The 72,089-nt window shown below is 38.5% G+C and overlaps 1 protein-coding gene and 1 pseudogene across 1 annotated transcript; both read right to left on the bottom strand.

Moving 5' to 3' along the window:
- Window positions 1–13,164: 13,164 nt before the first annotated feature.
- Window positions 13,165–18,012, bottom strand: LOC139714313 (very long chain fatty acid elongase 6 pseudogene; annotated as a pseudogene).
- Window positions 18,013–38,565: 20,553 nt separating this feature from the next.
- On the bottom strand, window positions 38,566–67,213 carry LOC139714315 (SPRY domain-containing protein 3-like). Its single transcript, XM_071626028.1, has 8 exons — window positions 66,767–67,213; window positions 63,177–63,307; window positions 61,863–62,013; window positions 48,189–48,377; window positions 46,334–46,541; window positions 45,019–45,133; window positions 43,687–43,924; window positions 38,566–40,087 (listed from the first exon to the last, which is right to left on the bottom strand). Exons 1-8 carry the CDS (start codon window positions 67,151–67,153, stop codon window positions 39,950–39,952), a joined length of 1,557 nt encoding a protein of 518 aa, XP_071482129.1. The 5' UTR covers window positions 67,154–67,213; the 3' UTR covers window positions 38,566–39,949.
- Between the last annotated feature and the right edge of the window lie 4,876 nt (window positions 67,214–72,089).

Below are 72,089 nucleotides of genomic sequence, written 5' to 3'. Positions count from 1 at the left end.
CACTCCTCATAAACACGTATATAACTTACTCAAAAATGTGCGGTGTAATATTAAAGGTATCAAAATGTGACAGTTTTTATAATCGGTAGTACACAAGCCTAAAATCGCAAAGATCTGCAATTTTCAGACAATTTCAGGCTACAGATTAATGACAATTTCTGATGAGTTCAGACTTATGCTTTTGAGTAGCTTTGCAAGACATACATAAAATACCAATTTCGATGGATTAATCTTTGTACAATTCCCACTTCTTTGAACCTTTCTCTTTGAAAAAGAGCACTATTTCCGTACCTGTGACAGATATTTTTGTCGACAGATTCTTCTCCCTCCTCATCTTGTAGGCCACTTTCGCTAGCTGACTGCGCTTGACTTTCAGGGCAGGTGGAAGGTCGGTTCTCACCGTCATCCGAGCCATGTCGCTTGTAGTGTTGGCGTTCTGCTTGCGAGGGGTATTGGAGTCGAATGCTGCTAGAATGCGGTTGCGTTCAGCCATGTAGACAAACTTCGCGATAATTGGCGGGGGTCTGTCATCATCGGCACGCTGTTGTAGGCGATGTACATTGACGAGGCAGACAGCCTTAGCCTCCTCCGTGCTCAGGCCCAGGTATAAGAAGACATCTCTCACCACTTTGTCGACATTCTCGTTGGGCGTAGACTTTACTCCGTAGAAGAGAAGGTTTGATTTGCGTTGGTAGATTTCAGCGGCGACCATTTTGTTTTCTAGCTCCAGAATCTTGCGTCTAAGTCGTTCTTCCACTTCAGGGATGTGCTGCTTTTCAATGTTCAGAACACGATCAGAATTATCCTGAACTGCACTCTCAAGATCTTGAACTTTCTTGTTGAGGACAGTCAAATCAGAGTGCATTTGATCCAACTTTGCACAGACTCTTTTTTCCGAGTCCTGCAGTGACTTCATGATGTCTGCGAGTGTGAACGCATCCTTCTCACTGCTGACTGGCATACACGTATCGGCCGCAGGTTGCGCTGGTGTCTTGGGGCGTTGACTCTGCGTAGCCATTGCTTCTTGAGCTGTAGGTTTTCGCCTCAGATTATACGATTTTTCCATGAGCACATGTCACAAAAAATATGATTCTGGAGTTAGGACATGGACGAGAGCAGTAAGGTGAGGACGGAGCATGAGAAGAAAGTCGAGTATGCTTGCTTGAAAAGCCAGAGAAATGGTGGTGGCGGAGCTCAAGAAATCACACGTCCTCCATGTTCACGGGTGTCATTCCAATCTCCTATTGCACTATTATGCAAATGAAAGCATGATCTTTTTTCATTAAAACTTGTTCTAAGGCAAATTAAGCCATTTGCCTACACGTTAGAATAAAAAGAAATATAATTGAAAACTGTTCAGTTGAATTATTTTACAAGTCAAATTTGTCGCAAAGGCCTGTGAAACATACGTTACCATGATTTCAAGTTTTCCTTTAAAACATTCCCTGGGGTTGAAATTGTGAATTATCCGTCCTAGAAACTTAGAAAATGTCTCGTCCAATGCTCTAAACAATAGTTGTGCCACCTGGTTATCTGCTGCAGAGAAAAAGCTTCAAGCACTAATATGTTTCAGACCGTATGGTTAAGAAATGAAACATACGTTACCACCGCTATGGAAAATTAAAAATGAAAATGTTACAAGGAAGATGCCAAACATAGGCATACGGTACCCCAATCTCTCCACTGAGTTTTCAATTTTGAGCCATTACTAATTGCTTGAAAAAGTCACATCGAAGGTCTGATGTAACTTACGTTACCGAAACATACGTTACCCCCGAAAAAATAATCTTAATTAGATTCACTAACATTGCAACCATTCATCGATAACAAGTGCTATCTAGACCCATCTTACTCCATAGTTGCATAGAAACAGTCCTTGCGACAAAATGGCGCATCACGTTGACGACTCACAGGGAATGGAGAGCATGAGATCTTTCTCAGTATCTGAGCGAACGGTATATATATTTTCAAAGTCATGTTTAGCGTAATTACATTCAAATATTGGTACTTTTTTACTATAAGCAAGTACTTTGGTGTTTGTTTTGTCGAGGAGAATAATAAGTTTACATCACACTCAGATATTTATACAACATTAAGGTACTTAAACATAGGGTCAATATTGTAACGTAGGTTTCACTTAAGGTAACGTAGGTTTCAATTTTACATCTGCATGTACACTGTCATACTTTTCACCAAGGCTTTATCCTAAAAAAGACTAATATCCATAAATAAACAAATGAAAAACATATTTCAATTTTACGCTTGCACTAACCATTCTTTTTGGCGATAATCATTGTCAATGAGGCCCTGAATACCCTGGTAACGTAGGTTTCAATTAATCACTCTAAATCAATCCAATATATATGTTAATGATATATGAATGATGAAAGTAATGGTTTTCATTTTAATTATCATATCATTTACTTCAAAGTTATAGTGATTGTAGTCTACCAAATTCATTATGTGACACTTCATTCCTTGTAATGAGAGGTAACGTAGGTTACGTAATTATGTAAGAATATCTTATTACTGATTTGCAGTATGGATTTTCTTATTTCTCTGTTAAGGGAATCTTATCATTACTCCTTCGGTTCCTAGAGGTCAAAATGGGATAATAAAGAGCCAAGATTCAGGCCGATTACTGAAGAAGGAAAAAGGAAAAGATTGGAGAAGAAGCCTTCCGTACTCTCTTTAAAAAAATTGAGTGAAAATATTCACTCTTCATGGAGTGAATACAAAAAAAAGAGTGAATTTAGAGTCAAATTGGAATGAATTTTGAGTGAAAAAAAAGTTCATTTTCACTCATTTTGGGGTGAGAGTAAATCCGAGAAACAACGTGTAAAAAGGTATTACGTTCCTGTGGAAAATCTTAAGAGTTGGGAAAAACAAGAGCGCAGAAAAAAAAAATGAAAGAGTTAAAAAGCACAGAGCGTTCGGCAAGAAAATAAAAGAAGACTTAAACCGATCTCAGCAAAGGGTGAATGAAGGTGATAATGTCGACTTGATTGACAAGGATTGACAAGGAAATTGATTCACAAATTTAAAAATTTGCTAATGATGTATACTTATGTATGCTTTACAATGAAAGGTACTGGATAAGAGTGTTGGCTTGTAGATATCAAATTGGAAGGATGAAATATATGTAAATTTCCTTGTTTATGCACCGAAAATCATCCATGAAAATTTCTACCCAATCTAACTATTCCGAGATATTAATGAAAATATGAAGTTTAACCAAAAAATAGAAGAAAGCGTCATTCTAACGCTCTTATACCAACTTTTATATAATTTCACTATAATACAACTCGCCACTTTTGCATTGTTCTCTCCTACAAGCTGGCTCTTACCCAGTATGCCTTTTATTGAAAGTTGCCTTTTGCAGAAAAATACTAGATTGTGAGTTTACAGTTGTCTTTTATAATGATGTCCACTGAAGACATTTTATAGGTCACCGAACTTTTATTCTATGTAATGGAAATAGAAGAATTGCAATTTGTTCTTCTGACATTTCTATGCCTTTTCCATTGCCTCTCCCCCCCCCCAAAAAAAAGGGGGGGTATCCAAATTATGAAAGGTGCGCCTTTTTGTGTTTATCATTGTTGTCTTTATGGACTAGTGTGTCATAGGATTTATTTCACATTTTTCACTCTAATGCCTGATATACCTTATTGATGTAAACTGTAATATGCTAAACAGTTAAGTGCTGACCAGTTTGTGCACTCACACTGTGCAATGTTGTTTAGCGATGCATCATTCCTTTTTAATGCACTTTCAAATGCATCTCCACTTTCGAGTGATTAACATTTCAATCTGGAAACATTTGAAACATACGTTACAATTGTTTATAGTACACACTGATACATTTTAGGGGTTCTTGACAATGTCTTTTGTGACTCTTATATAAATGCATTCCTTTGGTTTTAAACAGGGCACTTCAACAGGTAATTTTGCAGTGAAACTCATGATATTCAGACAAAATAAACTCTTGAAATCTAAATATTGTATTCCAATTTTTCATTTTTGGCAAAATGTATATACTATCAGGACGATAAAATCAGACGACAATTAAATAGATCTGCTTCCAGAAGTACTGAAGGTCTTGCAACGCTGGTACTTTTGATATTTATTAGAACTCTTAAAATTTATCTTCTTTTTTAGTGTTTGATATATCTATGTAACATACGTGACTCATATGCGTAACAAACGTTACCAAGGTTTAAACAGTCACATTTTCATTTGTCATATGGTGACTGAGATTGTTTGAGAATATGTACAGGACAAATCCATCTAAAATCATTTGGCAGTTTTCTGTAAGTTATATGTGTACGAATAAAAAAAATATAGGAAACAATCTAACTTTACATAGTTAACAACCTCCATCATATCTATCAATATCTTAATTCACGGTTACAGCAACTCATCAAATGAATGAAAAATATAGCAGGCACATTGAAATAAGAATGGTCATATCTTCGAAACTATCCACCAATAGAAGGATAGTTAAATTGTCCATCCCTAAACAGAATGAATATGGTCAAAGAAAAATAAGCGCAGTAACGTAAGTTACAGTGGTGAAATTTTCATGTTCAACTTCAAATTTCAGAACATAAAAAGTTTGCAATATTTGTTGCTCATTTTTGTTTAAGTTGAAATTCAGTGTATCCTCTAGCAATTTTTCGTTGTCGGAATGTTTTTGAGAAAACTTTATTTTTTCAAAATTTCAAAACCTGAATTGTACATTTTTAATGGTTTTGGCCCATGAATAGGTCATCTCACAGTAAATTCCCATTCTTCCTGGCTTTGAATACAGGAACAACCAAATGTAAATTCCAGCCCCAAATCAGACTGAAAATCTTATGGGCAAGAAATCATCGCTCATTGCTCGGAACGTCTTACACGGCATTCTACAAGGAGGATAATCTTTAGAGGTACATTTAACAACAAGGGTCTACACCAAGATATTTTTTATCACTTGAGGCACACTCCCATAGCATGAGAATGATCGAGAATGTACCATCTTTAGAAAAGAAAGCAAAATATACATGTACTCTGCATTCTTGAATCATTATTTTGCCAGAGACAAAACAAAACCCATCTTTGTCAGGCAGGCTGCACTAATCTACTTTGAATAAAGCATGGACCTCTAGGGAGGAGAGTTATGACAAATACACTGTACAAAACCACAATGTATTCTAAAAGACAAGGTAGGAAAGGTAAATTAATTTCTTGTTGGATATACTTTCAGTAGGTTTACACTGAGATGGCTTTACTTTCAAAACTCAATAAAGTTTGCTAACTCAGCTATAGTGGAGCTCAATTGGAGTACAATTAATAAGAAGTTGCAGTCTGGATTCCAACACTATCAGGGAGTCATATGTACGCTAGACAGAAAAATCTGTCTGTCCGGAGGAGTCTTCAATTTTTTTGACTTCATCGTCTCTCCATAAAGCCAGATGCAGTCTCCGCGGAACATAATTTTTAACCCCTACGACCAGATACAGACCGATCTTTCAGTCAATAAGTGTGTAGCCAAGAACTCTTGCTCACATATAATGCATTTTAATTTTCTAAATCTTGGCTCTCATGAAATTCGCGAAATTAAAATGCACGCAGACATTTCTCATTTTACAGTACCTGCAGTTTACTAATTTTGAGTGAACATTCAAGTTATCTTCGGCCCTCTCGATCATAAGATTTATCCTGGTTTAATTTGAATGATTAACCATTTTGTAGTACCACAACCATTTGCCAGTGTGAACACAGCCAGTTGCCAGTGTGAACACAGCCACTTGCCAGTGTGAACAGTCATTTGCCAGGGTGAACAGAATCGTTCTTTCAAGTGTGATTATTTTCAGCTCAACAATCAATCACTGACAGTAAGATTGCAACAATGCAAACATATCAATCTCCATCCCAAGCCAAGCTAATCAATTTGAGTAACTGTATTTTAACACAGACCGGTTAAGGTTCTTCAAACCACTTGTATCTGATAACCAGTATAAAAGATAACAATGTGCCCTACATGTGTATTTTAGCTTAACTGCATACAGTAGGGCCACTGCATCTATCCAAACACAAACTCTGTCTTGTCCTTACACTTTGAGCTCGCACATTTGACCTGTGCTTCACATACACATACAGTGTACATAAAACACACAAAAACATGCTCTGAATTTCTCTTCCAGGCTGTTTAGGGCTCCTTTTTTATTTGTGTACATTATCATCAACTTTCTTATACTTTTATGAGTAGCTTTGAACAAGGAAACTAATCACAAACTCTGTGAAAAGTTTATCGTCCATTTTTCAATCAGGATTTTGTCTCCGCCTTCCTTTTCATTTTCCCTAAATCTTTTTTGTTTCCCCTTGTGAGAATACTGGCAAAGTTCTGGAACAGCATCCCTCTACTATTTCAGTACCAAAGCTTGTAGCCATTATTGTAAGATATCTTTCATAAGGATTTGATTGTTGAAAATATCAGTCTATAAGCGAGGGCAGCACATGGGATACTCAATGAGTTGAAACTACACGTATAACACATCGGGCAAGTTTTCAAGAAATATTTAAGTTCCAAATAAGTATTAAAAGCTCTGTTCCCTTATACAGTTCAATTTGAGTTTCTCTTTCCCATCACACAGTCATACTATTCCTGTCTGACAGACAAGACTGTGCTCATAAATTTCTGATCTAAAACACTTCACCTCAATCTTTTGCATTGAGAGCTATACATGGTAGAATATTAAATGGGTTAGTCAAATACCGGTTAGTGTTTGGCTGAACACAGTCACGTGAAAAGAGGTACATTCGTTATGTTCGCCCATGGGCAGAAAATTTTTGTTACGTTCTTCCATGGGAAAACATTTTCACGTAACAAATGACAGAAGGCCTACAGTAGGACTGCACACGCACAGAGCATTTGGCTCTGCGCGATCAACGAGCGAGCGATCGAGTGCGTTGTATGTGCTGCTGCAACTGTTGGTTGACGTTGACGTATTTGACGCATTCGACTAACCCATAATATAACAGATGATGACTTTTATTGTCGGGAACATGTACCAAATGTTCCACCCTCAGGGTTTGAAATGCTATTTCGGCAGGCTATACGTCCCTCGACTTTGTCTCGGGACTTATAACCTCCCTCAATAGCATTTCAAACCCTTCGGGTGGAACATTCAGTATGTTCCCTCCTCCGCCAGTCATCATCTACATGTATACAGGCTGCCAACTCTCACTCATTGAAAGTGAGACTCACTCATTTTGGTCCTTTCTCACTCTAAAACTTTATTTCATTTGCATGCATTTCTATTGATCTCACTCATTTTGACTCCTAAATTATAGCACTGGCCTATGGGAGTCTCACTCTCAACTAGTTTCCAGTGTTGACAGCCCTGTATTTGGTGTGCAGTAAGTATACAGTGTACCTGCAACCTTTTCTGCATTGAGAAGTGTTATGCAATCAATAATTGGAATTTCACTCCAGTTGAACTAGCAGCTCCAGAACAGTGACCCTGAACTAAAGGTGCAAGTCACAGTTTACACAAACAAGACATTGTACGTAGAAGACTGCATATCTGATGGAAATTGTGGAATTTAAGCTGTTGACTTGAAACTACAGTATATACCAAAAGAAACTTTGCGTTAATCAACATTAACGTTTCATTAACGCAAGCGGTTTCACCTGGATCGTTAGTAACGCAAAGTAACGATCGGGAAAATTAACGTTTGTAGTAACGATGAGTAACGATGGGTAACGATGAGTAACGATCCCTCACGCAAATTAACGATGTTTCGTTAAAATTAACGATAGGTAACGCAAGAACTCACACGAGATTTTGGTTTTGAAACGAGACCTGGTGAAAGGACGACGTAGCCCCTGCCGAGTGTAGCGATTTAGCGGAGTCTTTTCGCGAATCGAATCACGTTTTCGCGAATGGTTTATTTGCGACTGGCGTCACCAAAAACGCACGCCGGGCCACCAAAAAAGCCGGATGTTTGCCTTCAGTTTTGAAAATGAACAGCGGTAACTATCGGCTCCGTAAGCTGCTAGAATAAATGTCAGATGTTTGCTCTTAATTTTGGAAATGAATAACGGCAATATTCGACTCCGTATTATACAAAAATAAATGTCGGATGTTTGCTCATACTTTTGGAAATGAATAATGGTAAGATTCAGCTCCGTACGGTGCTGAAATTAATGTCAGATATTTGATTTTGCGTTCGGAAATGAATAGGGATAAAATACGGCTCCGGAAGATGCTGAAATAAATGTCGAATGTTTGCTTTGACGGTCGGATATAAATGATAACGAATTTCAACTCCGTATACGATGATAAAATAAATGCCGGAAGTTTACTTTTACGTTCGAAAGTAAATAATAATAGCATTTAGCTCTGGAAGATGCTAAAGTAAATGTCGAATTATCCCTTTGGCATTCGGAAATGAATAACAATAATAATAAACTTCGTACAACGACAAGATAAATGTTGGATGTTTGCTTTTACTTTCGAAAGTGAATAGCAATAACATTCGGCTCCAGAAGATGCTGAAATAAATGTCAGATGATTGTTTTTACGTTCGGAAGTGAATAACAGTAATATTTTGCTCCATACGATGCTAAATAACTGTCGGATGTTTGCTTTTAAATTTCGAAATGAATAACAGTAACATTTAACTGCGTTTGATGGTGAAAGTTAAAGTTTGCTTTGACGTTCGGAAATGAATAACAATTATAGTATTCAACTCCGTCCGATGATAAATAAATGTCTGATGTTTACTTTTATGTTCGAAAGTAAATAGCAATAACAATCGGCTCCGGAAGATGCTAAAATAAATGTTGAATGTTTGCTTTGGCGTTCGGAAATGAATAACAATAGTATTCAACTCAGTACGATGATGAAATAATTGCTGGATGTTCGCTTTTACGTTCAAAAGTAAATGGCAATAACATTCAGCTCCGGAAGATACTAAAATACATGTATATGTCGAATGATCCCTTTGACGTTCGGAAATGAATAACAATGACATTCAGCTCCGTACGACGATGAAATGCCGAATGTTCGCTTTTACGTTCGAAAGTAAATAGTGCTCAATAACATTCGGCTTCGGAAGATGCCAAAATAAATGTCAGATGATTGCTTTCGACGTTCGGAAGTGACAAGCAGTAACATTCTGCTCCATAATTAAGATGCTAAAATAAATATCAGACATTTGCTATAAATTTAACATTTCGAAATGAATAACAATAACATTCAGTTGCGTTTGATGGTAAATTTAATGTCGGATGACGTTTGAATGTGAAAAACAGTATAACATTCGGCTCCGTACGATGCTGAAATATGTCAGATGATTCATTTCACTTTCGGAAGTGGACAGAAGTAACATTCGGCTCCTTCGATCATAAAGTAAATGTCGGGTGTTTGCTTTTGAATTTGGAGATGAATAACGGTAATATTCTGCTCCGTACGATGCTAAAATAAGTAACAGATTGTTGCTTGTACATTTGGAAATTATAAACGGTATCAATCGGCTCAGTTAGATGATAAAATAAAGAGCGGATGTTTGCTTTCACGTTCGGAAATGAATAAGGATGATATTCAGGTCCGTAAGATGATAGAATGAATGCCGGTTGCTTGGTTTTACATTTGAAAATGATTAACGGTAACATTCGGCTCCGGAAGGTGTTAAAATACTCGTAAATGTTGAATGATTGCTTGAATTTCCACCAGAAATAAATAACGGTAATTTTTTGGCTCTTTACGATGCTAAAACAAATGTCGGATGTTTAATGTCTGCAAATGCTCCCACTTTCTCATTTCAAACGTAAATTTTGACCAATTTGACAGGCATCAACTTTTATAATAATCTATTATAAGCCTATATATTTGCGAAATCTTAGAACTCAGAATAACGGTATAAGATGATTAAATTTTCTCCTTATTTTAGACGTGGGTACCTGTATCACTTCAGTAATACTTGATATTTATTTTTCTATGTTTAGTAGGACCGATAGTTTTGCTTGTTTGTTTTTCTTTTCGGGCCACCAAAAAATAAAAATCAATCATTTTGGGGCCACCGAAATGAAAGTTAGTGTGGAGCCCTGGCCTTTTGTGGATAAAGTGTCTTGCTGAAAGGCAAATATCGGGCTTCGAGGGGATTGAAACCGCAAACCCGTACCATGGCTAATTGATTCAGATTTTACTTAAGTACATGTACTTGCAGGTCAACTTTCGATAGACTTTTTTTTTTTTTTTTTTTTTTTTTTTTTGGCGATACAGCTGGGGCTCCATGTGCATTTATTTACAACAGTATAATCGGAAGACGAGCAGAAAGAATGTCAGCACCAGGAGTAATCGCACCGGGCCGAAAGGGGAAAAGGAAAAGTATATCCTGAATCTATACCCCCCACATCGACAAGAAGACAAATGAAAAAAAAGAAAGAAAAGAAAATGAATGGACCCACATGACGCATAGTTTTGGTAAATCTGCGGGATATTCGTTATTTCATTTTGCTGTGTTCAAACTACACACCAGTATAGCTTTTCGAGTGTGATCTTAATGCGTATGAATGTTCTATGGACTTTAAGTTTATAATGCGAAAGAGGGTAACTATATAACAATTAACGACAGTGATAACGCCAAACAATAGGAACTTTCAGAGTGGAAGAAAAATAAGACGTCCCGGAAGTACGCCAGACGTCATAATTGCTTTTTTTTGTTCCTTTCTAGCTCCACAGCATCACCATAGGAAAATCGATTTGACCAAGAACAAAAGCGTGTCCCTCTTTTCTTCCAGGGCAATTACCCCGGACCCTTCCCCTGGCCCTAATCCTAACCATAACCCAAACTCCTCACCCTAAACCTAACCCTAATCTTTACTCTAACCTTACCATTAACCAGTATTTAGCGGGGGAGGGGGGGGGGGGGGGGGGGGGGTAATTGCCCTCTGGGGTTAATTGCCCGGATTAGGTTGCAACACACAACAAAAACCTCTTCCCAGCCCTAAACCTTCCCGATCTCCGTGTGTTGTCAGGTGAAACGACATGTTCAAATACAAGAATAAAACAACAGTAGGTATTGATTGAAACTCGACACCCATTCATGCCAGCCAGGCCAGGCTGAAATGTAACTTCAAAGCACATTCCGACAGCTGGCTGGCAAAACCACATGGCAAAGGAATTTGCGCGCGCGTGTGGATTGCTCAATTTGGAGGGCCTGGGAGCGGGAAAAACAAGGGTGATTTGATAGTCTGTGAGTTATCAAAAGCAGACCTTTCGAACAATTGCAAACGTCATGATACTATTTTGTCTTCCTTTTGGACTGAAAGGAAAAAAAAATCACAAAGACGAGTTGAGTACACGTTGTATCACAATTTTTTACATAGCCATGCAAAACGATTACTACACTCATGTCATGACAAGAAATGAATCAATATTCCAAGACAAATACAAAGCAGCCTCGGGTACGGACGGTGACAAGAAACGCCACGCATTCACGATGCACGTTGGGGAGCAACAGAGAGGTGGGAAGAGACTCTTCCCGCCTCCCTGGGAGCAACATGGAGTTGGCAGGGAGGGGTGATCCTGGAGTTTGTGGCAACTTCCCGATACTACTCCGTGACAACAGGGAAGTAGAAGAGAGACACTCCACCTCCCTGGTGACAACACGATTGTGACGATCTCAAAGCATGGACCTTACCACGCCCAGCAAATCTGCGTGCTACTTTTCAAAATTTGAAGGAACTTTGTCTCTGATCTGTTGAGTTGTTTTTGCTGAATATCAGGAGCTTTTCATGCCTGAAGTTCAAGTGGATGTTTGCCAAAAATGTCATAATTTATAAATCTCTCAGTAATTTATTTTAGGCTGTTGATGCTGCCGTAAAAACATAAGAAATTTCATATGAACTAGTCAGGACAAAGACAAAAAATCTCCGCACAAAACAAATACAAGTATTTTTTTATTGTCATTGGTAGTCAAATTTGTGTTTTACAGATATGAATAAAGCAATAGGCATAGTATTAACTATTGTATTACACGTAGTAACACTTTCATGGTAAGTTTGACGTTTTAAACGGCTACATTAAGTTAACAAAGATCGCAGGAGAGTTTTTTTTTAAGGAGTGCAACCATAAATGTGAAGGCATGTTAAATGAAAGGAGGAAAAAAAAGAATCAACGTTTGTAATCCTGGGTCTTCGACTTGAGCTATCTTTAATTAAACATTCCTTCTCTGTTCATCTCCAAGACCCCAGACTGTTCATGACCTCCGAGAATGCGCCAGTACGCGCGGTTTCTTCTGTTGATTGGTCTCTCTCTCTACCCACCCCTCCCCATTTCCCACTCTGGCACCTTGGCATCGTGGGATTTTCATGTTTCTGGGTAAACTTTCATGTGAAGCGTGCCTATCAAGTCACCACTTGTCTCACCTGCTGGCAGTGTAATAATGCGAGCAGAAAGTGGCAGACATTTTCTTCTGCTGCCCGCTACTTTTACTGCCGAAATACTCGGCTTTGTCACCACACACTACCACCAGTTATTCAGCGAGACACACGTTGTGTATTGGAATATAAATGGACTTTTGCACCTTCCTGAATTGGGTAAGTGTCTGACAGTTAAAAATCGTGACATCGCTAACGTTAGACAGTCGGCGTTAGTTTTAGGCTTGCGTATGCGTGATTTCATGGGTTCAATGTTCGATGGAAAATGTTGGCTCTGGGGAAAAAGGTGGCTTCGAAATTTTTTGCTTGCCCGATTCCATTGACTGCGCCCCATGAGTACAAATTTGACGACCATGACAATACGACATTGCCAGGGGAGTTCTGCTCAACTACACAATCTTTTCGGTATTTGTATCGCTATTTTAATGCCCTCCGCCGGCAGGAAGTTGTCCGTAGTAAATATAAAGAACGACAGGCATCTCCGAGTCTCGCAATTTCCGAGATTTCTTCCCAGTCCACATGACAAGTCCGCTAACGCAAGATCTAAAAATTAACGCACAGTAACGATCTGTAACGCACAGTAACGATCATTCACGCACAGTAACGATCTGTAACGATCATTCACGCACGGTGATCGTTAATTTTGTAACGCAGAAAGATTAACGCAGTAACGATCGGCGCTTGCGTTACACGTAAATTTAACGCAAAGTTTCTTTTGGTATATACTGTAGTCCTGAGTATACTTGGGCTGGTGTCTGTAGGAAAAGTGTGATATAACAAAATGAGTTCATTCTAATCGGGCTAAACATGTACGTTCTGTTGAAGACTGCAATTTATTGTCTCCTGTAAGCTACAACCTGAAGTGGCCTCTTTTCACAGAGACTGTATACAATGTATAACAAACTCCCAAACTGTGAACTTCCCTTGTCTACATGTACTCTATACAACATCTTAATTTACTGAAAGGTGCTATACAGTGTACATAAGCACTTGCCTGATTGCCCGGAGCAAGTGAAAATAAAAGTTGGACAAGTGATTTGGAACAGCGAGAAAAAAATGCTTGGAAGCAAAAAGTTATGAAGCTTTATATCATCTCCTTGCCCCCCACAAACCCACAAAACCAAGCATAAAGAAGCCATTAGGTAATGACTGTTTAGTGATACAACACACTTCAGTTTCATTTCAGCAACTTTCCAGCACTTACAGTGCTACGTGAAGACGCCCTAAAAGCAATGCAACACAAACATTTAATGGAAGCAAGTTTGTTACTCAAGTGTGTTTTGAGCATGGGAATTAATGTGTGCTATTCATTCAAATGATTGTGTTTATCAAGCCCTCACTTACAAGTTACACATTATGTATCTCGAGAGGTGATTTTCTGAATCAGTTTCTCTTATTTTTGGACTTTATTAGGGGGCAAGTGAAATTCACGTTCGGGCAAGTTTTCTGCAACAATTTAAAAATCTGCTTGCAAGACCAGGCAGGTGGTAAAACAAAGTTACATGTACAAATATGTAGAACCCTGTTTAGTGTTTTCCATAATCTGAAAAAAAAAAATGTGACTTCAATGCAGTATCATATTAAAACTCAAAGGTGGCTGACTGTTTGAACAAGAGTATTGACACTACATTGAGAGTCGTCATATAATGGACATAGCGAATTTCACAAGCTCCAAAGAGTTTGTTGGAAGAAAAACAAGATTCCACCATATTGGACATGAAGAAATTAATACTACATGTAATCCAATATTGTTAGCGACCCTGATATGTACCGTAGTCAGTGGTCTCATGAACACAGGGAATTCATCCGGTAAACAAGCTATGCACTAAAAATCACAAGCCACAGTAACAAAAGGCATTTATAACATTATAATAATGTCCAGCCAAAATGTATTGTTCAATAATGCCTCTTAGATATCAGTACCTACTTGTATAAGTTGCTAATGCATTGTAATGAAGTGTAATGCACTAGCCTGAATAACATGCATATTGTACATTTTGGTATTTCTTGACCAGGAAGTACAACACAATGGAAATTGAAGCAAGACTAAAACATTATTTTTGTTGTAGTTTACGGTAATTATTACATGTTACTGTAAAAGTGGAAATTTTCGCGGTGTTGAAATTTTCGCGCGTTTCGCGCAATCAGAAACTAGCGCAAAAATAAAAGCACGCAAATATTTTTGCATGCTATATGTTCCAGTAGTTGATGTCTTTATTCCGCGGAATTAAAAACATGTGAAACTCTTGTCACCCAGCCAATCGCGAAAAATTAGTCGTGCGAAAATATCCACTTTTACATTATCACTAATCAATCTAGTTTCACCAAGGAGGAACCTCCTTGGTGAAACCAAAGCTTTGGTTCCACTCAAAGCTAGAACACAAATTTAATAGGGGTTTCCCCTTTACAAGTACAGTAGGCCTATTCAATAGCATAGGACACAGCATCTAGGCAATACAAAAGCAAGAAACACAGATTACTAAATGAAAAAACATTTATGCACAAATTACTAACAATATCTAATTCATGCATTAAGAGCTATGTTGTTAAATTCTTCCAAACATCATATAAATTTATCATTTCTACTTTTTACAAAAACATCACACAGGCAGCTACAGTACTATGATACATTGTATATGTAGGGCTACACATTGATTAGTGGCAAGCTTTTCCTTTTGTTTTTTTGAGCAGTTGTTGGCTCGTCATACCATGTTCAGATTCGATTTTTGCCGATAAACATACATTGTATATTCCAAATATGCAGTGAAATTAAAACAAAATACATGTTAATAGGCATTTTGCCCACAAAGGCAACACAAGTCATAACAAAAGAAACAAAGTTGCATCGAGGCTTAAAACAAGTCAGTTTAGTCATAAAATATCAGAGCTCTTTATGCTCGGCCAATTCATAAAGTTCTGGAAGAATACATTGTACACAATGACATGTAATTCATGCAGTAGTCACCACAATGGTACATGTGTGTGCGCATATAATACCTACACTCTGTTCGTAAATCTCATACGCTTTCGACACCACTAATGAGTTGTGCAGAAACTACATTGTATTACCAATCACCCATACTTAAGCTATAAACTATACATTGTAATATGTGCTGCCAATTTGGGCAACATCCAAGCTTTCACATGTGAATGTTTGGGTTCTATTATTACGGCATCAATTTTAGATACATGCCAGGAATCCTCAATTAACAGAATTTGCCCTTTGTTGTTTAACTCTCAAATGCATCCTGAAACATCACACACACACAAAAAAAAAATCAATCATATGGGAGCAATTAAAGTGCCACATATTATCTTACACTGTAACTGTGCCACTTGACTCATGCAAATATATACACACCATTTTTTCCCAAAAATGCAGAAGCCACATGCATTCTTTTTTAATAAAAAAAAAAATTCTTCACACAAAATATAAACAAGTCCATTTCAGTATATTACCCAAGCCTGATAATTAAACATGGAAATCACACAAAATAATCAGGAATTTGAGCATCCATTATCTTCTTAAAACATTTTGTATCAATGGCAGAGCAGATCCAAGCCATGTCTTGTTCTTGAATACAATTTTGTACTAAAAGCCGTTTAGAGCCCATTACCTGCAATTAACACTTTGCTTGTTTAAAGATGGAGGGCAATGGGATAGCAATTTCACTTTCATTTGGGAACTTCAATTGAGAATTTACATTTAATTCAACAATACTAGTTATCTTTTTAAGCTTGTTACATGCTAAAAAAAAAAAAAAGGATCGAAATTACATGTATGGAAAATACACTCACAACATAAAATTCAGCCTGCACTTTATCATCTAATACATGTATCAAATCCACCTACCTCTCCTGAACATACTCAAGATAATGTATTAGGTTCTAGTTCATTCATTCACTGCAAAAACAGAATTTGGACTCAGGCTCATGTGCACACACATAGTTTGGATATTTCTTAATTACATGACTATGAGGTGACTTAAATTCAACTTCACTTTTCAAAGCTTTTGACAGAAATTTAGTTCAAAATAGATTTGGACTCAGGCTCATATGCACACTCACGGTTTTGAGATTTCTTAAATTGCATGATGTGACTTTTCAAAGCTTTTGACAGAGATTTAGTTCAAAACAAAAATGTACTTTAATAGACATCTCATAATGGAGTACTTGCAATTTAGCATCAAATGAACTACACTACAGTGCCACTACAGCTGTAGTTCAGAGTGTCACAAAGCAAAGCAGTGGGAGTGTCAATTTCATGAGGCCACGCCTTCTTTCTCTCTGCGTCGCATCCCATTGGTCAATTGAGGAATGGGACTAGATGTAGTGGGAGTGTCATGAGTGCCATTGACACCATTGGTGACCTTTCTGCTGTCTGCTACATCGAAAGATTTTCGGGCACGCGGATTCCGAATGTATGCATTGTAAAAAAAGTGGGCAAAAAGAATCATGTAGCTGGTATAGACGACGATACCGAAAATTAATTCGGGGGTTTCCGTAGAGCAACCGTCGCTGTAAACTTTGTGGTAAACTGCGTAGAGTACAGCGAACATTCCCATAAACATTTGGCTGAGTTGTAGCGTAGTGACGCACATTGCGATTTTGCGGTTGATCCGAAATCCTGCCGCACGTGCCGCATAGTAGCTGTACATTAGACTATGGACGAAGTAGTTCATTACACAGAACCAAAATGCGACCGAACTGCGCGTGGAATACAATCGCCAGGCGAAAATAAGCGTGCTTGCGTGGTGATACCAGTGTAGAAATATCAGTTTCTGCTTCCGGAGAATGATAAAAGCTGTGTCTACTAGCTCCGGAAACTTCGAAAGGACGAATAGCAATCCCCATATTCCGATGTAACCCTTTGCGAAATACCGGGTTCCGCAAATCGTAGCATGAAATCCATCATAGCGAATTGCGTTGATAAGAACGGGCAGGCAACGCACGGTACCAACGATGCTGAACACCCCTATACAGAAGTTCCATACGATCAGCGGCGTACGTAGCTTGAATGGGTCTCGTGGCTCCATCCATTGCTTCGCGGGATGGATCAAAATTATATAAATGGTGGATGCTATAAAGGTGGTATACCATACTGCCCGACACCAGTCAATCCATGCCTCATCAAACATGGACTCGAACGGAAAAATTGGCTCTATCTTCCATACAGATTCAGCCATTTCACTACAATTCTCGAGTAAAACCCTAAGCAGAATCTCTTCACCAAGAAATCTCACTCTGGTGGGCGTCCGTCCGGTCCGCAGCCCCTGCAATCAACGCTGATATGCGGTCGGCGAGAAGATTCTAGCCAGCTGCAGAAGAGCTGCCTATGGAGCATCCAGGGCAACTGAACGTATAAAATGAAAGTCGTCGGAGCCAGCCAGTGAGGTTGCTCGCTGATTATCGATGTTTAAAATGTCGCTTACTTTGATTTCCTGTGCTTTCCACAGCTGCAGAAGCTTTCGTATGAAGTGCAGTGTCAGTCTCGGTAGCAGTGCCGGTAGAATACCTGCTGAAAGTGAATTTTATAGACAACGTGGGTACACGAGACTGATTTCTCCTCAAATGATCTTTGGAGCCGGTCGCTGGCGAGCTGCGCGCGTGCGATCTACGCGAGCGAGTGTGAGAGAGATCGACCGACAGTAGATCATAGAGCGCAAGCGTGGTACGTGCGTGTATGATATGCAGCGATGACATCTCGTAGTCTGCTTGTGTGTGTGTGTGTGTATTATGATATGGCGTGTTAAATGTTTTATGTGTGCATAAATTACTGGACATGCGCACATCGTATAACGATCTGCTACTAACTCAGTAATACCCATTTGTAACAGCTCTATGGTAATCGCACACTTGTAATCCGAAATTCCCCACGATCAGCTGGGAGGATTACACCGTACTAGTAATTTCATCAACGTGGACTTTATTTTTTGTTCGTCTGTCCCAACCTGACGTGCACTCACGGGCATGCAAATTTTGGGAGAATGCCCCGGTTAGACCCAGAATGGGAAGAGCAGTGATTTTTGAAAGAATTATCTTATATGTCCACACGCCAATTTCTGATTTTTTTTTTTTTTTTTTGGGGGGGGGGGGGGTTAAGAAATCCCGCAACAATATCAAGGAATTCATTTCTATAAGCTACTGTTTTGAATAAAACACTTTCTACATATTTCACTCAAAGAGTCGGCCACAGATCGTCAAAGTTAATTTCGAAAAAATGCAAAAATGCAAAAACAAACAAACAAACACCTTTAAAAAAAAATCCCTCACGTAGGAAGGATCTTCCCCTCCCACACCCTCTCCCGAATATAATTATGTAGGTAATAAAAGTATGTTCTTGCCCTCATTGTTTTCAAATTTGCCTTTGTTTCTCCATCTTTATATAACGTACCGAGTTAATTGGAATTTGACATTGAGCTGACTGTTGACTCATTTCGTGCACGTGAATGTCCTCTGCAGGTTGTCTTTAATTCTCACCTCCCTGTTTATGTGAAATTAAAGGGAAAGTTTACCCAAATATAGATATGGATTGAGTGAATGCAGCTGTATAAGTAGAACACATCAGTGAAATTTTGAAGAAAATAGGATAATCCGTTCAAAGGTTTAAGAATTTCTGAAGTTATATAAAATACGGCTGAGAAGGCTACTTATTGTGACATCACACCAGAACAACAATATAACAATACATTTCACTTCTCTTATAACTGAAAAGAACAATTGACTTATACCTCTTCTGTAGAAAGCATTGGATGATACTCTTAACAACATGATATTATTATTATGTCAACAAGTTAAATGAACGTGCACTTTTCATAAAAAGTGAAATGTTGTGATATTCTCTTTATATTTTTGATATCGTTGTTAGGTGTAATGTCACAATTCAGCCATTAATAGTTGCCTTCTCATCGATCCAGCCGTATAGCCGCAGTAAAACTTTTAAAATTAATAACTTTTGAACGGATTATCCGATTTTCCTCAAACTTTCATTGATGTGTTCTATTAGGATTTCTGAATTCATTCGATCCACATGCATATGGGTAAGGAAGGGGGTATAACGCCAAAGGGGATCACCACTACCCCCTCCCCCCAAAAAACCAAACCAAACAAAACACACACAAACACAAACACACTTAAACATGCGCACATGCATATAAAAGAAAATGTACTACCCATATAACATTATCCTTTGCAGTATAACGTGAAGATTTTAAAGGCAATTAATAGAAAAGGGGATTAATCAAGGAAGAAAAGCAGCGGAAAATTAGGAATGTATATAATTTTGAGGGAAAAAATAGAGCAACACGAAGGAGGAGAAAGAAAATCGAAGAAAGGAGAAAAAGGACCATGGGGTAAGAAGAAGGTGAACGTTGGATGATCTAGGATGAGAAAGAAACCTGCAAAAGCCGTACAGGCGATGTCAAATCAAAATGCTCATCCGTAAATCAGTACTAGTCAAAGAGGTTCGTATATCTGTTACACTCCACTCCTTCATTTGCTCTTGTCAAACTATAAAACTACACAATGGAAAGGCAATCGGTCGCCAATCCGAATAGCCTCTTGCTCACCTCAGCTTAATCCTCTTTTCTCGTATTATAGCCGCTGACTTCATTAAAGCATTCTCCTCTGCATCTCTCTCTCTCTCTCTCTCTCTCTCTTCAATGTGGTGTGTGCTTGTGTGTGTGTATGCGCGCGCGTATATAATTATGGGTGGTGTGTATTGCACAAAGAGATTATATACAATCTCTTTGGTATTAAAGGACAAGTTCACCTTCATAAACATAAGGATTGAGAGAATGTAGCAATATTAGTAGAACATATCATTGAAAGTTTGAGGAAAATCGGACAATCCGTTCAAAAGTTATGAATTTTTGAAGTTTTTGTGCAGTAACCGCTGGATGAGAAGACTACTGCAGTGTGTGAATAACTTAGATGTCACATGCGTACAACAATATAAGGAAAATATAAAGAGAATTTCACAAAATTTCATCTTTTGAAAAAAGTACACATTCCTCCGACTCGTTACCGACAAATGTTATGGGTAATATTATTCCCCCTGCCTTTAGAAAGAGGCAAGTCAAGTGTTCTTTTATCATGCGAAAAAAGTGAAAATATGTTGAATTTTCTTTACATTTTCTTTATACTGTTGTACGCATATGACTCACAAGCTGTAGTAGTCTCCTCATCCAGCGGTTCCAACACAAAAATTTTAAAAATTCATAACTTTTGCATCGATTGCCCAATTTTCCTCAAACTTTCACTGATGTGTTCTACTAATATTGTTGCATTCTCTCAATCCTTATGTTTATGAAGGTGAACTTGTCCTTTAAATGACTTGTTTGATACTTCGTTGATATGACCGTTGGCACGAATAAATAAAAGGTGATTGAACAACACCAGTAAGAAGAAGACGGAAAAAGAAAGAAAAGAAGAAAGATGGAAAGAAAGAAAGAAAGAAAGAAAGAAAGACGTGTCTGACGAATAAAAGAAAAAACTTCGAGTCACTATGTCTGTGTGCTTTACCTGTGAATGGCGAGAAATGATAGTCGGCTGTGACCTGGAGTGTTTGTCCCTTTGAGTCCTCAGTGTTTGTTCACGCGGATTTGTTCGAAGTATACCTGGCAAATAATGATGAGCTGACTATTCAACCATTCTCAAAGGCTAGAAAGGAAGGTTTCGTCTCACCTCCCTGCCCGAATACAATGCAAGTCGTCATCAGACATTTCTATTGCAGCCCCCCCCCCCCCACCCCCTCCTCCCCCACTGGCCGAACATATTTATCAAAAGACAGACACAGTTGCGCACACACAGAGACACACACACACGCAATGACAAGTTGTCCAATTATTTTCATATAACATTTAATACCGACTGACAGAGCTAGTGAAATCATGGTGTGAGTGCAAAATGCAATTATTGGGTTGACATGCAAGGCATAGGCCTTATTGGAGCTATAGTTACGGATATTATACCCCTCATGCAGTCACATATTATAGTTTCATGCTATCCGCAGGTTTTATTAAATTTGTGAAGCGTATAGTTTGTAAGGCAACACGTGAAAAAAAAAATTATAACTTGGGAGAATATTCACACTCAGATAGGACAAAGCTTTGATAACCGAGAGCAAGGAACTGAGGAAGTAGAAACTATAATGCAATCAATCTCTTCGATATTGTTGTATTTTCTTTCGGCAGTGTTCGTTGTTGGAAACGGGTGATGTTCGCTGCTGTACATTGAAATGAGGTTCGGTATTCCGAATGCTCGTTATTCACATCAAAACACACAATTCCCCTTTACCGGTTCGTTAAAACTGAAAATTTATTCAAGATTCCGCATTCCACGGGGCCTATGCGTTATTACGACCCATCCGTTAATCTAAAATGGCATGAGGTTTGTGATTTGATATATATAATTAAATGAAGATTTGTTAAGCAAATAAATAAATAGATAAATAAATAAATATATCATATATATATATATATATATATATATATATATATATATATATAAGGTTCATTAACCCGAAGATTAAAATAACTGCGGATATAAGGAATCGTCAGAATCATGAATCTGCTTCTTTTTCTGATTACCGAAACTTCAGAACAACGAATCGTATTTCATTTTCGGATTATATAAGTGAACCTTCAGAATAACGAAGTGTAACCATTGAAAAACTTGCATTTGAAGAATTACAGGCAAGTTATCGGCCTACTCTCTGAAAAAAAAAATCGAGTGAAAATGGTCACTCTTGAAGGAGTGAAAAACAGAAGTGAATTAAGAGTAAAATTGGAGTGAATTTTTAGTGAAAATTCACCCATTTTAAAGTGACCTCATGGATCACTCGAAGATTTTGGAGTGATCCCTGAGGTCACTCCAAAATCAATGAAAATGAACATTTTCACTCAAATTCACTCCAATTTTACTCTAAATTCACTCTTTTCTGTTATTCACTCCTTCAAGAGTGAACATTTTCACTGATTTTTTTTTAGAGACTATAGTGACTCTGCATCGGTATGATTAACGACTGGCCAAAAGAAAGGAAAACAGGAGCTGTATAGCTGAATTATCAAAATACCCTGAATATGACCCATCTGAGATGGTGTGTGATGCAAGCGTGGGCGATGCGTTGACGGATTCTCATTTATTACATCTCATAATAGCCTAAATTGTCATTAATTTTAGGAGTTTATTGAAGGCAATAACACTTTGCTCCATGCAAAGGTCCCATGACATAATATGACACATCTCGGCAATTCTCATTTCACCTGCTCCAATATTTTGAAAGAGGCCGTAGAAGAGTCCAAAGTCTATACAATTCTTTTTGACTATTTTTTTTTCCAGTCGCTATTCACAATCATATACCGCTTGATGTGTGTACAGGTTTAAATGAAGGAAATTACAGAGCAGTCGTAAATCCAGTAGATGAGGGAGAATTATAACATACTATACAGAAATTGTGTGAAAACTGCAAAGTTGCATATTATACTCAGTCTCTCATATATACCAGATGATAGGTCAATTTTAGGGACTACATACAGCGGGCAAAACATCGTGTCCGAGGACGAAATCATCTGGAAACATTCGAAATAATGGCCTTGTGTTACAACCTGAAGGCCTTCTCTTTACTTATTCTTTTATCTATCTATTCATCTATTTTTTTTTTCGATTTCATGGGTACGGAACCAGTTTGTCTCTCGTGGTGATAAACGATTTGTTGATTTTCACTCGTTTTAGAGTGACGTCAGGGATCACTCCAAAATCTTCGAGTGATCCCTGAGGTCACTCCAAAATGAGTGAATATGGACATTTTCACTCGAAATTCACTTCAATTTCACTCTAAATTCACTCTTTTTTGTATTCACTCCTTTAAGAGTGAATATTTTCACTCGATTTTTTTTAGAGAGTACCTTTTTTTGAAAATTAAATTCCTTTACAATGACCGATAATAATAGGACCTAATTATGAAAAAACCCAACGAGCACGCAAATTGAACAAGCTCTGAAAACTGGCAGATTCCTGGCGGGGGACATAATAATTATATGAGGTCACGTTAAACCCATTTCAATGATAAGACTAACATTCATAATTATGATCTTGGGCATTCGGTATAACCTTGGGCCCACCGCACGTTCGTTCAGTGCTTCACTGCATGGTGATAAACACCTACATTTCCTAAGCAACCGGTGATGAGGGTACGGAAGCTTGAACTGGCAAGTTATATAGGCGCCCTATTCAGGACGCAAAGGCAAGAAGGCAATTAATTTCTTAAAACTCCCCAAAGGGGCCCTGTTCTCCTGTCGATAACAGCGTGTCGAGATTTACACGTCGCCTTCTTGGCCTTGTCGAGGTCGCATGGCGTTCTCTCATCCTCTAGCTAGTATGAGTGAGCTTTTATTGATCTGCGATGCCGACGCTACGACGACGCTTTGAGGCAAAAAAAAGAAAAAGAAAAAGAAAAAGAAAAGACGTTCTGCTCATGCGCATAATTGAATCTATTTTCCGCACGCCCATGAAGTATACATGCATTGTTCCTCCTAACTATTGTATATATATATAAATATATGTTGTTATATATCTGGGATACTACATGAATCTTTTGTAAATGTTTGAACAATATTTTTTCATGACATGTATACTTTGTACTATGTTTTGATTTTCGTTGATTGGAAATAAACTATGATTGAATTGAATTGAATGCGCGAGACAGCCATTTCCATTGCCTGCCCAACGTTACGTGGGAAAAAGCGCCGTTATTATAGGCTATCCTTTAGCGTTCTTGTCGCAGACGTAACGCTCGCCAGTGCCGCAGGCCTATACTAGTATGGCCCTGACGCTCGCTAGATATCGAGAGAACGCCACGCGGCCTAAGAAATAGCTAGGGCGCCTATATGCTAGAGTGGCTATGGAACACGGGCGAATTTGGATATCCTCATCTTCCCTAAAGAAAGATTCAACTTAGGCGGGTTTGATACACATCCCTTCTACAACTACGTATATACACCATGGCTCTTTTAAAGAGCAGCCTCATCGAGCCATGTTTGACCGTCTCGTGACCAGTAGGTCACTACAAGTGATAATAATAATAGTGAAAATGATAATAGTTATCATCATCACCGCCATCATCATAAATCAGTGTGTTCACATCACAGTGTGTTCATCATGAATCTGAATGTGTGTCCACATCTATAGTGTGTTTATGTTAAGAGTGTGTCCACATCACAGTGTGCGTTCATGGTACTCCAGTAAGTGCTTACCCACATCGAGTGTATTCAATGCTAGAGTGTGCCCATATTATAGTGTGTTCATGGTTAGTGTGTGTCCACATCGAGTGTGTTCATTGCTATTAGAGTGTGTCCACAACCGTGTGTTCACGGTTAACGTGTGTCGACATCAAGTGTGTTCCATGCAAGAGTGTGCCCACATCACAGTGTGTTCATGCTTAATGTGTGTCCACATCAAGTGTGTTAGTGGTTGGGTGTGTCCACATCAAGTGTGTTCATGCATAGTTAGTGTGTGTCCACAGTTAGCATGTCCATGGTTTGTGTATGTGTGTATAGTTGTGTGTACCCACAATTAATTGGAGCCCAGTTAATGTGTGTGGATGGCAGTTACCCAAAATTTAGGAGCGTCAGTGGCTACAAAAGCGTCCACAGTTACAGTAGCCTGTGTTCGTGACAAGGTTGAGTTTAAGTGATTGTGGCTCGCGATTAGTTTGTGTCCACAGACAATGTGCCTCCACAGTTATAGTAGGATGTATGGACAGTAAATTTGTGTTCGTGATTTGCATGAGTCTACAGTGTGTTCATAGCTTGAGTGTGTTTACAATCTTGTAGAGGTCCACACTTGACGGCACTCAGACACACATTAACAAAGATTACCACCAGGTACATTCATGATACACAGATTAACACCAGGTACATCCATGATACACAGATTAACACCAGGTACATTCATGATACAGTAGATTAACACCAGGCACATTCATGATACACAGATTAACACCAGGTACATTCATGATACACAGATTAACACCAGGTACATTCATGATACACAGATTAACACCAGGTACATGCATGATACACAGATTAACACCAGGTACATTCATGATACACAGATTAACACCAGATATTGATATGTATTGGCTAGATTTATTGTCATAAATATATACAGCAGGGAAGTAACAGGCTAATTCTTTCTCTCCCTCTCTCTAAAAAAGAGAGAAACAGAGGAAAACAATTTGTGTCTTTACACTAAGATGTTGTCTGTACTGATGAAATAACAAATGGAATAATCACACAAGAGTCTGGACTCAAAACTAGCGATGACCATACCCTGCAGTCTTGGGTAACACAATAACAGGTTACGAAAGCAGATATTTGATTAAAATCACATCAATACAATTTCCTACTGAGGCAGGTATTGCTGTATAAAGGTGCTCGATAACAAATGCTCTGTTCGATACCAACCAACCTCTCTAAGGCTACAAAATCATCAACCAAGACCTTCAGAATGATTTACAAAACTTCAAAATTTCATTTAAAAAAAAATAGTCATAACAGTATGAACATCATATTCCCATGCTGTAAATTTATCAACTGATCTCCAGATCCAAGAATAATGACAAAAGATGCCATTCAAACCTTCATAATGACATGTGACTTGGAGATACATTGTATACTTCACCTAACACACACTGCCTTCATCTTTGGCCTGGAGTTACATGCTGGTCATTTTCTCCCCAGTTATACCTGCTCCCTAAATAATAATATTTTCATGATAAGGGCTTGATAAGGGATAAAAGGGGTGGTATAGTTTCGGTTGAGATGGGGCTTCATGTTTCCATTTTTTTTGTGTGTGTGTGAGATAATGAAAAACTTTTTAATGAAATATTAAAGAGTATACAAGTGTAAGTAAGAGGAATTTAAAGTTTATTTCATGAAGCTAGGAATTGACATAGCTAAGATATCTAAGAACAAAGAGGTCATAATAAAAGGTGGGACCCACTTTTTAGGACCTCTTTGTTTTACTTCGTTTTTGGATACCTCAACCATTTCAAAAGTGACTTTCATCAAAGACACTTTGAATTTCTCTTAGAATTGTATGTTCTTTAGTATTTTAGAAGTTGTTTTAATTATCTCACAAAAAGTTGAAATCTGAATCCCCTATCTCAACCAAAACTACATACCTTCCCTTTAAACTCAGAGGATAGAGCATGTACATAGTTCGATGATATTGATCATCTGATGTGGTACATGGTCACATTGATTACTGACCGTAATGAGTGAAATGGGAAATTGATTACACCTTTGTATATCACACAGCAATCCCATAAACTATGAAACCCTACTACAGTAGTGGCACACACATTTCTAATCAAGCATCTCTGGACTGCGTAAAGTATTGCTATACATAAATCTCCAGATTTTGCCCCGTATTGCTCCTTTTAGTTGATGACTTGGCAAGTCCTGGTGGTGACTTGATACCCTGGTAATTAAGTTGGAATAGAGCAGTTGAGGGTGCGGATGTGGCCCCCAAAAAACCTTTGAGATCAGTTCAGCAATGGATTGTTGCATAACCAATAGTCAGATGATTGTGGTCTCACTATCAGAAAACTGAAGACTTCATTTAAACACAACAAAAAGAAATAAAAAGAAATTATGATCTCTTGTCATAAACCTGCCTTTTTATATCTAAACCAAAGTGAGTTGGACCTTTCATAATTATCATTGTCTTGCAGGACATAAAAATTTACACTTCAATGTATATCTATATTTTTTCTAATGTTGTTCACCCCTGCCCCTCTCCATAGTTATTATTTGTTAATATTATCAATCATTAATGCAAATGACATTTATTTTCAACATAAACCATTTCTTTCACCTGTAAGTGATAATTCCATCTCTGAATTCTTGAGACTACAGTAATCTCTTAGACTGCACAAAATCAATCAAAAATGCAAACATTTTTTGAATGACATTGAATTCCATTGCCACATCTTTTCTTCTATTTTTTTTTCCTTCCCTTCTTTTATAGGAATCACTGATACAACAAGGTCATCTCAAAATTGGCAGCTCACAGTAGTCTGGCATCAAGACTCCAGGCTGTCTACTTACCAAACATATTCTTACATTTGGACAGAGTCTAGGGAAATACAGATTGGAGAAAAATGACGGCTCACAGCTTGTGACGAGGTTAACATCACTTTAACTTACACTGAACTCCCTCACCCTAGAATTCATCAAACAGGATACACTCTCACATTCAACATGAGCCATATATCCGCAATACGAATAGAATCACTCGCCACACTAGTCTAGACTCTAGACTGTTTGAAAATCTATGTTTCTTTCTTTCACTTTAATTATATGGGTGTGATGGCATGATCCCAAGAATCCATCCATCTCAGAAAATGTCATTTATTGGGATCAACCCACCACACTCCTTGACACCAGTATCAAATTTCATGCACAATGTACATCATACTCTGAAGGGAAAAAGTAATACATTGTCACAGTCTAGAATCTAGACTAGCTGTGCATCTGTGTTTCCTTTTGGAGCTCAAGTATGTAAGACAACTTTATTAATTCTGCCACTGCTACTGCCATGCACTCAATGTGACATGTCATTGGTAATTTGAATGGCTGATATTGAGAGGGTTAAAGGCATTAATCATTGTGATAAAAAATACAACATGGGTCTGTAACTGACAGACTAATATAAGTGTAGCATCTAACTGATGACTCAACCAATCTGGGGGTCTGATGTATTTAAAATTTTGCTCAAAGTGCCCTGTAAAGTGCCCTGTTGTATTGCAAAAGCACAAGTGAACTGTGAGCAATGATTAATCAATGGGCACTTGGCAATCCTCCGACAACAATCAGCGATTTGGGGATGTATCCTTGATTGTCTGATATGTAATCAATTATTACAAACCCTGGCCAAAAACAACAACAACAACAACAACAACAACAACAATGGGTCTGTACATTTCAGTGCCAACTGGGACAACTGAAAGATGTCTTCAACACTTATGAAGAGTAAAAAAAAACAAAAAAACAAAAAACAAAAAACCTGCATGTGGTAAAAAACACACAGAAAAAAAAACCACCCCCCCCCAAAAAAAAAAAAAAAACATTCAAATTTCTCACAATGCTGCGCTGAAAAGTAAATTGAATTTGGGATCTGACCCCCTCCCAATTTGGATGCCTAGTGTCAGACGATGCCCTGCCACCTGAAGCAAAAACAGCCCTCTTTTTCTCAAGTGACCCTTACTGAAATTGTATGAGCAAAAGGGAGAATGAAATCTTCCATCTTTGACCATGTCCACCTAAAGCATGAGCCAAGGCTTTTGTGGAGGAACTACCAGACCATCTTTTCAAGACTAAGACCTGGGATTAATATTTCAATGAGAGAAAACGCAACTTCACGAGCATGTCTTGTTCCATTCCGTTGAACTATGGAACAATGTGACAGTATTGTGACATAACATTCAGTGACACATGGTTCAAAGTCCTTCTACTTGGACAGTCACAGTTAAATGGCCTACAAAAAAAAATCTAAACACAACTCACTAATTTCATAGATCTGAAAATGACAAATATCAGTTTAAACCCTTTTCAGAGGGAAGAAAAACATGAGAGAAAAAAAAAATAAAGAGAAAATGAAAAAAAAAATACATTTAAGCACAGAATGTACAACCATCACATAATCAAATCAATTCTGTATTCCACATATAAACATGTATAGTACTGATGACAAAATAAAAAAGGATAAAGAAACTACAAAAAAAAAAAAAGGAATCTAAACATATGAGCTATATCTACAGATTTTGGAAGTCAAGAAGAGAGACATTTATGTACAATATAAATGAGTAACAAAGAATGTCGAGGCTACGGTATTCAGCATTTTCATTAACAATATCGAATGCACAACTGTAAGTCCAAGCAAACACACACTCTTGACAATTTTTCATCGCACGAATTTGCTCTGTGAAAGAGGCCACTGATGTACCATGATAATCAACTGAATCACTTCCATGGAAACTACAAATCTGTAACACTTTGTTCTTCATGGGCACCAAGCTTTGATACCGACACCAAAGCACAGTCAATGATACTGTAAAACATGATATATTCGCGGCACGAAATGTTCGCGAATTGGAGCCAACGGCCTCATTTGTGGCATGAAATTTTCTCGACATTGCCACTGGTGTGCAATGCATACAGTGTAGACAAGAATTTTCACAAATCTTGGCGCTCGCGAAATTCGCGAAATTAAAATGCATGCAAACATTCCTCGTTTTACAGGTATTTCAGCTGGCTGACCGAGTCGTAGTAAGCCTTTGGGTCATATTAGGATACCGATGTAAGTGAGTGGTATTTCTAATGGGTACTTTATACCAAGCGTGTATATTCATAGTGAAATTCCACCTCACTGATAAAGTTGACTCTGATAAGAAGTGATATAAAAAAAAAAGGAGGACAGTCAAAACATCCATTTCAATCAGACAAAACATGAACTCTTATGGAACTCAACAGACTTGCACATTTTTCCTCAACAGCACTGTTCTTCCCAGCCATGTGAGAGAATCAGATTAGGTAGGTTCCCTATGCAAGGCTCCCATTAGCTTGCCTAAAATAAATTTTAGATCATTTTACTCATTTTGTGTTTGTTTGTTACATAAATTCAAGAAGTGAGAACATTCACATTAACCCGTTGAGGACGAGTCCCGAGTATACTCCGGCAGGTGTCTATGTGAAATGCGTGATGTAGCAAAATCAGTCCGTCTTCAACAGGCTAAGTTGCTAGAGAGTTGCAACTATCTAGCAATGCTGACTTTGTTAAGAAAGGTGTTTACAGTTTCAGAACTTTTGAATAAAGGAAAAACCAAAGAATTATGATTTTTTTTTTATCCATACACCAAAAAGATGAGAGTATTGCAAAGAAACTGCACCATGGCCTTGATTGATTTGCACATATAAATTATGACGTCTTTGCAAAGCAAAAACTTAACGAATTGAAAAATTGTGACAAAACTTTCTTGTCTGATTTTTTTTTTTGATTTTCTGTTTCTTTTCTTTCCAATCTTACATTTGGTTTACCTTCATTCTCTTTAACAAAATCCACTTACATACAAAGTGGAGTTTCCCTTTAATCACGCAACTCTGCTCTGATGCGACAAATGGGACAGACCTTGTCGGAGTCATCACTACAGCTATGATAACTTGGGGCATTTCACATGAAGAATGTTAGCATATCATCTGCTTGTGATTCTGTGAGATAAAATTGATACATTCAGGAATAGAGAGTATCAAAGTTGTGACGTCTCAGTCTTACGTCATAGCTTGGGTTGGAACGAGGGGTGATAATAAACACTTGGGCCCGGTGAGGCTATTTAGAATCTGTTTCCATGGGGATGGATGGTTATGACACCACATTTTGGTGCTCTAAACATACAGGTGGTACATCATTTCTTTTAAAAAATACTACCAGCAACAACATCCATTTCTTTGTAGAATAATTCTCAACAAAGCAAGAGCTAAAAAGGAACAATATACACTAGTCTACAAAAATATACACTACTTTTGGCTAAGCATTTGCCATATATGCAAAAGCAAGAACACGGAAACAACATGAACAACTTACAGTTAACATATAAAAAGAATTCAAAACAATTGTTTTCTTAAACACAGCGTTCTGGTAAGGCAAGCATTTGAATTTCCTTCTGCTTAAAACTACATAAACTATATAGCTCAAAAGATTTTGCTGAGAACTATATAAAAAGAAAAGGAACTTGAGGAAAACCTTAATCTGATTGTCAAGGATATCATGATTAGTCTCATGATTTGTTCACTGATGAAAAGCTATTAAAGAAAAACATCATAGACTGCTTCTTACTGTTATGCTCTTTCCTTGTATCAAAAGTCTTGTGTCTAGTCATAAAATGATCTTATTTTTGTTGATCCTTTCATTCAACATTAGGCCTACTTGTCAGCAGAATAGACAATAATATGTCTTACTCTATCATTCAGGAAAAAAAACAAACAACAACACAATTACCCAAGTTACTATCTTTTTTTTTTTGTCATGAATACATATGACATGAAAATACTCTATGTCAACATAACACTGCCCTGTGCAAAGACATGCAGAATTACCACGTCAACTGTATGTGATAAAACCAACTGTTCAAACAGCAGAGATGTACAAGGTAAACTATTTTCCATGAAGCAAGCACTACCAGAAAATTATAATCTATGCAAATACATGCATACATTATGCAAATCCAGGGAAGAAAATCAAGATAAAGTCAGTCTGACAAAATCTGATGGAAAATTTTTACTACTTGGTATTACAAAGCTTGCAAATTTGAACGAAACGAATTAAAATGTCTCTAAATGCCAAATAAAATACAAAAATAGATATTCCAAAATAAGTCCTCTCTGCAACATACCGTAACAATGCAATACAAAGACACATAGACACAGCATTGATTTGATCAACTTTTAACAACAAATGCACAATTCTGATGCCGACATTATTTAACACTTTACACCTACATGCTCTCTCTACGCAGCTACAGGTGTTCATGGCTGAAATACAATGCAGAAAAATAGAGCGCTACAATTTCAGACTAGTCCCCTTCTAAACAGCAAAAGTCCAGGTTTGCAAATGGTGCATTATATATGAGATACTACCACAGGAAAAACAGCCTTACAACTAAATGAATGAAAAAGCCTGGTAGGGAAGCCTTACAATGACTGCACAAAAACCTATTACTGGACTATAAGAAGTTAAGCTTGATAAGTTCCCAGCTGGGTTACTGAAAAGAACAAATGAAGAAAGAGCAACAAAAATCCTTGTGAGTCTGTTAAAAGCTAAAGATTAACAAGAAAGAATATCTGGTAAAGGTAAGAGAACAATACCATTGATAGTTAATCCAAGGTAAAGATGATAGTCAGCCAGATTAAATAGAAATAGCCATGCTTGTATCCTTTTATAGCTAGCAAAGGCTGATCTCCTCTTCAATGCCTGTCCTGTATCAAGAAGGCAAGAAAATGCTGACATTGTACCATTTCATGTCAAACAATGGCTTTCACGTGACCCCTTTTAAATTGGGACATGTTGTGTCCTTACTTTGATAATAATGGGAAGGGGGAAGGGGTAGGGGGAGGGAAGGGGAAGGGGGGAGGGGGAGGGGGCGGGGGAGGAGGAGGGGTGAGGACTTGATGTGTCCCCAATGTCAATTTTTCGCCCAACTGACATCTCACACACTGAATGAATAGATGATCAGGACAATTTCTTCTAAGACATGAATCATTTGGGACTCCCTAGATAACGATTAACCCTTTGAAGACCAGTGCCGAGTATACTCGGACACGTGTCTGTGGGAAATGCGTGTTGTAGCAAAATCATTCCATCCTCAAGGGTTGAAAGAAGCAGTATATCTGACCATTTGTGATGCGTCATCACAAAAGCCAATGTCTGGAATTTTTTTTTTTTTTTGGTTCTCGGAAGATTTGAATTTGTTGGAAGCTGAGCTCTAGATTGATATATGATTTGCCCCACTTCATGACACAAAAAGTACTCTTAAAAAGAATAAAAAGTTAGAAAACTGTAAAGGCTACATAGCAAAAGTGGTTTTACGCACATTTTTCTTCCATTTATAATCTCCAATTTTATACCAGTTGCGTGATGATGCACCAGCTTTATTTAATCAATCATACGCGACCCTAATAAATGGCTAGTGTGCCTCTATCTCTACATTGACACATACTTTGGAAATCTTTTAAAGAAATGTTCAAATGCTATTGGGCGAGATATAACCAATGACAATAATTTTACACCATTACGATTGGTTGGGTACAACATATGCATCTCCCTCAGTTTATCTTTATAGCCTTACACTGAATTTAGCTTTTATCTTCTAATATCTTATTCAATGGGAAAATACTTTTGAAGTCTCTGATTACTATAATCTGAAATATCCCTGGCTTCAGGTTATTGCTGCGAGGGAATGGTGGGTTACGGTGGCAAAGTGACACTGCACGTACTAAGCCAGTTTCTTGCTAAAATCTGCAGACAAAAATTATTTGCGACAGGACATTATAAAAGAAGATAATCTGTTGGTGATCAGGTTTGTTAAAAGTTTTTTTTTTCTTCAAAAGCTGTTAAAGACTTGAAAAAACAACGCAAAACAAAGAAACCTACAAATAAAATACCACACAAAATGACTATTATGTTAAAAAAAAAAAAATGAAACCGGAGGTAAATGTGAAATTTTGCAAGCATGGATGGTGAAAATTATCACAGAACTATATTTGAGTTTCTGTTTTACCCCACGCCCCACACACCCTTTTCCATAAACTCGGCCTGGTTCAGAAGGCATTGAGAAAATGAATACTTCAGTCCATATTATCACCACCTTCGATAAGCAGATAGCACAACACGCAAACATGATAGTGAGCAAATGTGATGATAAGAAGACACAATACAGCTAGTGGTACGATGGCATGATGAAGGGGGTGCAGAGCGTCTTTCAGATTCAGAACGACTTTCAGACTGACGTGGCGTGATTTGAGCACAAATGGTCACCGATAAACCGACTGAGCTGCGGACAAGGACGATTACACAAGCTATTACACACAAAAATCAAAAGGAAGAACAGAAAAAAAACCCAGACATGTCAACAGTAACTTGACAATGATAGTCCTGAAAGGTAAACTCGAGATAATGTCATCCCATACCCTGCAGGGGCAGAGTTCAGGTTATTTCTAAACCTCTTTGTTTCTATTTCTGCTGATGTTGCGTTCTATTTCATGTTCTGACAGTCTTGCATACATGCTTGTTTAACTCTTTGTGTACCATGTTCACACAACCAACTCATTCAGCGGCTTGCCAACTTCGCATGTTTTGCTCAAGCGCTCAACCTCTCACATACCAATTTGTTTTGAGTACTGGCTACAAGCAAGAAAATCAGCCGTAAATTTGACATACATGTTGCATCACATCAAAGCTGGCGAGCAATTCTCTACAATCTTGATCTACTGCATTTCTAGCATCAACGCTTCTATAAAAAGTTACATGGCTTTTAAAAGCAAAACATCACTGGGACAAATAAGACCTTGTATCTCAAATTTTGGTGAAAATGGCTTTCTTGGATTAATGGTCAGCTAATCAGTTATAAAGTGATGTCCTGTCCAAAACATAGTTGTCTGAATCCCAAAATGAAGCCACCACGGCATGTCAAAGGAAAGGCTATCCCATTTGATGCAGTGCTTTGGCTGCCATGTTTTTTATGCTCTCCTGAACATTTAAAATTCTGTAGACACGAGGTCTTGTCTTTCCAGTGACAAAAATCTTTTCCAAAAGATACAATGGTTGCAGACAGAGAACACAGTAAAGTGGCCAACAGGTGGAGTTAACCCGTTCAGAACCAGCTGATTTTGCTTTAATACATATTTCCCATAGACACCAGTCCGAGTACACTCGGGATTCGTCTTCAAGGGGTTAAATGCATTCTGATTCACAGAATGCCAGGTGCATGACCCTCCCCCTTACAAAATGTCTTCTCTCCCCCCTAAAAGTCCTCCTCGCCCCTCAACCCCTCCATGGTACCACATCAGAGACTCCAACCCCAAGCACCTTCTGATCTGGAGATTCTCCCACCTGAACCCCTAGCAAACGGAAGACTCCAGCTTGATGTGCGGAAAGTCCCTTGGGTCATTAGGGTTCTACAACTCGTGCTATCTCAGGCTTATTTTTCAACATATATGATGGCACTAAGTATGAGTGATAATTCAATGATTCAAATCATATATTTTGGCTTAATAAAACTTCATTTCATACATATATTATATGCAGTTGCTATACATGCATGCCTATGAAATTGACTGGCATGATCTACAAAATCATACAAGCGGGAGACACAGAGCCAGGGCAGGAGAAACTAAATTTCAAGCGGGAGAACGGGAGATTTTGCAAAAATGGGTTTTCGGCGGGAGACCTTCGGTCGAAAACGGGAGAGTTGGAGTCTCTGCTATATACATTCAACAGACTGCAAACAGAATGTGGATCCAGTCCAAGCGGATGAGATCATTGTGGAAGCTGGGCAACAGAGGGAGACATTCCATATGAGATGGACTATGGAAACATAAACACACAAACATGCAAAAGAAAAACTAATTTCTAATACAAGAAATGTTCCCTGTGAATGCTAGCAATTGGTATGGGAGGTAAAAATGCTTCTGTGCTAACAAGGTAACAAAACGAAAGAGACAGGAAAACAAACAAACAAACAAGACTCCAGAAAGACAGAAATAACACCACACAGATTAAAGGATGCTGAAATGGATGAGCTCCAACATGAAAAATACAAATTCCAGTTCTGTTGAAAATGCCGTACAATTACTCTCTACACTGGGTGATGTGATCAAGAACTTTTAGACAGATCCACACGCACCATGCTGGACACAGAAGCCTCAAAATGCTTTGAACAATTGCTCGATGGCAGAAAAATAGAAACACAAAACCAATTAAACAAAATCTTGCAGAGAAGTTTTCATGGATCCATGCTATGGTTTGAAGGGTTAGAAGAGGATGGTATTTGAGAGCCTCCAAGGTTTCCAAAAAGCATGTCGCCCTCTGTTGTCAGCTATTACAACAACTTGGAAATCACAGAGAGCTCAAAAGCAAAGAGCTACGCATTGGTAAAAGACTATTAAGTAACTCTCTTCTTGTACCTGTACAGCAGGTAATAACACACACCTTTGCTATGAATTTGATAAAAATGTTGGGAATTTCCTGAACTTGCAACTACCTACAAAATATGACCTAGACCATCAAAATGCTGATGAGTAACATGCAAGACTGGGCAGATAAGGGACTCAGTGTTTGCCATTGAAAATAGAGAAAAAGAAGAAGAAGGAGGAGAAGAAGAAGACAAATTTAATGTTAGAAAAAGATGAAGAAGATTTTAAGCCAGAATGCAAAGAAAAAAAAGAAAGAAAGAAAGAAAAAACTCCCTTATCAGCTGTTACTAGTAGTGCACACACTGGGCAAGTAGAGTCTTGCAGCTTTGCGAAATATTCCAACAGTCTGAATCATGCCTCAAATTGGCACCAAATATCAAGTTCATCATCAAACAACATCAACAACAACCAGCAAACTTATTATGCACACAAACTGCATGATCACAATCATTACATGATAATTATATATAATATGAATATTCATCAGCTGCTAAAAAAAGGGAAATGAATATTCAACACATTATTACTCTGAATATTCACAACATTTCTTACAAGAGAAACCATCCCTGCCTCTTGAAAACCCACACAAGACAATGTAAGGTGACAAACTGGCATTCCAGGCGACATTCAGATTACATTGCTAGTCTGGAGTATCATGGCAGACCACAATGGCATTTGATATGTGCATCATCACAATCCGTGTGATTCCACATACTATACCACATGATAGTATAATCACACTTTCATGGGGCAAATAATGTCCCATATGGCCCCATTTCTTTCCCTTTTTGTTTTCTTCCAACAATCACAACTACTAAATGTACTATAATTACATTACTTGCTGTAGGAAAGATAATTCGTGATATGCAGCCTGCATATCAAATAAGAACTCGGCAAGTACAAACACTACTAAAAGTTCTACCTGCAATATATCACTGCTTACATTAAAAAAATGTGTTGTACTCGAGTTTGTTCATAATGCATTGTACACTATTGTCAAGTATTTTGTAGGCCTACACTGCAAGCATCAATTCATTGTGGCATTTCCAAGGCTTAGTATCTAAATAGATGAAAAATTCTACAAACCTGGATGTAAACATCCATTTTTTGGGGAAAAAATGTGATGGAAAATTGATTAACAATAAAAATTGCCCCCAAAATGCTGATTAGATTGAAAAAAAAAATCTTGATAAAAAATAGCCCGGATATTCTGATACAATCCCATGATAAATGTCTTCAAATAGGTACACAGCAAAATATCCAACTAGGCTTGGATAAAATGAGAAGAGTCAAACATGAGCAGAACAGTGAAAATCTCAGTGATTAAATTGGCTATTAACAACCATCCATACAACATTACGGAATCTTCAAAGAACATGATGATCTTACGACGAGCAAACATCAGTAATGATCATTTATGCAGACTAGAAGTAGCGATGATGTCATTGCATCGCAGCTCTCCCATTGGCTGCCACATTCATGCATTCCAAAACTTCTCATTTCAAAATCCACTGACATGTTCAAAGTTCTGCATGTTTGATTTTTATCCTAACGAAAACCAAGTCAACCCGAAGTTTCATGTTCAATGTTACTGAATGCTCAGCATGAGGTGTAGTGACACACATCACTGCAATATCAACTGATGTACTTCAATCTACTGCACGTAAAATATCTGACACACTGGCTAAAATTTCCAAATGCAGTCCAAATCAAATCTATTATTCACATGCAGTCGATGACTAAAACCAGTGGGAAATATTCACACCTTGAAAATGTGTGTCAGCATGCAATCTTTCCTGGGTGACTAATATGGCATGTGACGTGCACTTAAAGGGATTATATAGTTTTGGTTGAGACCTAATTTCATGTTTCTAACATTTTTGGTGAGATAACGAGAAATCTCTTATGAAAGAGGAAAGAGCATGGAATTCTATGAGGAATTCAACATTTATTTGATGAAAATTGGGTTTGAAATGGCTGAGGTATCAAAAAGGAGTGATTCTAATAAAGTGTGGGACCCACACTTTATTATGATCGCTTTGTTTTACTTTGTTTTACTTTGTTTTTGGATGTTTCAGTCATTCCAAACCCGATTTTCATCAAATAAACTTTGAATTCCTCTTAAAATGGTATTCTCTGAACTACAAGTAAGTGTGTTCTTGGTATCTCGCAAAAAGTTAAAAGCTCAATTCTCATCTCCACCAATACTGTACCATCCCTTTAAATATCATTAATTCATGGACCAGATTTAAATTGACTTTGTGAAATCTGGCCATTCTGTTCAAGGTTTTGGTAGTTTTAGGAACCATCACAACATCACAACTCTCCACACAACATAGCTCCCCTCAAAATATGTGACACTGCATTAACTACCATTTCTATTCGCTAAATACCAAACTGCATCAATACTGACAATAATTGAAATTGATGAATTGCTGTACCAGATACTCTTTGTTCTAGTATTTCATTATAGCAAATTTTCACAATCCGACTTGACATTCATCATCATTATTCCATTTCAAACACGGTTGAGAAATCCCATATATTTGCTATCACAGCAAATGTCATTTCTTTTCCATCAGACGCGGCAATAAAGCGATGGTAATTTTGGCATGATTATGATACTGTACATCAACTTAATATTCAACACCTGTAGTCAATGTGCAAATACACTGGAAGCCATTCTACTGTCAGGTCACAATTGCTACAAGTAAAACTCATGTAATCTCATGGGATTTTTTGGCACTACAGAGGCATGCCATGTGCTCATGAATAATTCATTTCCTACATGAGACAATCTATGCATATTCAAAACTTGGGCACACTGAAACACATCAGAAGTACCTCTGTGCAATACACTACGGTCAAGAGTCTTAAGATAATCACTTACACACAGATGCGACTGCTGTCATGTGTTATAACTGGCGAGGAAAAGATTAATTTTTCAACCTGATTTGCCCTTCTCAAGTGCAAATTGTAATTAAAATCTGTAAAAGGTTGGCACACATCTTTATCTGATAATGTTGCTTGGGCAGCGGTGAAGCCTGCCCTCACGAGGCAAGGATCTTTTAGACCAGAGAAAGATTTCCAAGGGGGATTGGGGAGACTTTGACGGAGAGGGTGTCTAATCTTGACCCATGACCCTTGAACTCTCTGGAATGAATCCTCACTCAACTCTAGTGATCAAACTATTGAAATGAACCATCAAAGAAAACCTGCATAGCTCTTCCTGGCAAGACTGTAATTACCGGTATGCATATCATCATCTGCTATTACTCAGCTTTTACTTCAAAATATCTTCCAGGTTAGAGGATGTCTCAGTTGCTGAAAATTTTCTGGAAGCATCCACAAGCAACTTTTTTCCTCTGTGATGATTCATTGGAATTTCTTCATCAATTTCTCACACATATGCAGATTCATTAATTGCCTTGGCATGTCTACGATGAATATTCATGATCACATCACACAAGCTTCATATCATGAAAATTCATGAGGATATTCCCACAATGCCTTATTATTGTTCAGTAGCGGTAGAGCAGCTGCCCCTTGGTGTGAGAATTATGAATATTCACATCATTCTACATGAATATCAATGCCCATAATAAATATCCATTCTGCTGTTTGGTATGAATATGTACGCTCATAAGAACTTCACTGCACTGTTTGTTATGAATATTCACGTATACACTGAATATTCACGTATACACTGAATATTCATGTACCGAAGAGACATATCACAGGTGACCCACTTGGACAGACTTTAGTGGGTCTACCCACTGAGTGGCTGTAGGTCGACTCTAACTTTCTCCTCCGGACTGAGCATCCCGACCGTTGGGTAGAATCCACCGGGCGGTATACTCACATTCTCTCTCCTCCCGATGGTCGTCCCATTGCGAGTGAAGAAGACCTGAGGAAGACATTTAAAAAAAGTTTGATATTAACCCTTTATGCACCATGAGTAGGCCCCCTCTGTGCCACATTATTCCCAGACTCCAAGGCAGATATACTTTAAAGGAAAGCATTTCTGTTTTTCATCTCAAGGTAATTGTTTTTAGAGATTTTTGTTATGCTGGGCATGCAATGAGAAAGTTGTAGACAAAATTCCAAGCATTGCTTTGATGTAAATTTTATAAAAAAATCTCCGATTATTTTTCTTTCGAATGACCTGTAGCTACAATATTGTCCAGGCATGGCTTTGCACACATAACAGTGACAATAGGAAACACCACTTGGTGTTCAATCTTCTGGCAATGCATGATATACATGTGAGAGGAATGGGATCGCCAGTGAAGCCTTTATTGTACCGTGGCATTTGGCGATTTATCAATCAGTTTTGGCAGGTTTGTGTGTTTGAGCAAAATATGTGCATTTGGCATGCTATCGACTGAGTCAGGTGCACGAACATGCAACAAAGAGAATTAAAGGACAGGTTCACCCAAATATATGTGGGGATTGAGTGTATGCTGCAATATCAGTACAACACATCAGTGAAAGTTTGAGGAAAATCGGACAGTCTGTTCAAAAGTTACACATTCAAAAGTTACCCATTTTATAAGCTTCTTTGCAGCTATGGCTGGATGAGAAGACTACCATGAGTACTACTATTTGTGATGTCATGTTTGTACAATGATATAAAGAAAATATAAGGAGAAATCCACAAAATGTGATTTTATTTTTCAATGAAAAGTACATATCACAAGCCAACACCTGCTACATACAGCATAAGGATGCACAAAACCTGGAATACAATGTATGCCCAGATTCTCACAAAACATGGCACATATAATACAGAGGGAGAGAGGGGGAGACCGAATTCTCCATTAACCTGAACTTTTGTACGAGTCGCCTTCTGCCAACCACCTCTGTTTAGGCCCATTTCCTAGTTCTCACTCATGCATGTTCATGCATATGAAACTGTAAAATAGAGCGATTTTCGGTGTGCTACGGTCTGACTGTGGAAAACCATGATTGCTAGTGTAAAAGCCAGTTTGTAATTGGCTCATGCACACATTGGTACAAATGAACTTTCTTTTTTCTCAGTTGGTTAGGCATCACACTCATGTTCAAAGCAGCATAAGGCTGCGTTCACATAGAAGTATACCATTCGGGTATTCGGTGCTCGTTTTCGAGGGCACGCGAATAGCTTGAATCGAACGATAGGATTTCCTAACACCGGTTCACATAGGAGGGCACTATTCGAAAGTACCGAATAGCATAGAATAGTATAGCATTGTGGGAATCCAGCTTGTTCGATTTTCTTGCAGCGTATACCGTCTCTCGTTTATGAAAAAATGACAATTTTGGTCTGGATTTGCCCTTTAGCATAAATAAGCATGTAGACTGATTGATGCAGTTTAGAAATTGTTAATAAAATTTGCTGGGATGTAGGAGGAAGAAATCCTCACTGCATGGGATGGTGAGTTGACGGTGTGGGTGATGGTGTACTCGGTGCCCAAATAGCGAATAGCGAATAGCGAATACCGAATACCGAATACCGTATACTTCTATGTGAACGCAGCCTCATGCAAAAGCTTGCCTGACGTAACAATTTATGGAATTCACCCCCAAACAAAGAATGAACTTGTGTTTAGATCAGGTGACAAGAATAGTCCATCAGTTGACATTTTAGCAGGCATCCATTTCTTTTCTTTTGTACTGAATGCAATAACAACCCTTTTCTTTTAAAGGACAAGTTCACCTTCATAAACATAAGGATTGAGAAAATGCAACAATATTAGTAGAACACATCAGTGAAAGTTTGAGGAAAATTGGACAATCGATGCAAAAGTTATGAATTTTTAAAATTTTTGTGTTGGAACCGCTGGATGAGGAGACTATTACAGCTTGTGAGTCATATGCGTACAACAGTATAAAGAAAATGTAAAAGAAAATTCAACATATTTTCACTTTTTTCGCATAATAAAAGAGCACTTGACTTGCCTCTTTCTAAAGGCAGGGGAAATAATATTACCCATAACATTTGTCGGTAAAGAGTCAGGGGAATGTGTACTTTTTTCAAAAGATGGAATTTTGTGAAATTCTCTTTATATTTTCCTTATATTGTTGTACGCATGTGACATCTAAGTTATTCATACACTGCAGTAGTCTTCTCATCCAGCGGGTACTGCACAAAAACTTCAAAAATTCATAACTTTCGAACGGATTGTCTGATTTTCCTCAAACTTTCAATGATGTGTTCTACTAATATTGCTGCATTCACTGAACCCACATGTCTATGAAGGTGAACTTGTCCTTTAAAGGTCCTGTTTTCCTTTGGGAGCAGTGATTAAAACAAAAAAGATTGTTCAAGATATAACATTTGATGCATATGAATAGGTCTGGTGTGTCACAAGATATCCTACCATATAAATTTTTTGCTATAAAGCCTAAAATATAAGGAGATAAATCAGTATTTTTCTCAATAAACCATAACAGTAGACGGTTTAGTCTGGAAACATTTTTATTATTACTATTGTTTACATTTTGTGTATTTCACGATACTTAACATCTATCATACGGATTCAAATTTTTATAGCAGTTGTTTCTATTCCTAACCCACATTTTAGCACTATCTTGAAGCACTAATGCTGGGGTTTTGTTGTCCCCGCCGAACGAGTTCGAGCAGGGGACTATGAAACGGGCTCCGTACGTGTGTGTGTCCGTCCGTCCGTCCGTCCGTCCGTGTGTCCGTCCGTGTGTCCGTGTGTGCGTCCGTGTGTGATCAAAATCTTCAATTTGCTACTTCTCTGTCATTTATGAGCCAATTTTGATTCTGTTTGCTTTATATGATAGCACTACATGGGAGCTTTGAAACTTCTATACAGAATTTCAGTCGTGACCTTTGACCTTGACCTTTGACCTATATTGTACATTTTGCTACAAAATGCTACTCCTTCGCCATTTCTAACCCGATTTCGATTCCGTTTGCTTTATGTGATGGCACTAGGTGAGGGCTTCAAAACTTCTACACAGAATTTTGACCTTTGCCTTCTTTGACCTTTGACCTTGATTTTTGACCTATATTGTACATTTTGCTACAAAATGCTACTCCTTCGCCATTTCTAACCCGATTTCGATTCCGTTTGCTTTATGTGATGGCACTAGGTGAGGGCTTCAAAACTTCTGCACAGAATTTTGACCTTTGCCTTCTTTGACCTTTGACCTTGATTTTTTACCTATATTGCACATTTTGCTACAAAATGCTACTTCCGGCGGGGACATATATTACGCACCGCGTAATTTCTACTTTTCCTTGTTTCATCTGCAAATGGTACATTAAGCCTTTAACATTGCCAAATACCAGGCTTGCTGTCAGGTGGATGTGCTGGCAAGCACCATTTAGAAAAGGATCACATGAATAATCAGCACATCTCAGATGCCTTATCTCAACCAGAACCTTTTTCTGCTCATGAGCAAAGTGGAATTACGAACTGGTCTATTCTCTCAGAACAGGGCACACAATACAGAGGGAGATATAGAGTGAGGAGATGAGATAGCCGCATTCACCTGGACTTTCGTCGGAGTCGCTTTCTGTCGACCGTCACCGATTGGGCCTACTTCCCAGTCCTCGTCGGAAGCATCGTCGTCGCCGCCGTCCTCATCGCCTCCGTCCTCCCGGAAGTCATAGATGTCGACGCCAAAGTTGTCCTGGCCAAAGTGGCCGGGCCCCTCGAGTCGGTTGGGGTTGGGGTTCCCGGGCCGCCACTGGTCAACGGCTTCTTCCTCCCCGTCACTGTCCTCATCACTGATGGAGATTTCAAGAAATATTTTCAGAAAATTCATTTTTATAAGATTACGATTCCAAGGGTTCATTTGAGCGCTCAAAAGCAAACCAAAGTGAACCAAACCAAAGCGAACCATACCATGCTGTGATATATTTGGAGCGTTTAAGAGCTCTGTGGAGAAAGCAGACCTCAAGAGTTATTTTTAAAGGGGTCACATATTTTGAAGTTCATCTGGCGCACTTACACTACTTAATACAGATGTCCCGAACAAAGAGAATGAACTCTTTGCATTATGATGTATAAGTGCATGTTACATTACATCGCTCTTTACGTGCAAAGTCTCGGTACCCTTTTGGTTGCCATATTGGAGCGCATCGAGAAGTGGTCCATTTTTGGCTTGGTTCGGTTCGGTACAGTACACCTTAGGAGCATTTGAGTGTTCCTCTGGGACGGGCTGGTATGGTTTGGTTTGTTTACTAATGGAGAGCGCTTGAATGCACCGGTTAAGTTCCAATGGCATAATAAATGACACACCTGGCTCTTGCAAGCAAAGAGTTGAAAAAGGAATATCTATTTCAGAGACCAAAATCGTGATGCTTGTGATATAATTGTGCTCAAGACAATGGGAGAGTTGTGCATTGATGGCATATATGTATCAGCTAATTTGTGTACTGCAGAAGTGGAAATTTTTGCGGTGTTGAAGTTTTTGCAAATTTTGCGCAACTAGCAGCTAGAATATTTTTGCATGCCATATGTTCCAGTAATTAATGTCCTCATTGCGTGGAATTTAAAACAAGCAAAATTCATCTTACCCCGTGGGGCATGAAAAATTATTCACACAAAAACGTTCACTATTACAGTGTATAGTTTAAATGACCAATATTACCATTCAGTAAAAACATCAGAAACTTCAAATTCCCATTAATTTCTTATAACAGGTTGAAATCTCAAGAACCTTCCCACATTCTGTTGATTCAATTCTACTCTACTCAACAGAGTCATCTAGAAAATGGTACAAAAGTTCACTTTCAAAACAGGCAAAGAAAACTGAGGAATTTGCTGGGAGGATATATATATATGCCAACTGAAGATGGTGCACATAACGTCCCCTCACCTGTCGGCCTGGTAGTCCCGGGGGAACATGATGCCACATCCCATGATGTCCCCCTTGTGGCACTTGGGACCAAACGGATTCCCGATCCCGTGTCCCGTGAATATCTTGCCATCGTCTGAAAACAAGCAAATCGACAGAGAGAACGAACCAAACATTAGATTGCATAATTAGTTTCCGAGAGTCAGGCATATTTGTATGGAATGAGGAGATGATAAAAGAAGAACGGCAGTTTTCAGAGGCTAAAAATATAAACATTCAGTGAGTTTCTTTAATACTTGATCATCATGTGTACATCCCCCTCAATCATAACAGAAATGATCTTTATCATTATGAAATAGGGACTATTTTCAGCACGAGTGTATTGGTGGAAATGGGCTGCTTAGTGGAGGCCTTTGCTGTCCCAGTGCTTTTTTAGTATTCGTTGCTCTCAATGTCATCTTTATTTTTACTATCATTTTCAAACTTACCGTCACAATCACTCTTTTTATCAGAGTCCGTCATAAAACAATTTCAATTCAAAATAGCAAACTTAGGAAAGTGATTAATCTGAAGATCAAAATGTTCTTGAATAATTGAGAATTTCTTGTCTCGAGAAATTGTGCAATAAAAGTGTTGGTCTCTTGTTATTATCATAATCAGAATTGCACTATCAATAATAGTATTCTCAACAAAATCATTTTAAATAGATATTAATGCTATTTTAAAGGGGAATGAACCTTAAATTACATGTTGATTGAGAGAATGCAGTACATATTAGTAGAATACATTAGTAAAAGTTTAAGGAAATCTGCACCATCCGCTCAAAAGTTATGAATTTTCAAGTTTTGGTGATGAGACTGCTGGATCAGAAGACTAACTACGGATCATGACATCACATGCACTATGATATAAAGAAAATATAAAGAAAATTCAACATATTTTCTTTTTCTAGCATAACAAAAGAGCACTAGACTTACCTCTTTCAGAAAGCAGGGGGAATAATATTACCCTTGACATCTACTGGAATTTTCTTTATATTGTAGTGGGTATGTGATGTCATGATCTGTAGTCTTCTGATCCAGCGGTCTCGTCACTAAAATTTCAAAAATTCATAACTTTTGAATGGATTGTCCGATTTTCTTCAAACTTTCACTGATGTGTTCTACTAAATATTGCTGCATTCACTCAATCAACATGAAGATTGTATGGTTGGGTTTCATTCCCCTTTAATCACAAACATTATTATAACAGCTATCATCGTTTTTATTGATATTATTTCTATTATCATAATCATCATCAAGAGATGACCAATAATTTGTGTCTCTTGCCTACTGACCTGCATGGTAGGCGATTGACCCCCTGTCCCAGCCGGGGTGCATGTTGACCGGGTAGTCCTTCCGGGTCACGCCCAGCGCCACGTAGCAGCTGCGGCCGGGGTCGACGATCTCCACCTCAAAGTAGTGGTTGGCGGGGCCGAGCGGCTTGCGGCCCTGGGCCATGCCAAACTCGGAGTAGTCCTCACCCCGTCCTGTGTACGTCAGCAGCTGTGAGATCGAGAGCGAGAATAATTCTTCTAAATTATTTTTTCTTATTCATTGAATTTGTATTCCTTGTTTTTTTTTTCATAAATTTTGTTTATTTTGTTTTCTCTTTTTTTCTTACAGAAGACTGGCAGAAAATGTCAAAGACTGCCAGTCGATCAAGCACAACACTTATGTAAAATGATTCAAATTCTATTCACTTTTTTCTCTTCATGACAGTTGGTGTACTAATGGGACTAACTGTAGATATGGTAATCATTATTATTATTATTATTATTATTATTATTATCATTATTATTATTATTATTTTATTTTTTATTTATTCGGCTTTCATTCACAAATATCATAATTCATATTTCAAAATCAAAACATACACTGCAGCGGTAAGTGTGCACCAGGTTGGGCAGCCCGGGTCTGGAAAAAGCCAACTACATGACTTGGGCCCTCAGGCCATCCTCCCCAGCCCACCTTAAATCATTCTGCTGATGGAAGTAACAATTATACTAGTTGTCATCTATAAGAATTACTATTATTACTCCTCATTTCCTTGCTAATCTTTTATAATGCCCCCTACAGGTATGATCCCGTATCTACAGTATCACACTCCCAAAACTATCTTCATTAAAGGCCATATGTGACCATGCACCTCAAAACGAACATAAAGTCGCACACACTGATTTTGCGTGAGGACTGAAAATAAGTGAAATGGGTCAACCTAGCCGAACTTGACTTTTTCATATTTTCTGAAAGAGCAGGTTTTCTTTTACATTATGGTAAAATTTGGTATCACAAAACGGGTAGGAAAGTGTGTTTTTTTAGCAGTTTATCTCGAACATTTGTGGTAGAATGGTGTGATTAGGTGTGTCTTTAAATCCCTTTTTCATTTCTGAAAAACCTTGTCCACACTCTTCACTTTCAACTCTAATAACTTTTGAAAGGATAGTGCTACTGTTTTGAAAGTTGGCATTGATTATGGACAGAATGTGTTAATGAGGCGTGCTTAATTTCAGTTTAATTTGATAATCTCTTCATTGTTGTTACTCTGGTGGTTTACTTCCTGTTTTTTGTCCCATTCATCGCACAGCCAGCGCAGTTTGGTAAAGATTACGCACTTGAATAGACACTGTACTTCAGAGCCTCTTTTCTCATTTCACACTCTTCCTGAGTTTGTGCTTTCTTTCCAATATTTAGATAGGTTAGGAAAGTCCATTTGATTTGAGTTATACATCATTTTAAAGCTTAAAGTCTGCTCTTTCAGAGTATGGTCTTACTTAAAAATTCATGTCTGGCTACTTTGTTTTGAGGTGCAGGGTCACATATACAAATGCCTTTTGCAAATATCATGAAAGTTTACATGGCTGTAGAGCAATGTCTCCCGACATTGTGTATAAAATCTCACAGTTCACCGCAGAGTTAACAATATGCACCCCTTTTGTTTTGAAAATGATGATTGGATTTTTTTTTGGTCCGAATTAATTACCTGGAAATGTATCGTACTGTTTCCCTCTCCATAATAAAGATGCTTCCAGTTTCAATATCCTGGGGAAAAGTCTGCATGTTATACCTACCTCTCCAATGTACCTGCTTATGAAAGGAATCTAATTTTTACAGATGCAAAAGGGACACACAAACTCTAAATGGCGCCCCCACCTGTCCGTTCATGGAGACGTGGTTGATCCGCCGCCACACCTGCTCTTCCCCGACGTCGTCGATCAGCATGTCCTCCTCCTGGCCCGTCCACCGGCTCAGTCCCACGAACTTGACGCTCTGGCCCCGCCCTCCCAGACTAAAGGCCGGATGGAACGGCTGCTCGGGCAACGTGATCTCCTGCTGTAAGATCTGGGGTGAAGGAGGTACACGTTTGTATACAAAAAATAAATAAATAAATAAATAAGGGATGTTCACATCTAAAGCTGTATACGCCATATATTAGTGAGTCTCATTTTTCTTGAATCTAGGGGGTGTTTCATAAAGCTTTTCGTAAAGTTACGAACGACTTATCTGTACGAGCCAATAGTGATCAGTTCTTGTGCTGAATTATGGAAATTCTGATAAGTATAGCACATCAGAACTGATCACCAGTTGCTCGTAAGTTGTTCATAACTTTACGAACAGCTTTTATATGAAACAGGGCCCTGGACTTACCAACACATTTGTGAGTGGTTGAATTTGCAATCATGGAGTACAGTACTGCACAGAGAAATGTATGCATGCACGTCACATTCATGTTGGGATCAGAGTCAATATTTTTGTGTGTCTCTAAATTCGCGAGTAGCACCTGACTCGCAAAATTCGCGAAAATAAAAACTTCGTGAAATATCAAGTGCATACAGTAGTCATGTTTTTAATCCCATTCTTTTCAGGCTTTAATATAGCATACTCTCATGCAAAACCTACACTATCCCATACACCCAGACAGCATGCCACGCTTTAATTGTTTTCAATCTTGCTTCAAAGTCTTCAATTTTCCTTTGGGACAAAATAGGTACTTCACCACGTACACTCTCTCTGTATTCAACAGAAATTTTAACTCCGAGACAATCCCTCACACTGGAATATTTTATAGAAATCATTATCTCATGCACAAAAATTTCCTACCTACATGTAATTGTACCTTGAAACAGGAACTTCTAATTTTGTACCAAATAGAAGTTGAACCCCCAAATAATGTCCACATTCTTTATGTTTGAATTTGTGGGAGAGTTGTGAGGAAAGCCATTAATGTATCATCTCATTTGCATTTAATATGAAATTGACAAACATCGGCACAAAAAAAAATAAAAAACTAGAGAGGGGCCGTCAAAGGCGGCAGACCCACGCCTAAGTACAAAGTCGGGGTGAACATAATGTGCATTCGGTCATCTACCAGAATTCGGCCACTTAATTGCCAGTGTGCTTTATCACCAGCCAGTGAGTTCTACCAAAGATCGTACACTGAAGTGTACGATCTTTGGTTCTACAGTCACATCACACGCAAATCACATCATTACACATACGGTATTAACACTCATTCACGTACAGGAAAAAATCCAAAAATCCATCGAAAATCCCAAATTCCACCGTCAAAAGTGCAGAATCGGAACTTTTCCAAGCGCGCGCGAATTAAGTCCAGTTTTAAGAGTATTGTCTACGCGACAGGTCGCGGAAAAAGCGCTAAAAATCGAGAAAACGCCGTTTTCTTGCGGGATATTTTGATTATAGCAAGCCGAGAGTGTGATGATATCAAAGGTCGTATGAGTGTACGATCTTTGATGGTATCCACAAAAGCAAAAAAGAAAAACAAAATTTACGTACCCCCTAGGCAATTACCCCTAGGTTGAATGCAAATGTCTACTGCACCAGTATTCGGCCACCAACGAGCGCCGCAACGTCCCCGGTGCAATTTTGCACCAACAGTGTAGAGCGCGATGCATTTTCAGCGGCCTTGCACACGCATTGACATTGAGCACGCATATCGTGCAGTGTGACTGCGACCGAGCAAAATGCTCCTCCAACGAAAAAAACAATCAATGTTAATTTGAAAAATCATCAAAATACGGGCCAGTTTGTGACTGATGGAGAACGAACTTTCATAAATCTAGAAGGACATAGTCCCTCAAATAGGCCTAAACGTAAATTTCGGAATTCTTACAAACATTTGAGCAGCGAAGTCGGATCGTTGGGGAGTTTATGTTTTCGTATGGTAGCGGAAAATCGCAAAGTGAGAAACGGGAAATTTTCGGAATGGTCACTATACCATGGGGTCAAAACTTCAAGGTCACACAGAATTTGCAAGGGTCAACCGATTATCACCAAAATCTAATCGATTCTTTCCTGTCATTATCCACACATTCCCTGAACATTTCGTGCAAATCCGTTTACCCGTTCTCTTGTTATCTTGTACACAAACAAACAAACAAACAAACAAACAAACAAACATACAAACAAACAAACAAACAAACAAACAAACAAAACAAACAAACAAACAAACAAACAAACATACGGAACCCTTTACATAACCCCCTGCCGATTTTCATTGGCGTGGGTAATCACATTCTATCCCACTGCGTTCAATATATAAATCATGCACAAATTTCTATTTTCACAGTTAACTGTATGTAAAGTTAAATGTACTTCCTAAAAGCACTTTTCTGCCAAGCAGCCTACATACCTTGCTTTCGCGTGTCTTACACAGAGCAGCCAACATTCCCACAACAAATTCAGGGTGATTTCAAAGAGCAGTCGGGAAGATATCAATAATAAAGCGCATGCAACGCAAAAGGCCAAAAATGACACTGAAATCAAGTCCAGGTTTTTGTAGTCTTTTGCGTGGGACATGAAGAAACAATATGCAGTCCTTCGGGAGCCTCCAACTGTGTCAGGAAAATTTGGCTGCACTACTACACACATATCAAACTACATACATCTGTCAGTCGGTCGAGATAGAGCTATGTGTTGAGTGACGTACAATGTTTGGTATTATATATTTCCCTAACGACTTGCAATTGCGGTGATGCCAAAATAAACTCCCACTTCCCTTTTTTTCGTCCGGTGAGTTAGCCGGTTGTAACTAATGACAACCACTTCCTTCAACCATTTTTGTTGATTCATTTCGGACTTTTAAAAGCAGGGTCACATTCTTGCGTGTCTCGGCTTCATTATGACACATACTGCTAGGAAAGCATGGGGTGAGCTACATTTCTAAGTACAATAATGTACAGGAATTCCAATTTCCTGCCATCTTCAATGCATACATTTCTTTACTTTGTAATATAAAAACCACATGACACACAGGTCAGTTCAGTCGGACAAAGATATCAATGACGTTGGTCAAGGATACATGTACATGTACACCGATGATGGCATTGTGTCCAATAGACCAGCTCATCATATATCAAACAATCTACAAATCCATTAATATCTAGCAAATGTACAAAAAAAAATAAAGACAAAAGCAAATATTGTTCCACAGAACCAAAAGCTCAAATCTGAAATTTGCCTAAATCCTAGTAAGAATTCTAATTCATTAAAAAAACCAAGATTTCAGGGAACTATTAAGAAGAGTTCAATTCTGTACAAAAAAAAAAACCAAAATATATATATATCATATCAAGTATCCATCAATATACTCTAAAACATGATATATTCGCGGCATGAAATTCTCGCGAATCTGAGCCGGCAGCCCTTTTAACGGCATAAGATTTTCACGAATTGCCACTGGCATTCAATGCATGTAGTGCAGACAAGAACTTTCATTTGCATTTTGATTTTGCAAATCTTGGCTCTCGCGAATTTGCAAAATTAAAATGCATACGAACATTCCTTGTTTTACAGTACGCATTTCAAACAAAAGATCTCCGGAAATTGATCCCAAATTCTAGGAACATCACACACCATAAACCGGCACTATTATTGCTAACACAATTCAGTGGCTAAAATTCTCAATCCACCAAGTTAAGACTAAGATATAAGCCAACCATGACAACAACAACAACATATAGCCACAGATTTCATACACTGCAAAATCCTGGTCGTGGGCTGATAAAGGTTCTGGTGTGTATAAAATTAGATATTATGAAAAAACAAACAAAGAAACAAACACACACACACACACACACACACACGAAGGAGCTACTGATTATTTAAAGAAAAAATGATGATAAATTAAAGTCGACGCTAGTACCATTATTGTGTATTTAGGCAGGGCTGCACACTAACCCATTTTTCTGCCGGTCCAACCCGTCTCTGTCGGACCGGTAAATGCCCCGTTTTACCATTTTTTGCCGGTCCGAACAGAAAATTTACCGGTCAACAACAACAACCTAAAAAAACATTAAATGACTTGCAAACGTATTTTCTTGGGGTTTTTTTTATGGACGTACCCCCCCCCCCACCCCCACCTATGTACATTTTACAGATTATTTTTTTTTAACTTGCATTATTTATTGCACAATTTTTTTTTTTTAAAAAGATAGGAAAAAATAGAATGTTTGTTTGTGAATTACAGTGTAAAATGATAATGAACAAAATCAGATTGTATCAAATGCGTTTGTGACTTTTTCTAAACATCGGCACACGAACTTGCTGCGTAACCTGCTCTTGATGGTCAGTTGGATTGCGACGATTTAATGAATTATTTTAGCTGTGATATTTTCTGATGCACGCGCTACAAGGGGTTCTTTATTTTTCTCCCGATAATCTATTCGCATTTGTGCATGCGTTCTTGAAAGGTACACGACATGCAGGGCCGAATTCGCGATCCTTTTTGCGTCCATTTCCACCTCAAATATTAGCGGGATTGTGACGATTTCATAAATTACTTCGGCTGTAATATTTTCTGATGCAAGCACCAAAAGAGGTTGAAAATGTGTCCTTTATTTTTTCCCGACAAACTCTTCGAATTTCGTAAGTGCGTTCTTAAAAAGATGCACCACATGGCCGAATTCATGATACTTTTTTCGCCTATTTCTACCTCAAATATCAGCGGGATTGTGACGATTTCATAAATTACTTTGGCTGTAATCTTTTATGATGCACGCGCCAAAAGGGGTTGAAAATGTGTCCTTTATTTTTTCCCAATAAACTCTTCGAATTTCATAAGTGCTTTCTTACAGATGTTCCACACAGTCGAATTCATGATACTTTTTGCGCCTATTTCTACCTCAAATATCAGCGGAATTGTGGCGATTTCACGTATTACTTCGGATGTAACTTTTTGTGATGCACGCACAGGCAAGAATGGTTGAAAATGCGTTCTTTATTTTTCTCCCCATAATCTCTTCGCATTCCGTACATGCGTTCTACGACACGGCCGAATTCACGATCATTTTTGCGCCTATTTCTATCTCAAATATCAGCGGGATTGCGATGATTTCATGAATAACTTCGGCAGTAATCTTTTATGATAAACGCACCAAAATGGGTTGAAAATGTGTCCTTTATTTTTCCCGGATAAACTCTTCGCATTTCGTAATGCGTTCTAAACAGATATACGACACGGCCAAAAATCATGATTCTTTTTGCGCCTATTGTTTCCTCAAACTTCAACGGGATTGCGATGATTTCATGAATTATTATTCGGCCGTAATCTTTATGATGCACGGGCCAAAAGGGGTTGTAAATGTGTCCTGTATTTTTCTCCCAATAATCTCTTCGCATTTCGTACATGCGTATACATATGTACGACACGGCCGAATTCACGATCCTTTTATCGCCTATTTCTACATTAAATATCAGACGAATTGTGGCAATTTCATGAATTACTCCAGATGTACTAGTAATCTTTTGTGATGCATGGCACGCACCAGCTAGAATGGTTGAAAATGCGTTCTTCTGTTATTTTTCTCCCCATAATCTCTTCGCATTCCGTACATGCGTTCTTGAAAGGTATACGACATGGCCGAATTCACGATCCTTTTTGCGCCTACTTCTACCTCAAATATCAGCGGGATTGCGATGAGTTCATGTATGACTTCGGATGCAATCTTTTATGATACACGCGCCAAAAGGGGTTGAAAATGTGTCCTTTATTTTTCCCCGATAAACTCTTCGCATTTTGTAAATGCGTTCTTAAAAGATACACGACACGGCCAAAAATCATGATTCTTTTGCGCCTATCGTTTCCTCAAACTTCAACGGGATTGAGATGATTTTATGAATTATCACTCGGCTCTATAATCTTTATGATGCACGGGCCAAAAGGGGTTGAAAATGTGTGCTGCATTTTTCACCCAATAATCACTTCGCATTGCGTACATGCCTGTACGTCACGGCCGAATTCACCGTCCTTTTAGCGCCTATTCTACATCAAATATCAGCGGGATTGCGATATGTCATTAATTATTTCGGCTGTAATCTTTTGTGATACATTCACCAGAAAGGTTGAAAATGCGTTCTTTATTTTTCTCCCGATAATTTCTTCGTGTTTGGCGTTTTCAAAATTATACATTGCATGCAGGGCCGAATTCGACATTCTTTTTGCGCCTATTATTGTTTACTCAAATTCCAACGGGATTGCGAAATTTTCATGAATTACTATTCGGCTGTAATTTATATGATGCAAGCGCCAAAAGGGGTGAAAATGTGTCCTTTATTTTTCTCCCGCTAATCTTTTCCCATTTCGTACATGCGTTCTTATCTTCAAGGTATACGACACGGCCGAATTCACGATCCTTTTTGCGCCTATTTCTACCTATCAGCGGGATTGTGGCGATTTCATGAATTACTTCGGATGTAATCTTTTGTAATACACGCACAAGAAGGGTAAAAATGTCTTTTTTATTTTTCTCCCGATAATCTCGTCGCATTTGTGTATGCGTTTTTGATAACCAAGACGGCATGCAGGACTGAATTCAAGATCCCTTTTTTGCGCCTATTATTTCCTCAAATTTCAACGGGATTGCGTTGATTTCATGAATTGTTATTCGGCTGTATTCGTTTATGATGCACTCACCAAAATGTGTCCTTTATTTTTTTTCTTTTTCTCCTCTATAATCTCTTCGCATTTCGTACATAATCTTTTGGAAGATACGACGCGGCCGGTCGAATTCATGATCCTTTTTGGGACGATTTCTACCTGAAATATGTAAGCGGGACTGCCATGATTTCATGATTTTTTTTTTTCTCCCTAGTATTATCTCTTCACATTTTGTGCATGCGTTCTTAAAAAGTACACGGAAGGGCCGATTTCGTGATCCTTTTTGCGCCTATCTTCGTTATGAGAACATTCTGAGCGAATGAAAATATTAATTTGTGAAATGACTGTGCAAAATGAAAATAAACGCAATCAGATCCATTTACTGTATCGCTGAATATCGAATGTGTTTTTACTTTTTCTAAAAATCGACACAAGTAAATTAGTTCTAACATAACTGCCACGCTGCTGCGAAGCCGGGATCGGATCGATCTTGCGTTAAAAAATCATGAGTAAAATGACCTAGAAATGCGTGCGCTTCTTTCAATGCTTCTTGTCTGGCATGACCGCCGATCGCAAGCAAACGAGAAGCAGTTACACTGTACATGCTTTGCATCGTGTGCTTTGCATGTATTGCATTGCATGGCAGTGCGTGAGCAGCGCCAAATGCGCAAGCGAGCGCGAATGTAACTGGTCCACTGCTAGTGCTAAAAACTGTTTACTGTACAAATTGCACCGGTAGACATAAACGAAAACTTGCGTAAAACTTGTTGAACAGTGCGATATCTTGCATTCTGTTTCTCCCTGATCGGGGCTGCTCTTTTCCTTTCTACTGACCCCACCAATGCTTTTTTTTTTTTTTACTGGTCATGTCGGACCGGTAACTTGTGGATTTCCTGAAAAGTTACCGGTCCGACAGTGACTTTTACCGGTCTTTGACCGTCGGACCGGCGCCAGTGTGCAGCCCTGATTTAGGTCAGCTCTTTAAAAATGAAAATAAAATTAAAAAGATAATTCGCAACACATACAACACACACACACACACACTCGTACACCACACACAAGCAAACAATCAATCAAACAACAAAAAACAACAACTTCCCCTTTCTGAGCTGTGTTGCGATCGGAATAAAAACAGCGTGAAGAAGATTACCAAATCGTGACAAATCTGCTTCTTTCAGAGTACTTCAGGCAACACAAGGAATTCAGCTCACACAGTGTCCCAGACCACAACAACATCGCAGAATTGCCACCGCGGGGCTTCGCGCACGGCTCAAATGGGATGAGCACTGGCGGTTATCTCCAAGCTTCTCTTGAAACTAGAGTCGGAGCTTCACAGATTGTATAGGGGCAATGGTTTCGTGGGTTGACCGTGCCCACACCACCAATTTTAACAGTGCCGGAATGTTCCTGAAATAAACATCACTGTCACCATCCGTCAACCGTTTAAAACAATCTCCTCCCATTAGGCTGTTAAAAAAAAACGAAAAAAAAAACGACAACAACAACTGCTGAACAGGTTGGCTACACACGATTCTGACCGTGTCACCCGACCCAGCATGTAGAAACGGCTAATCCCAGCGGAATTAGCTCCTTGGGTTTGGTGACTAACACACAGCATGCTGTCACTCAGCTCTTTTTAATGCCCCTTGTCAAAATCGTGCAGGTTATTCGGTAGGGGGGAAAACAGCTCAGATTAGTCTGATGAAAGAAGCATTTAGGCAGTGAAAAGAGTTGGTAATTTCTCAAACAAATCCTGTAAATCAATATATCAAGTTTATGAATTAATACATCAATGTGTGATGAATATATCTTATTATATAGCATTCTTATTTCAGTGCCACTACCACTATTTTGTGACATTCTTTAATACATTATTACAAAACACAAAAGACATTTTTTGCAAAATCAGCCTTTAATTGAGAACAGTGTAGTATGTCACGGAGAATATATGTATGACTCAGAGAGATTTTACAACACACGTACGCACACATACACACAACATACACACTGTTCTACATTGTATCTAAGCTAGGATACAGTATACACCATCAGGGCAGTGCAAAAATAAACAAAGCAACAACAAAAAAAAATGTTCAGGTTTGATACAATTTACAAATGCATGGAGTACAATTTTGTATTCTCTACTATTAAATGCATTTGCAAATTTCTAAATTTGTAAAGTGAATGATTTTAGGACTCAAAAAATTTTATGTTCAAATTATTTTTTATTTATTTATCTATTTATTGTTTGTGTAAAGGTTCTATTCTTCATATCATGTTCCACTCGTGATAATTCGAGATCTCCTTTTATAATTGTAAATGAAATCTATCCTGGTACTCTTTTTTAACGTAGATTGTCTTGGTATGATCACATAAATTTGCTGTGATTAAGTTTGCCTACAATGAAGATGTATGTATGTAATGGAATTTGTGCTTTTGGACCACATTAACATAGATTTTACATTGTAACATCTTGCTCATTTTTCTTCAAATGAATTAGTCAGTTAACCAAATTAGCTATGGTTTGAGTTGCAAGACTCAGTTTTACTTTAATACAGGACAAACAGAAAGCGGTGTGTTACATTTTCAAGATCAAAGGCAAATAACTCTTGGCTTACTGTGCACAACTGATCAAAAAAATAAAACAATCAGAGTTTGACTTTGAACTTCAGTTTCTCACTCATTTGATAATACAATGTAGCTTTAACATCCCACTAGTTCTGAGATATGGGCATATTGTATCCTGAGATAAGTACCATACTGCATTATCTAAAGAAAATGTCAAATGTCAGATAAATGTTCTCATACATGTACCTTTGCACCTCTAAAGCATTTGTCATAAAGCAAAGACCACATCTTAACTTATCAAAGTATGATAGAAGGACATACATTTTTTGTAGTAATGATAGGGATTATTAAAAAGGGACATTGGTAGGCCTATTTATCACAAAAAACAGGTGCAATGATAATAACAATGAATAATATTATAAAAATGATATGAAATGAATATCTAACAAATTATTAAATGAAAGTCATGAAATTAAAATGAATGAATAAAGTATCATTTTCATTCATTCATGATCCATTATTCATTTGATACATGTATATTCACGCTGTTACTCATACTTCCACCCACTTGCACAAGGCAGTTTAGTAATAACGAAAATTATGATAATTTACATTGAAAAATAAAAAAGTATTTTGGAAGCAATCTAAACACAAATAATGCAAAAGAGCTTAAATTGCCTTTGCCATAGATGAAGCAAGTACAATGAAGGGGCAACCACTTGCTAAAAGTATGGGGTCCTTGCCAACCATCCTTAGTTTGGGCATAACATGTACAGTGCAACTAGGTGAATCTTTTGTTATACAAGATGTAGTACTGTTATTGTTTGTAAAATCCCTATGAGCAGACCTTCTTACTCCCAATTTCCACCAAATCAATTTAGGCTAAAACTCTCAGATACAGTATATTGGAATGGTGAGATGACTCAATCTGTAGCTCAAACTACAATATGACGCAACATGCATCACCGCAGGGGGTCCTCGCATCATGTGATACCCACGGGTACCGTGTTGTGTTGCACCATCTTGTGTTTTGTAAGTTTATACTCACACAGTGCAACCCTGCAATCATGGCAGTCAAAATTTAGAAGTCGACGATGATGATCTTTATGCCAATTCAGCCCTTTTATGAAGCTTTTGACTGTAATTACGACAATGATTACAATGATAATTTTTCATACTTTTTCAAAACAAGCTACTACCGTTTGAACAGTAATGATTTCAATCCACTAAATTGCCCTATGGTTTTGTATTATACTTATTTCAGGTCTTCCATTGACTTCTATAAATGCATAGCTGCTCTGAGCAGCTTTAACATAACCTACTTTTGGTAATCCAGGGTACAGCACTAAAAAAAGTGAGAAATAAATAGATAAAAATGATAAATAAACAGATATAATACATAAATAAATAAATAAATAAATAAATAAATAAATAAATAAATAAATAAATAAATAAATAATTAAACAAAATGGCAGATTTCTAGTTTGGTACATACCCCAGGGTACCCAAAAATGTATGCAACTAAATGTACAAACTTGTACCAAATTTCATGGTTTAAGTATGTAATACCGACTAACAGTCAATCAATACCAATACTGGTCAAAATGGTAATGGAAATAACAAATGATTTACATACGTAACAATAAAACATAAGGACATTAATTATAATCACAGCTAACAATAACAATGATGATTATTACAACAAAGACAATTTTTTTATCATAATGATGATGATAATAATAATAATAATAGCAATAATAATACAGATGTGTAAAGAAAACTATAAATAAAGATTAAAACAACAATCATAATAGCACTCGGTGATAATGAGGAAAAAAACCCTAAAGGTTAGGATTCCTGACAACTTTTCATGTACATGTACACTTGTACATGATTAATTCTTTTAAACAGAAAACAAAGTCTGTGAGATTTAGCAACAAAAGAGTTTGTCAAAAAATCAAGGTAATTTGCACAAAGTACAGCTAGAATGGACTGCATAATTCGGGCCTGTCCCACCTTACCCCTAGTATAGGCCCACTTACAGCACAAACACTGCATTAAACAATTTCCAATATGCACCACTAAAATTGAATTTAATATATAGTGAGTGTTACTACCAGTGGGAATTATCATGCCATTATTCTTTATGCTCCGCCCAGTAGAAAAGATTTCGCGTGTTTGCAAAAAGACGAGGAATGGTCTCAATACCACACAAGCGATAGATCCTACAAAAAATATTAAAACAAAAATATCATTTAACATGATTTACATGAATGTCCAAACCTGACAAACAGACAAGAAATGCAGCTGCAATAGTCTACATTGTATGTGTAGCAACACAGCTGGTCAACAATCAACTTGCTGCGCATTTTTATAAAGATATTGCATCTAACATTATTGTGAGTTACAATGACTGTATATTTCTGCATGGTTCAGGGTCAAAGGTCATGCTGCTGCACAGCAAAACGCTTGCATACCCATGCACTCAAGTGGAGCACACTGGAATCACAGAGTAAATTCAAAGCACACATTCACACATGCACAGAATTCAACAATATATGTGACCCGCTACAACAAAATGGTCTTAAAGTCGCGCACGGTCGAAGCCGTGAAAATCGAGTTTGAAGTTAGAGCATCAAAATTGGTCAAAACTTACGATTTTCTGAATTTGACATATTATTAGAGGCTGACATGTCTTCTATCATCTGTCGAAATTTTGAAGCAAAATGATGAAAGGAAAGACCAAAAAATAGCATTTTTCTGGGCCATGTTTTTTTTGGCGTTTCAACGAAGCAGAAACTGGTTCGAACATTTGGATACAGCGCCACACATAGTCTCCGCCCCTAACAACGACCAGAGTGATCTCATTGGTCAGTTTGCTGCTTGCCGCTAACCGAAGCGTGAAGCTCACACACTGCCCAGTCGACTGGTACGTGCGGGCGGGTTGCGCTATGCCTAGCCGCTCCTCCTGACATCCTGGTCACTGATTGGTTGGTGAGGAGACCGCCGACGCTGTGTTTGAATGAGCATTTCGGGGGTTGCTAGGGCTTACCTTCTATTGTCCGGAGGTGAATACTGACTTGCGTGTCTCTCGATTGTGATTGCGTCGCAAGGAGAACTTTTAGGGGGCTTTTCTCGAAACAGTGATTTCCCAGACGTCTTGACATGCTCTCTTTTAAACATCGATATCTCCGCAGCCGATTATTTTTATAAGATGTGTTATATATCAATTTAAAGGAGAAAGATTAGGGAATTGCGTAATGCAATTTTCAAATAATCGACCTCGCCCGACTTTAGGATCATTTTGTTGTAGCGGGTCACATATAGATGATGATGGCGGGGGAGGAAACATACCGAATGTTCCACCTGAAGGGTTTGAAATGCTATTGAGGGAGGTTAGTCCTGAGACAAAGTCGAGGGACTTAAGGTTAGTATAGCCTCCCGAAATAGCATTTCAAACCCTGAGGGTGGAACATTTGGTACATGTTCCCGACAACAAAAGTCATCAATTGTTATATTATACGGGTTAGTCAAATACGTCAAATACGTCAACGACAACCACCAGCACAATGCACTCGCGTACTCAATCGCTCGCTCGTGCAGAGCCAAATTCACTGTGCGTGCACGGTCCTAGGCCTTCTGTCATTTGTTACATGAAAATGTTTTCCCATGGGAGAATATTACAAGAATGTTCGTCCATATGTACCTCCATCACGTGACTGTGTTTAGCCAATCACTAACCGGTATTTGACTAACGCATTTAATATACAGAAATGTTCAAGGTCTCTACTGTACGTCTCCAACACCAGTCCCATGTCATGCATGCAACATGCATGGAAACTTCATGTTTAGGGTCTGACCCAAAAATAGTGTTCACTTGGGCTAAGTGTTCAATTTGACACTTGTGTTTCATGTTATATGAAAGCTGAGAATCTGCAGTTTTCAGAAAAGTACAAGTCTAATATATTTAACATCAGACTTTTTCAGTAAAACACCAGTAAAATGGGAAAGCGCCCTCTTTGCTCGAGGGTATGGAATTAATTTTTTCAAGGGATTTGCACATAAACTACTTAAGTAGGGGAAATATCAAGTTTTATTATGGATTACCCTTCCTATGAGTAATTCATATCTGACATTCACTTTTCTCATTATTGCAGTATTTTGGGCCAAATTTCAATTTTGGGGGAAAAACATGGGGTTTTTTTTTAGCACTTTGACATGAAATTATTATTTTTTTTTCTATATGATAGACTCGAGCTTGGTCACTCCCATTCCATAATGTATCAATGAATTAGTGTGGCTCTATATCCTTGACACTCAATGAAGTAATTCTCTATTCATAATACTGTACAAGTGCCTACCTTTTTTCCATTCAGTACGACGGACAGTGGACACGTGAGAGTTCCCGCCTCCTCATCCAGGTACTCCGCCTTCTCAAAGTGGAGGGCAATGCCCACTCGGTCGTTGGCCTTAGCAGGAGGGTAGACCATCTTGTCTGGTGTGTGGAAGTGCCTGTGCCATGGCAACCACAAACATAGACAGAGGGATGCATGATAAATACCAGGTACAAAATAATTGCCAGTAAACCTTCTCTCTTTTACATTTGCATGACCCGGTACCTCTCTATTAGATACTTATTACATATCATCATTACTATTTTTTTTTTTTGTTGCTCATGTTTCCAGAATAAAGTATATATGGCAACATATTAAAATGTTAATGTTATATCTTGATGATGTAACAAATAAAAACAGGTAGATATTTGGGTTGAATGTCTTTTCAATCACATCAGAGTTGTAATAAATGCTATCCTTTAATTTGATAAAGTGCTTCGGCTATCATTTTTTTTTGGGATTGTTTTTTGTTTTGTTTTTTGCGCTAATGAACATTTGACATTTTGTAGATACGAGGTTTTGTCGCTCCAGTGATGATATGGTTATCATCAAATGGTAAAGACTATATCCTTAGGGTTAGTGCATTACACACAGTGCAACATTCTGTGCCATAAATTCCACATTATCTGACTTTATCATCCTAATGGAATGCAGAGAAAATGGGAGACTCAAGTGCTGTATAATGCTTTGACTGAGATTGCTATCACAGGAATTTCCTGCAAAATGACGTTGACCAGGGCTTAACAATATTTTTTTTTTTTTGCCCTGATGGCCCATTCTGGCCACTAAGATCAATGATATTGAAATGTAGGTGGCCTGAAAAAGAAATGTAGTACCAGTAAATAAAAGGAAAACATAGCAATCTATTTTAATTATTACATGTAGTTGCCCAATGGGGCCATCAAAAATTTGGGAAATTTGGTGGCCTTACATCAATTTCTAGTGGCCCCAGTCCACCAGGCCACTGCCAATTTTGAGCTGTACTTTACTCAGAATGATACCTTCCACTTGATACAATTACAAACTTCAAATTTGCTGCCTGGGCCCTGCTTCATAAAGCTGTTTGTATAGTTACGAACATCTTACGAGCGACTGGTGATCAGTTCTGATGTGCTATACTTACAAATTTGTATCAGAATTTCCATAATTCAGCACAAGAACTGATCATCAGTGGCACGTAAGTCGTTCGTAACTTTACGAACAGCTTTATGAAACACCCCCCTGGACTAATAACCATTCATAAATGTAATCCATTATTCTATTCCCCACAGTCATTCTTACCCCTTGCCCTCAAAGACGCTGAATCCCACGGACGTTTTCGTGGCCCCGAGGTGGACGTCTGTCGGGTGATCTTCTGTTGCCATGCCAACCCTTAGCTCTTCACTCTCCCTCCCAGTGCCTTTAATCTCAACCTACAAAAACAAAGCATAATAAAAAAAAGAAATATTTAAAAAAGAGCAAGGAGTATGTTTGTGATGGATGTCCAGCGAATCACAAGACAGTTGACTATTTTGTGGTTTGATACTATTTTGATAATGGATCAAAAATTATGAGAAAGAGGGGGAATTCCACATTCCTGTAAATCTTACCCCTTTGCATGCTTTACTGCCCACCTCAAAATCCACTAAAAGTCACATACCTGTACTAAGATTCTCTGTCATGGACCATAACGTCATTTGGGTTGGCCGACTCAAATTCTTAAAGTTGTTCTTACCCGGCTGGAAGAATAACGTTCTCTCCACCACTGTCAAACTTTGGCAGCTTATAAAAACAAAGCCCAAAGTGAAATACTAGCAGTTTTTCTGAACCATATTTTATCAGACAGGTGCTGCTTTCACTTGGAAATATACAACATGTTTTCATTAATACCTCTGCACAGCATGCCTGAGTGACCCTAATCTTTAGATCCCCCTTTTCTATGAAACTGTACCTCCTAATTCTCTTCTATTTCAATCACTCTTTAAATGAGTACAGATGGTCCAATTTCAACAATTTACATGTACATCCAATCTTAAAACTCAGAGCTTACTCTTTTAACTATGGAGATAGGTGGAAATTCATTTTTGTCTTCTGTTTTTGTGAGTTTTGCACAGCGCAGTCACATTTGCGATGAATTGTAAATATCACTACATATATCCATGAGAGATTTTGCTTTCTGAGCTTTTCTTCTTTATCTCCTTCTCAAAGGTTAAATGAAGCAGTCTCATCTAGACGTAGCAAGCAAATAATAAAGTAATGAACATGGCAGCAGTAATCCTGTAATCAATAAAAGCTGTAGATTCCAGGTAACAGGCACGGCGATACGGTGCAATTAACTCGCCAAAAGCATTACACCTCGAAGCCTCATTTGCATAAAGTAGACAGCTTGTGTGCGCAAAACCGCTGGGGAAGTGTTGCAGGACAATCGCAATATCTCACCTCAGAAGCCATCAAATGATTAAATCTATACAGTAAATTAAAGAAGAAACTATTCTCTAACTCGCTATGTTAGTTACTTGGGGTTTTATTGAAGATAAACCTGTGAAAATAACATCAAAACTTAGTTTCCAAAACAGAAAATGTGGTCTCAAAAAAAGTGTAATTTTTTCACATTTTCCTTCATTGCTCCAAAATGAAACTTCGGTATATGACTTAGGGCAGTATATCCATATTGTGTTCCAAATATCTTTTCAGTATCATTTAGTGCAAGGATATGTCCAGAAAAAAATGAGATCACTGTCACTTGTGACCCACGTGAAATCCATAGCGTAAGCAGTACGCAGTCTGATGCGTGAAACAGCTGAAGCACATTGCAGGGTTCCTCTCTTGCCCACTCACCACCCTGTGGACCGAAAACCGAAACCTGTCTCATTGCGCCGAACCTGACACCGCTGATTGGCTATTAAAGCGTGCACTGACCAGTACAGAACGCATGCGTAGGATGATCTAGTTGTGCATGTCCAGTATTTTCTCTTAAATTCCGTTGTCTTTTTACGCTTATTTTCACCTAACTACTAATTGCTCCAACACAAAACTTCGCAGGTAGTGAGTCTGGTGTATACAGACTGCAATATGTAAATCAAATGCATAAAATATTCATGCAGGCACAGACTTATGTCCAGAAAAAATTGTAACCCTTTCCCACAGTCGACTCACACAGAAAAACACACATATCTTGAAAGATACATCAGCACTTTCGCCCAAAAATCATATGAAGGATGATATATCCAGATATGTGTGAAGTTTCAAGGGATTTGGTGATAAAATACGGGAGATACGAGGAGGTGAACTTTCAAGACTTTTTTGTCCATCCCTCCGCACAGTGCTCGATGACCGTTATGAATTCAAAAGGTTTGGCCTCTTATCAGTGAGTTAATTGCACCGTATCGCCGGGGCTGGTAATATACAAGATTATAAAATGGGTTCAAGAATGTAGCCAATTGGAAGCGCTGAAATGAGTCACGTGTGCGTGCATTAATTTCTTAGTAAATGCACGGCCGGGGCCTGACGTACGTCACAATGTTTACACTAGCAGTGCGCACTCAATCAGTTGTTACAAGTGCGTCACGCGCTACTATACGTGCTGTCAATCCTGTAAACAACTTCTAGTTCGGGCTGCCACAACAGCCTGCGGCCTTTCTTGTGCATAACACGTGGCGTACGTATACTCTTATACGTACGTACAGTACTTATGTGCGGGATTTCCGAGTGCGACGTGCGTAAATGTTTGGGACGAACATCTTGGGACATCTTGACTTTTGAGCGAGTGCTACATGTAGCTGACTGGTATTGACCCACAAAGGTACGTGAATAATGCTGTTAGTTTTCGACCCATTTTATAAAACAAATGATGCACAGGATTATTTCGTGGCGTTAGTGAAGGTGCGGCTCACTCTCGAGTATTGACAACGGTTGCAAACATGCACTCCGCTGCGCCTCATGCATGTCGCACCATTGTCAATACTCTCGAGCGTGCCGCACCTTCACTAACACACTCTATCCTGTGCATCATTTGTATATTTGTGCCTAATTTTTAGTCTGATTTTGTATTGATTGATTAGCATAAAAAAGTAAAAAGAATTCTGATATAATTTGACTTAACTCCTAGTGGCATGATAAATTTCATACAATTTTGCTTTGAGCTATCACTGGAAGTCAATGTTCATTTCTAAACAAAACTAGAAAAGCGCACAGAGAGCGGACACCTCCACCAAGCAGCTTATTTCCACCCATACATGCATGCTAAAAATGTCCCATTTCCGAATATAGAAGCCTTTTGTTTACGTCATCAGCTTCCAGCTACAAGTTTATTGACCCTATCTTCCAAAAGATAAAAAATCCTTTAAAAATCCATAAAAATTCCCAGATCACTACCAAACGTTAGTCATCTGTTCCTTGTGCCATAATCACCTTTTCCTGCAAGTTTCATTCAAATCCGTTCACAACTTTTTGAGTTATTTTGCAAACAGGTGTAGACAAACCAACACCAATGAAAACACAACCTCCTTCCATGGCTGAGGTAATAAAAAATAGCCTACTTGCATTATCAGAAATTAGGAGCCCTCATAGGTGAGACTTTGCTGCTTTGAGGATAATAATAATAAGGTCTTATTTACCCAGGGTAGCCTCTTCAGTGTTCCCACTGCTCTACCAGAGGGCCCTGCTATTATTATTACCCTAGCATTGCCAGGTACCTATTTATACACCTGGGTCGAGAGGGACATCGTGGGTAAAAACATCAAGTCCAAGGACGTTAGCACTAGGCGGGATTCAAACTCGGGTCCTCCGATCGGGAGTCGGGAGTCTTATCCACTATGCCACAGCGCCCCCACAGGATAACTTAGAGATAGATTATTATTGGTATTAAGATAGATTGAGATGTTTTCTCTCACCTCAAAGAAGTTTTCCTCTTCTGTCAGTTCCACGACCGCGATACAGACACCAGGCTTCTTGTTCACGCCAGCGTGGCCGAAGCTCCGCTCCCTGCCATTGTGCGACAGCATGACACAGGCCTGGTTCTTGATGAATCGGATGTCGCCGACGTCGCCCGGGAGATCGTCCTGCTGCCGGAATTGCAATGGCCGCGGGATGGCGAACGCGGCGGGCATGCCGCCGTTCCGCTGCGGGAAGGGGCGCCCGATCAGGAGCCCCTGGGCCCGGTTGGCCCCGATGGCCCGGGGCATGAGCAGCGGACGACGCCCGAGAAGTTGGGCGAAGAGGTCCTCCCCGTTATCGGCCAACCGGCGCCGACGCCTCCTCGGATCCATACGGGGATCCATGGTGTGAGTTCTGGCTCCTTCTACTGCCTCCTACTTATAGGCCCAGAGTGAAATGTGAATTCAGTCATACCTATGTCCAAAGAGAAGATATTGTTTCCCAATAATTAGTTAACTTTATCAAGCTATGCACATGAATATAATTTTTAAATTCCTGTTTGCTTTGGGTTGATTTGATTTGTTGTTGTTTTGTGTGTGTGTGTTCGGGGGGTGGGGGGAGAATCGAGACAAACATATCATTTTACTCTACAAACTGTTGGTACTTGTAGTTTAATACAGTCTATACACAGCCCAGTTGCTAATAGTACTACTGGTACATTTACTACACACACACACACATACACAAATCTTTTGCAAACATTTGAGGAAACCACACTTACAACTTTTTTGTACCAAGAATACTTTGTATTGCATTTTCTACACCACTTTCTCATAACTAACCACTTACATAAATGTTTGACAGCATCCCTGACAGGAAAAAAAAACAAATTATTTCATATTCAACATTTGTTCTGAAAGAGTTCCTTTCATGCAGGCCTACCTCCTGCTATTACTTGTAAATCAAACTGGGCCAATGCAGGTTCTATGAAAGAAAATAAAGAAAGAAAACAAAAACTTGAAAAAACAAACAAACATTGTAGTCTATGCCCCAAATAATTGTAAAATCTAATCCTAACCATACAATGTCATACTACTGTAGGAACAACTGCAGAACCTAGTAATTACAGTACTCTATATTCACCATTTTATTCTTATCAGAAATAATGTTTTTGTGTTAATTTTGGAACATTTCTTCATGTATTACAAGATGCCCAAACATGGACTGGGCCTAGTCTAGCGACTAATGACTTGCCCTTCTTGTCAGCACAGATGTATCAATTTTATTACTGAAATTAATTGTTAAGTACAACAGTGACTACTGTACATATGGTTTACATATATTGAGCCTGCCATAATTTGAGTTACGGTTGCATCAGCTGAGATTCCCATTCAGTTTAAAAAATAAAAAAAAGTATTTAGAACAAAAACAAATGGCAAAATTGTAAAATCGGCCCCACCGCAGTTCATGTTCATCCGTGCGTTAGCAAGCAAGGTTAGGCTATGTTTAGGATTAGGGTTGTATTTATGATTAATAGTAGAGAGACATTAGGAAGTCCTTCCAAGAGAAAAAGAGAGAAAAAAAAAGAAAGAAAAAAAGGAAAGAAGGATGAAAGATGCTGAGCTGTGGACATCTGCCCCGCTGCTTTTTTAATCATGCGTAAATGCCATTTGGTGGGACCGCATTCACAAGTATCATACTGTGCAAGAAAGCCCATCGCTGTGCTTATGTACCATTGAACGCCACACGGTGGAGCTGAATTCACAAGTATACAACAGGAGAGTCACCATAGTATCAGTACAGACAAGCAGTGGTGGGGCCTATTTCAGGAGTATGCCAAACAAACATGCCACACATTGATAGACGGGTTACGCCATTTCCTGACCCACTTTATCTGACACACTCTTTCTGACACACTTTTTTTGCCATTCACTCTGTACACGGGGCAGTTTTCATGAGACGGCCTCTGTTATTGGCTACTGTGCTAATGAATATTCAAGACTTTATATGGCTTGTCGAACGTCGCGCTCAAGGCCGGCCAATAAGAGGCGGCCAGGAGCTGGTGAGCTGGAGGCGAGCGGCAATTTCTAACCTCATCCACGTGAAGGCCTTGCTACTACGTGCGCTTCCAGTACCCTTTTTTTTTTCAGCTGCTAAAATTGCGCGCTACATACACTGCACGTGTGATGGGTGCAGGGAGGTACTAGGTGAGACCAAAGTAGAAGCGCACGCACGCAGTGCAAGACGTCCCTGGATGATGGCAGTACGGCAGTCGGTGAGTGAAATGGCAAACAAATTTACGACATACGCACACAATTCACCCGCAGGAATCGTCAAATGTAGTACAAAGTATACAGTGCAAGACGTCCCTGGATGATGGCAGTACGGCAGTCGGTGAGTGAAATGGCAAACAAATTTACGACATACGCACACAATTCACCCGCAGGAATCGTCAAATGTACTACAAAGTATAGTATGATGCAATGTTAAAAGTTAGAAACCATTCTACTGATAGCCCGTTTTAGACCAAACAGAGCCAGATATGATAAACATGAATAGCACATCTAGGATAACTTACACTAAAAGTAACACCAGCTCTCTCTAGTCTCTGGTAGTCTGTAGACTGTCTACACTACGTACAGAGTTCGTTCGTGCGTCATTAATAACACTAATGCCTGGCATGTGGGACTGAGTTGAAAGTAGGTGAATAATTTCTACACCATTTGTGGATGTATTCTTCTTCTTCGTTTCCAGCTTTTAACATTGCATCATACTATACTTTGTACCACATTTGACGATTCCTGCGGGTAAATTGTGTGCGTATGTCGTCAATTTGTTTGCCATTTCACTCACCGACTGCCGTACTGCCATCATCCAGGGAGCGTGTTTTTTTTTAGACGGCACAGATTGGGGAAACTAAAAATCTATCGGGGACCCTATCCCTAAACCTAACCCTAATCCTAATCCTAACCCTAACCATCAAACCCTAACCCTAACCCTAACCCTAACCCCAACCCTAACCCTAACCATAACCCTAATCATAACCAGGGCTCGACACTAACGGTGGCCCGGTGGCCCGGGGCCACCAAAAATGAAAGTCGGGCCACCAAATTTCAAAAAAGGGCAAATTTGGTGGCCCGCCTCGGGCCACCAAAATTTTTTGAAAAGTATATCAATAAATTCCTTACTTTTTGCACCGGAAATTAGCAGTTAAATTTGTTTAAAGGATGGATGAAAAGGACTGAATGAGTGCCTGAGAGTGAGTGTTGCAAGTTTGTTGAAGTTTATTTATGAGTAGATATGTCTAACTTCTAATTCTTACTATCATAAAACTTAAATATTTGACTCATTAAAAAAAAGGACTTTTAATTTTTTTTTTTTCGGGACACCAAATTTTTCTCTCGGGCCACCAAAAATTTGAAATCTAGGATTTTGGTGGCCCCATCGGGCCACCAAACAAAAAAGTTAGTGTCGAGCCATGCCATAACCAAAAACCCTAACCCAACGTTTTTCCCATAGGTTTAACACGCGCCATGCCCCAATCTGTGCTGTCTTAAAAAAAAACGCATCCAATCCACAGGGACGTCTTGCACTGCGTGCGTGCGCTTCTACTTTGGTCTCACCTAGTACCTCCCTGCACCCATCACACGTTCAGTGTATGTAGCGCGCAATTTAAGCAGCTGAAAAAAAAAAAAGGGTACTGGAAGCGCACGTAGTAGCAAGGCCTACACGTGGATGAGGTTAGAAATTGCCGCGCGCCTCCAGCTCACCAGCTCCTGGCCGCCTCTTACTGGCCGGCCTTGAGCGCGACGTTCGACAAGCCATACCATAGTCTTGAATATTCATTAGCACAGTAGCCAATAACAGAGGCCGTCTCATAAAAACTGCCCCGTGTACAAAGTGAATGGCAAAAAAGTGTGTCAGAAAGAGTGTGTCAGATAAAGTGGGTCAGGAAATGGCGTAACCCTTGATAGACAGTCTATCTACAGTCACAGCTGCAAAGCAAGTCACCCACAATTTGACCACAAAAGTACCATACAAAATTTGACCGCCAGCTACTGTAAAAGTGGATATTTTTGCGCGACTTATTTTTTGCGCTCGGCCCTGTAAGAAGAGTTTTCGCTTGTTTTTAATTCCGCGGAATCAACACAAACATTTACTCTTTATTTATACACAATTTAAGCCGAGCTGCTACATTACAGAGTATGCGTGAATACCTTGTATACAGACAGAATTAGTGGATGATGCATGACCTCGACAAGCAGCAAGGCTGGCGATATAACCCTTCAATAGTGAAATAGGTCTAGCTACAGCTAATTTGATTGCAGCAACTTATGATATGGACTAGGGCTAGGGGAACTAAGGAATGGAGTCAAAATGGGTCAATGGATTTGGACGTACAAAGGGCCCCTAAGATATTCTGGGATGGCTATTTCCTAAATGTTACATCCACACTGTTAAGGGTGAATTGAAAGTGACAGAAAGGTCGACAGGAAAGAAATACATTCAATTAAATGAGACTTTGAAATGAAAATGAAATTATCATCCAATCTTATGACAGTGAAATAAGGCCTGTAGAAGTTGTGTATGTTTACTGAATTCAAATGTTCAAAGTGCGAAGTTGTGCTCCTATTTATGAAATTGAAACTGGTATTTAGCATGAGTTTGAACGTCTATCCAGCTGGCGCGAAATTGATTGGCGACTTTGAGATGTTAAATTGAATGAATTTCTCTCTAAATTGAATGAAATAAAATCTAAAAGGAATGACATGAAATGAAATGGAATACTCAAAGAATTAAAATGAACCGCGAGAGTAGAGCAGTGACCAAAATCGCTTGAATTTGAACGGCTTTTCATTAATTTGAATGCAAATCTGATGAAATTGGGCGGGAAAACCTATAGTGATACTAAAACTGCCTAGATGTGTAGACTCTTAATGATGCCAAACCGGAATCATGGATTGTTGTGGTGCTAATGTACTTTCACACCTGTTTGTCAAATGATCTGCAAACATGCATAAACTCAACCTTAAAGTAACTTAACCCGTTCCGAATGTAGCAACACAGTGACTTTTTCTATGGTGTTGTTGAAAAGCTAAAATTTGTTTTTTCTCTTTTCCTCGGCCAAATCTTGCATTAGCGGTTGTAGCTTCAAAACAGTTGAGCGTGTGCGCAAGTGTGTGCTGCCACTTTTATCTTTCTCTTTCTTTTCTACCTTTTCTTCTTTCATTTTCAGGTAGAATCTATACCTACACTTAACTTTACTTCCTATCAATCATTTCTTTGTGGTTTTCTATTGTGAAAGGTAAACAAGATTGTGAGTATTTCACAATTTCCTAT

The sequence above is a fragment of the Diadema antillarum genome, unplaced genomic scaffold (genome assembly GCF_040938485.1).
Source record: "Diadema antillarum isolate AM-2024a unplaced genomic scaffold, OU_Dant_1.0 seq00002229_RagTag, whole genome shotgun sequence".
Classification (NCBI taxonomy): domain Eukaryota; kingdom Metazoa; phylum Echinodermata; class Echinoidea; order Diadematoida; family Diadematidae; genus Diadema; species Diadema antillarum.
The sequence above is the reverse complement of the archived record's forward strand: the minus strand, read 5'-3'. Positions and strand labels throughout refer to the sequence as shown.

Excerpts from the sequence above, each read along its gene's own strand:
- LOC139714315 (XM_071626028.1), bottom strand. The coding sequence starts at position 67,153 with ATGGATCCCCGTATGGATCCGAGGAGGCGTCGGCGCCGGTTGGCCGAT. Across the intron at positions 63,308-66,766 it reads AAGAGGAAAACTTCTTTGAG|GTTGAGATTAAAGGCACTGG; the intron begins GTGAGAGAAAAC and ends TTGTTTTTGTAG. Across the intron at positions 48,378-61,862 it reads TCGTACTGAATGGAAAAAAG|ATCTTACAGCAGGAGATCAC; the intron begins GTAGGCACTTGT and ends CCTTCACCCCAG.